This window comes from Spinacia oleracea, chromosome 5, assembly GCF_020520425.1.
Source record: "Spinacia oleracea cultivar Varoflay chromosome 5, BTI_SOV_V1, whole genome shotgun sequence".
NCBI classification, from domain to species: Eukaryota; Viridiplantae; Streptophyta; class Magnoliopsida; order Caryophyllales; family Amaranthaceae; genus Spinacia; species Spinacia oleracea.
In genome coordinates, this window is record NC_079491.1 from 19,918,482 (window position 1) to 19,990,570 (window position 72,089).

General features: G+C 36.9%; 3 protein-coding genes and 2 long non-coding RNA genes across 8 annotated transcripts; all 5 read right to left on the bottom strand.

Annotated features, from left to right (window-relative positions):
• Positions 1 to 29,464: 29,464 nt before the first annotated feature.
• On the bottom strand, positions 29,465 to 32,082 carry LOC110799783 (transcription factor BEE 3). 2 transcript variants are annotated; one of them, XM_056830210.1, is made up of 6 exons: positions 31,588 to 32,082; positions 31,301 to 31,420; positions 31,141 to 31,206; positions 30,576 to 30,644; positions 30,400 to 30,477; positions 29,465 to 29,843 (listed from the first exon to the last, which is right to left on the bottom strand). In XM_056830210.1, exons 1-6 carry the CDS (start codon positions 31,972 to 31,974, stop codon positions 29,736 to 29,738), a joined length of 828 nt encoding a protein of 275 aa, XP_056686188.1. In that variant the 5' UTR covers positions 31,975 to 32,082; the 3' UTR covers positions 29,465 to 29,735. The 2 variants fall into 2 exon arrangements, with proteins under 2 accessions (XP_056686188.1, XP_056686187.1); XM_056830209.1 differs by having other exon boundaries at positions 29,465 to 29,846; positions 31,588 to 32,081.
• Positions 32,083 to 34,896: 2,814 nt separating this feature from the next.
• On the bottom strand, positions 34,897 to 51,061 carry LOC110799781 (uncharacterized). 3 transcript variants are annotated; one of them, XM_022005051.2, is made up of 9 exons: positions 50,914 to 51,061; positions 50,230 to 50,671; positions 49,960 to 50,041; positions 49,266 to 49,341; positions 48,145 to 48,225; positions 44,841 to 44,977; positions 42,798 to 43,047; positions 40,397 to 40,460; positions 34,897 to 35,721 (listed from the first exon to the last, which is right to left on the bottom strand). In XM_022005051.2, exons 2-9 carry the CDS (start codon positions 50,630 to 50,632, stop codon positions 35,102 to 35,104), a joined length of 1,713 nt encoding a protein of 570 aa, XP_021860743.1. In that variant the 5' UTR covers positions 50,633 to 50,671; positions 50,914 to 51,061; the 3' UTR covers positions 34,897 to 35,101. The 3 variants fall into 3 exon arrangements, with proteins under 3 accessions (XP_021860743.1, XP_021860741.1, XP_021860742.1); XM_022005049.2 differs by having other exon boundaries at positions 50,892 to 51,048; XM_022005050.2 differs by having other exon boundaries at positions 50,775 to 50,959.
• Positions 51,062 to 52,330: 1,269 nt separating this feature from the next.
• On the bottom strand, positions 52,331 to 55,077 carry LOC130460685 (uncharacterized). The gene is made up of 4 exons (XR_008920666.1): positions 54,735 to 55,077; positions 54,363 to 54,638; positions 53,498 to 53,562; positions 52,331 to 52,534 (listed from the first exon to the last, which is right to left on the bottom strand). It is a non-coding gene; the product is annotated as an uncharacterized lncRNA (long non-coding RNA).
• A 4,024-nt stretch (positions 55,078 to 59,101) lies between these two features.
• LOC130461901 (uncharacterized) lies at positions 59,102 to 61,848 on the bottom strand. The gene is made up of 4 exons (XR_008921908.1): positions 61,506 to 61,848; positions 61,134 to 61,409; positions 60,269 to 60,333; positions 59,102 to 59,305 (listed from the first exon to the last, which is right to left on the bottom strand). It is a non-coding gene; the product is annotated as an uncharacterized lncRNA (long non-coding RNA).
• A 3,796-nt stretch (positions 61,849 to 65,644) lies between these two features.
• LOC130461344 (uncharacterized) lies at positions 65,645 to 66,623 on the bottom strand. The gene is made up of 2 exons (XM_056829413.1): positions 65,772 to 66,623; positions 65,645 to 65,719 (listed from the first exon to the last, which is right to left on the bottom strand). The coding sequence occupies exons 1-2, from the start codon at positions 66,621 to 66,623 to the stop codon at positions 65,645 to 65,647; spliced, it is 927 nt and encodes a 308-aa protein (XP_056685391.1).
• Between the last annotated feature and the right edge of the window lie 5,466 nt (positions 66,624 to 72,089).

Here is a 72,089-nt window from a genome sequence, read left to right on the forward strand (position 1 = left end):
CAAATAAAAGAATGACACTTGTCAGCACCATGTAATGAGATTTGTACGTAGTTTGAGGAAATATAACATATAAGAATCTTTAAAAATGAAAATCTTGATAAGTTACATTTTTACGTTATATTTTTAGGATGTTTATATTATCAACAGAATCTAAAGATTTATAATAGCAATCAATAATATTTTCTTTGTGCATCTTTTTCCTTAAATAAAACAAACAAATTTTGACTAATATTTTTAATTTTTTTTATATATATTAAAAGAGAGGCCAATCAATGAGTGACATTTGTCATCACCACATTGATTTCCTCTCTTTTAGTATATTATATAGATTGTATCTTCGAGTAAAAAGAGTTTCCATTTTAGATGTGTTGCAACTAATGTAACAATTTTATTTTAGTAAAGTGTTGCAAATATATAGAAACGGAGGAAGTACTTTTATACATCTCCTTTATAACCCTTATCACTCCAACTATCAATGTGGGACAACTTTAATAAGACTTAATTTTATAGAAAAATTGATTCCAAAATTATAACTTTTAAGTTGTGTGTTTAGAAATGACTGATTTTTCGTTTAACTAAGAATAAGATAATATTTTAATTAGACCTATCATCTTTTCGTTCAGTTCAGCTACATTTAGTTCCATTTAGTTCAGTTCCAAAGAACGTCGTTATATTCATCTTCGTCTTTAATAATCGTATTTTATTATTTTGATTATTATTATAATGTTAAATTTTAAGTTGTGTGTTTAGAAATGACTGATTTTTCGTTTAACTAAGAATAAGATAATATTTTAATTAGACCTGTCTTCTTTTCGTTCAGTTCAGCTACATTTAGTTCCATTTAGTTCAGTTCCAAAGAACGTCGTTATATTCATCTTCATCTTTAATAATCGTATTTTATTATTTTGATTATTATTATAATGTTAAATTTTACTCCCTCCATTCCATTTTGTTGTTCCCATTTCCTTTTTTGGCATTTCTTTTTGTTGTTCCCCTACTGAATCTTTACTATTTTTGGCCATAGATTTTTTACCAATTTACCCTAAAATTCCCCACTATTTACCAAAAAATCCTAAGATTCTACCCTTTTTCCAACCTAAATTTCACCACTTTCATTATTTTATTCATTCCCTCCCCCCAACTTACCCGTCCCTATCTTCATCTCTCTCTTCTTTTCATTATGTTATTCGGACCTCTCTCCTCCTTCCCCTCTCTCTCCTCCTTCCTCTCTCTGGTTCTCTGAAGAACATCTTCATTTTCCATCTTCCTCTCTCTGGTTCTCTGAAGAACATCTTCATTTTCCATCTTCCTCCTCTCACTTCTCCCTCTCTCCTCCTTCCTCTCTCACTTTTCTCTCTCTATTTCTCTCAAGAACACTAAAATGTTCTTCATTTTCCATCTTTCTCTCACATTTCTTTCAAGAACACTGAAATTCTAGATCGCCGCCACCACCACCACACCTCCGCCACCGCCACCACCCTCCAGAAAAAGTTGTAGAATACGTATTATGGCTTTAGATGGTGAAATTCGACTATGAAAACTCTAGATCTAGAGTTTTCATGGTCGAATTTGACCTCTAAATCCTCAAAATCGTGACATTGAGATAAAGTGAGTATTAATTTATTTTTGTGCGTTTTTTTGTCGAACTTTTTGGGTGATTTTTGTCGAAAATTTGGGTTGATTTTGGTTGTTATTTTGGCTGAATTTTTGGGTTAAATTTGGTCAAATTTGGTGGTTGATTTTGGGTATAATTTTCTCGAATTTCAAGGTTTAATTTTCTGTTTTTTTGGTCGAATTTCTGGGTTTAATTATCTCGAATTTGGTCGAATTTTTGGGTATAATTTTGCTCGATTTCTAGGTATAATTTTGGTTGAATTTTGTTGAAATTTTCGGTTGAATTTTGGTCGAATTTTTGGGTTTAATTTTCTCAATTTTCTGGGTTTGATTTTGGGTTAATTATGGGTTGATTTTCTCGATTTTCTGGGTTTAATTTTGGGTTGTTTTTCTCGAATTTTTGGGTTGAATTTTCTCGAATTTCTGGGTTCATTTTGTACGGATCTTGCTTAAGAAATGAAGATTAGTTGTTTTCTCGAATTTTCTCGATTTTTTGGGTTCATTTTGTCGAATATCCTGGGTTTTTTGGTCGAATTTTCTTGATTGTTTGTTTGTCGATTTCTTGATTGTTGATTTCTTTTTCTTGATTTGGTTGAATTCTTGATTGTTGGTCGAATATTCTGGTTTGATTTTTCTTAATTTTTTGTTCGAATTTTTGTTGTTATTTGGGTTTTTCTTGATTTTTTGCTCGAAATCCTCACCCAGATTTTTTGTTGTTGATTTTTGATTTCAAAACTGGGTGATTTTTTTGATATCAAATCTTTTTGTTTTTTGATTTTTTGATTTCCCCAATTTATCTTATTTATTTAATATTTTCTCTCTCCTTACTTTATTTTAAATATATAATCTCTTACACACAATCATTATTCTTACACCCAATCATTACTCATATCCCAATACAACTCAAGATTCCAGTTTTCTTAAAAACCCCCCAACATTCCTTATGGGAACAACAAAAAGGAATGGAGGGAGTACTATTTTTAGAGCGCCACATAAGTAAATGTATTATTTCGACAAATAAAAAATGAGATATCCAATTTATTTTAAAATTAAATAATTCAATAAACACGTGTAAAAATAACGAATGAGAATACTGAAAATGTTAACAGCATAAACAAGGTTGAACTAGAACATGTACTTTGGAACTGGATTAGACTGAACTGGATTTAACTTTTTGGAAATGAGCTAATGTTCGGTTCACCTTATTTTCAAAGAATACATGCACAATACTACAATACGTGGTTACGACGAATTGTGTTAGCGTTAGTTAGTATTTTCATTCTCATATTGTGTTAGCCCGCTTGTCAAGATACTACTTTGACCCTAATTAAGTAATTATCTCTAATTATCTTTTTATAAAAAAATCTTAGAATTTAATATTATGAAAATTTATAATGAAATCATTTGAACGAATTTACTTGATGGCATTTGCTGAATTTAATAATTCAATAGTTGAATTGTTAAACTCGTGATGTAGATCGCATGATAATATGAGTCAATAATGACCAACCAATATCAATTGCTAATGATAATAATGATACATAGGAGATGTGATTCTCCCAAAAAAAATTACTTCGCATAAGATAGGTTATTACGCATTTAGCTATATCATATACGAAATACTACGTAGGATTGTAATTAAAAGGTACCAACATCGTCGTATTATTGGCCCATAACTTAATTTGATTAGTCCAAACACTTTGATATTAATATATCTAAATTAACGTATAAGGTACTTCTTAAATAATTTTCCAAAAATAAAGGTACTACTTCTTAAATAACATACTTTGATATTAGTAGAAGAAAAAATAAAATCCCGTAAAAACAAAAAAAAGAAGTAAAAATAAAAATCATTATAAAAATTCAAAGCATATTCATTAGTAGACACAAGCTCCGGTTAAGAGTTTTCATCTGTACATAGAGCAAGATTAGCGCTGGTTTGAGCAGTAGTCTGAACAATAGTCTTATTGAGTATTAACCTAAGACCTCCCATTTAAGTGGAAGAGTATGACAAAAGTCTGAGCAAGAGTCTTGGAATTCCAAGACTCTACTTAAGACGTTTAAATTGTAAATTGAATCTTATTATTATTATTTTTTATTTTTTATTTTTTATTTTTTTATTTTAGGAGTCTTGAATGAGTACGAGGGTGAAGTGGAAAAATTAAGTAAATCTGAAAGGATCTCGACAAGAATCTGATTAATAAAAAGATGATGTGGAAGTCTTAGCTTATACTAGCGCTAATCTTGCTCTTATAAGTTATACGAAGTAATTGACCAAAACCCCTCACAACTACTTACCTTTCTCTTTCGCAAGGTCTGCAACAATATCACTTCATTTGAATATTTCTTGGAGGTTACTTTGCAAAAATATTAATTACTTATAGTAGATAATTATTTTTTTATTTTTTAATTAAGAATATAAAACATTCCTTTGTTCATATATATACGTACGTACTATGCTAATTTGTTAAAGTTGATCTTACAAGGTTTAATTTGATTAGGAATTACAAGATTAAAAAAAATAAAAAAAATAATGTAATGTACACCATTGTTGAAGGCTCTTAATTGCAGAAATGAAAAATATCATGACAATTTTATTTGATAATAATTCATATATATCCACCAAATAAACATTCAACAGAAAAGTGAGTTAGAGAATGAAACAATACCTTATTTTTTTAATTATTATGTACTTGTATTGGTTTTTCCCCGAAAGTATCTTTGTATTTCAAATATAGGTGGACAATTTATTTATTTTTGTAAATATTTACATTCATCGTAAATCTGATTATTATAAGTGTTAAAATACCAAAATAAGTTGCATATAAAAACAGAAAAATGCAGAGGTTTTATATTGCAGTAATGGCCATAGAAAACCAGTTGGAGGGGAGAGATTACGAGTGAAACTGATTACTTATATAATTGGAAATTTGGAACACACCATTTAATTCTTAAAATTAATTATAATTGAAAGTAGTGACTTTGGAACAAAGCATTTCATTCCTTTCAACTTCCAAGTGCTCATCTAAGTCGAGCCACGTCTACGCTACATTGGCCACGTGAGCTGCCACATCACGTGGGTAGTTAACCCACCGGGTCAACAAAGTTTTATCCGGAGAGATTACGTTTAACTCTTAATTATTTACTCCAAATCGGAAGATCAAAAGGGAGCGGAGGGATTACGTTTAATTCTTAATTATTTACTGTCAAATTATAGTAATAATATAGAGAGTATAATAATAATAATAATAATAATAATAATAATAATAATAATAATTATAATTATAATCATAATAGTTGAACTTTTTACACTTGATGATAAAATAAGGCGAAATCTATACTAATATATTAGATGGCGTTGCGAATAAAGTTTATGTGCCACGTACAACTCTCCTATTTATGCCACGTCATCCACTGGCCCAGGTTATGTGATGTTATTGACAACAAAAAATCAGTACAATAAGGTTCGAACACAACACCTCAAGTTTGGAGATAACTCTCATTACCATCTTAACCAACAACTAGCTAATTGTTGTTTATCCATGCACATTAACTTATAATTAATACATGTTAACATGGATTCTAAATCAACTAAATCGATCTTTATGCTACCTTTTATTTCGTATGGTTGTATTTGAATAAAAACAAAATTTAAAGCATTGTAAAAACTATGAATTAAACATGATATCATAAGTCTCATAAGCATCAACTATAGTAATGCATTGCATATATCTAATTTGGTGTTTAATTAATTTGAAACACTTAGTTTCGTTAGAAAATAAATTTAAAAAAATTGTAAGATGATCTAATTGGAAAATTACTTGGCATGATAAATGACGTAATGTACATGTGTAGTTAATGAATTTAATGAATCTTTTCACTTTTATTGACTACATGTATTTTTGGTCAAATATTAAGCTGAAAAAGAATCTCAGACTAGGGCATTGCCCAGGCCACACACTATTGATTCGATCAAAACTCGAAAAGTATGATCTAACTCGTCAAAATCGATCTAACCCGATAACCCGAAAATTCCAATCCTATATGACCCAAAATTTTAATCTAACCGACCAGATCCGATCTGACAATCTATGATTTGGATTAAACTCAATATCCGAATGGACTCAATCCAAACCCATACCCGACCCATTAATCGAGTTGACCTAAATCGAAATCGATTCAAATAACTTATTTGTCAGATCTAACTGCACGCAATACAAACTTATGAGACGGAAAACAGGGGATGACTCAAAATATTTGCTTACAAAAGATAGTATACGCATTTTCAAAATAGATACACATAAATTGATTGTAGACAAGCAAATCTAACCACCACTTAGTTACCACTTAAAAAGGCTTAATGATGGGCACACACATGAACAACCTTTACACACTTGAACCCTTGAACTTGCCCTTATTATTTGGAATAGATCTTTCGAGTCTTGCCCTACTTGACCACCTACATGACCCTAAAATCTTAATATATATACTACTATATATAGAATGCGACACTATCCAATTTGCTATTTTAGGGACCCCACTAATTTCCTTTCCTTTACCCAATTTGTGCATGCATATACCCCCAAGAAGGCAAAGAAACATCAAATATTTTTGGTAAAAAAGGGGGTCAAACTCCTCCTTCATTATTTTTTATGTCGTTTTTGTTTTAATTAATATTGTGAAATTTGTGAAAGCCCACATTGCCTATCTTATCTTGTGCATAATATGGTCCATGTATGCTGTCATTTTATCTCTTTCTTTGTAATTGTTAGAAGTATAACCATAGAGATGCAAATGCAATGCATCTCATTTTTTGTTGACATGAAAACAACCAACTATATATGTTAACCTAATCCCTTTCAACTGCTTACTATATCGAATTTTAGTCTTTTATATACGGAATACTACATTTTAATACCATGTATAAAAGAAAGTGTGATATCGATGAACCGTAAAGTTTGATAGTGGGAGCAGAGAAATAAGGATTAGTAAATTCAGACATGTTATAAAAGAAGTGCGGCAAATAGATTGTGATAGATAACAAAAAATGTGACATGCTAATAAATTGAGACGGAAAAATATGTAACTATTGCCGACAATGTTAGATTAAAACCATCGAACAGGCAGTAGTTAAGTGGTAAGATAATATCGAATTAAAAGAGGACGGGTTACTTGATGAATAGTAAACGCCCATTACATATCATAAGAGTCGTTACAAAATCTAACGTGGCGTTGAATAAGTCTTCCGGTTACTGTAGTCTGCAGGTCGTTTTGTAGTAAGCAATTTTAGTGCAACTCCGATCCAAATGTGAACAAGTGGTTGCTAGTAAAGAGTAAAGACAACACTTTGTGACACCTCATTCCTATTATTATTATTATTATTATTATTATTATTATTAATTATTATTATTATGGTTTTTAAAATTTCGATTTTTTTTTTTTTTTTTATTATTATTATTATTATTATTATTATAACGTTACAAGCTTAACAAGCTATAAAGATCAAGTGAACTACAAGAAGTTGGAGGGGAGCCGAGATACAATCTGGGCCCCCACTCCTCTAGCTATGGCGAACCCGATCCTGCTGAAAATGTGGGCAGCTGCCCGTGCCCCAATGTCCTGAGCCCTGGAGTACGTCTGAACCCGCTTCAGCAAAGAAACAACCCCTTTCTCTAATTCCCCAAAAGAAGAGAAGGAAAAAGGAAAGAAACCGTAACCCAAAGCCCTACAACGTGCCGCATACTTATCCTGCTTCCGCTGTGCTGCAACCGCCACAACCCGACCCGGAATGAAGCCTGACAACCCAGATTGCGTCATAGGGGAAGACCCAGTCAAGTCAACACACACATCTAGACCGCCATCCCATGAGTAAAGCAATATATCTGCAGGACGAAGAGCTCCATCGCTCTCACTAGTCAGCCCAACATCAACCTCCTTGCGAGCAGAAATCCCCGACCGATAGCAAATATCCAAAAGGGTATCACGAACAACATTATGTCGATGTTTGATACCCACAATCCCAGCACAAGACACGGCATGATCCCCATAAATGTCCCCGTCGAAAACCCGAGAGCAAGCAGAACACGACGTCGAATCAGAGAACAACGGAATACCCAACCGATAGCAAAGAACCGAACGATAAGTCTTACCGTTCATAGTCTGGCCTAACCCCGAGATGGGGACTGCCCGCAACCAAGCTGAGGAGTGATCCCCCTGCTGAGATTTCCATAGGGCAACAAGACGTGAAGATAAGGAGTAGGCGGATTCCGCATCAGCAATAACCTTCGTGAAATATATGTCTGCCAATTTCTTCATGAGTCTGGGGGCAGCGATCTCACTAGGGCTACGCATAAGGTCGGTCTCCACGGTCCTGTTGAAAAGACCAAGAGCATCATCAAAGGCCGGTCCCGGACCTTCAACACCTGAAAGCCGAAGAAGCGAATCCTGCAAACCAGAAGACTGCAAACGGGATGCAAGAAAAGCATAATGCCGAACATCACCAGCTGAATAAACACCCAATCCTCCATAAGAATAAGGCAAGGTGGCAAGGCGCCATTGCCAGTCACCGAACCCAGGTCCCGAAGAAACCACGATGCGCTCTAAAGAAGCCCGCAGAGCCACATCAAAAGATAATTGGGCCGCTTCGAAAAGATGAGGCGGACAAGTGCGCATAGCAAAGTAGAGTTTAGAAACTCCAGTACACGCACGAAGAAGCAACAACTCACACTGGGGATCATTAAGCTTGGCTACAACATCCATCAACACAACAGTCTTCGACACACGCTGCGAAACAACCTCCTTACAAAAAGAGGAATCCGTACTGACTGGGCCACCAAGCAACTTAACACCAAGCTCAGGACGAGCAATATCCGTAGGAAAGACACCCTCTAGACAACAGCGTGGGTCCTCCGAAGGCCAGAAAACCTCCGTCTTCTCAACATTAACATGGAGACCTAAACGAGGACCCTCCTCCAAAATCAACTCCAAGACCTGCCCAACCACCAAAGTGTCACCAACAATAGTGCCATCGTCCAAGTACCATGCCTGAAGAGATAGATCAAATGAGTCTCGAATTCGACACACCAATGGATGTAGAACCAGAGAAAAAAGCAAAGGGCCGAGAGGATCCCCTTGCTGCACACCCTGATAAGACCACAAGGTATGCTCCCCATAATACAGCCGCGCTGGAGAAGAGTAACAGAATTCAACCCAACGCGAAAGAGCAGGACAATGGAGCCGAACCTCACGCAACAAAGCCGATCGATCAACTAAATTGAAAGCATTCTGAAAATCCACCAATAACATAGATAGGCCAACATCGGCCCCACGAGCCTCAACCAACCGATTGACAGCATGGAGAATGGCCTCACCACCTGCTGGAACCCCAACTCCAAACTGCAGACCTCCAAAGTAGTTTCCTAAACGCGGACCAATCAAAGCAGCCCCGACCTTAGAAACAAGGCGCCTCCAAATAGTACCCACAGCAATAGGCCGAACACCCCCACCAGGCTTAACCAATGGCGTAAGAGGAGCACTAGCAATGTATCCTCCAAGCTCAGCGGGACACTTTCCAGCAAGAAAGAGATTAACTACCTGAGTGATAGCATCCACCAACTCATCAGAAACAGCTACAGCAGCACCACCCAAGCAATCCAAAAGGTGTTGAGCACGCAAGCCATCTCTACCGCACGAAGTACCACGCGGAAAGCCCATAATCTGCTCCAAAACAACAGCGGAGGAAGCAGAAAGGTGATGATCAACAGGGATATCCGGTAAGGTAGGGACCGGAACGGAAGGGTGCTTTGCTTGTAAATCTGCAAGAGTAGCATCATCGTAAGGGGCAAGACCTGAGGAAGAAAGAACCCTAACGGCAGCAGTGTAGTGACCGTCAGAAATCTTTCTCTTGCATTGCTTAATATTACGCTCCGCCAAATCATGGTCATCGTCAACATCCAATAGAGAGGGAGACACGCTAGCCAATGTGTCTATGACAAGTTGCTCAGAACCGCCAGGCACACCCCAAGAACGAATAGCAAAGGTGATACACTCCTCCTGTTGCCGCCGCCTAACACCGGAGGAACACTCACGATTACTTCGTGGAGAAAAAGTCTTGAGGACACAAAGAGGTAACACGAGCAACTGAACCCAACAAGCGATGTCATCTGGTCTGCAAATCACCTTATCAAGCGCCCCTTTCAGAACTCGCGAAAAACCCAAACGACATTTGGGAGGGATGGATTTCACAGAACGCAACCGCTTAGACCATAAAGTGTCCAGAAGAGCAACATCAAAAGAAAAATATTGTTCTCGAGGCGCATCAGAAGTAGACAGCTCGGAAGCAGGAGCTTGAGGTTTTTGAATACCGTAGAGAGTAAAACGAATAGTACCGTCCCCAGAATCAGGTGGGTCCACAAAAACCGTACTAGAACCACTGCCATGCCGACACCTAATACGATGAGTATGCGTCTTGAAACAATCTCCACATAACCAAATTCCCATACGACGAAAGGTAACCTCAGCCGAAGTAAAAACCTGCAAATTGGTAGTAAAGGACTGACGGGTTACATCCCGCACATCAGAGCAACAATGACGATCCCGTAAGTGAGTGATCAGAGAACTCCTTACCAAACCACGCCCACCGCCATCCTGGCACCCGCTAAGACCCACAAAAGGGCAATGAAACTTCTCCACGGAAGCCGCCATATTACACAAAACCTCTGCCACTTCAAAACCACACCAAGACCACACCAAGACAACACCAACACCGCTGCACCAAACTGCACACCACAACAAACAATCACGCTGCAAACTGCACCACTTTCGCCAGAATAACCACGCTGCAAACTGCACCAAAACGGTGATTCGATCCCCGCAACACCACGAAGCTGCAACACTACAAAGCTGATTCAAACCCCACCAGAATAATCCAAATACCAAGCACGAATACAAACACACAAAAATGCCGCACGAAAACCAAACAGAAGCCTGAACTGAACTCGCGAATGCCTGAACTGAACACACGAAAATACCAAACAGAATGCCTGAACGGAACTCACGAAAGACCAATCAGAATGCCTGCAGCCAAATACAATGCTGAAACCAAAGTGAATACACGAATTGCTGAACCCAGAATAGCCGGAACCCAAAATAGAAACTGAAAATGAAACTGACTTCCTGATCACGAAACACACCAAAAGCATCGACCAGAAACACACCAAAAACACTCGGAACCCCGCCGGAACACACCCTAAACGCCGCCTGCAAACACCAAACTCCGCCGGAACAACCAAACCAACGAACCTGACGAACCTGGAAACTGCCCTCCACGCGAACCTGACGACCAAACCAACGAACCTGACGAACCACCGTCGTCGCCTAACACTGACCAAACGCGAACCTGACCAAACGCGCCACACTGAACAGACGTCGCCTGGCCCCGCACCGCCGACGCTGACACAGGAGCCCACCGGAATAACGATGAAGAAACGCTAACCGCACATCGTGCCCTAATCGCCTAATTTGAGAGAATTATTAGAATTATTATTATTATTATTATTATTATTATTATTATTATTATTATTATTATTATTATTATTATTATTATTATTATAAATCAAATGCTAACAAAGTCAAATATTTTACAAATAGTTAGTGGGCAGCCGAGATACAATCTGGGCCCCCACTCCCCTAGCTATAGCAAAGCCTATCCTAGTGAAAATATGAGCAGCAACACGAGCCCCAATGTCCTGCGTCCTAGAAAACTTCTGAATCTGCTTCAGCAACGCAACAACATCCTTATCCAGCTCCCCAAGAGAAGAGAAAGAGAACGGAAGAAAGCCATAACCAATGTACCTGCAACGTGCTTCGTACTTGACCCGTTTCCGAATAGCTGCATCAGCCACAACCCGACCCGGAGCAAAGCCAGACAACCCAGACTGTGTCAAAGGAGACGATCCCATCAAGACAACACATACATCACAGCCCCGGTCCCAAGAGTAGAGCAACACGTCTGCTGGGCGGAGAGCTCCATCATTCCCTCCAGATAGACCAATATCAACCTCTTTCCGCGCCGAAATCCCATAACGATAACAAACATCAACAAGGATATCCTGAACCACATTATGTCGATGTTTAATACCCACGATGCCAGCACATGACACCGCATGATCACCAAAGATGTCTCTCGCAAAGACCCTGGAACAAGCAGAACATGGCGTCGTAACAGAGAACAAAGGAACCCCCAACCGGTAACACAATACACATCGGTAAGCCTTAACATTCATCGTCTGTCCCAAACCTGATATGGGGACCGCACGAAGCCAAGCAGAGGTGTGATCTCCCTGCTGCGATTTCCACAACGCCGACTGTCGAGAAGATAAAGAGAATGTGGATTCTGCAGATGCTAACAAAGTCAAAATGCTAACAAAGTCAAAATTTTACAATCTGGGCCCCCACTCCTCTGGTTATAGAAAAACCTATCCTGGTGAAAATATGAGCAGCAGCACGAGCCTCAATGTCCTGAGTCCTAGAAAAATTTTGAATCCGCTTCAGTAACGGAACCACATCCTTATCCAGCTCCCCCAAAGAAGAGAAAGAGAACGGAAAAAAGTCATAATCAATGGCTCTGCAACGCGCTTCATACTTGACCCGCTTCCGAATAGCCGCATCAGACACAACCCAGCCTGGGATAAAGCCAGACAACCCAGATTGTGTCAAAGGAGAAGATCCCGTCAAATCAACACACATATCACAGCCCCGATCCCAAGAGTAGAGCAACACGTCTGCTGGACGGAAAGCTCCATCGTTCCCCCTAGATAGACCAATATCAACCTCTTTCCGCGCCGAAATCCCAAACCGATAACAAACATCAACAAGGGTATCCCAAACCACATTATGCTGATGTTTAATACCCACGATGCCAGCACATGACACCGCATGATCACCAAAGATGTCTCCCGCAAAGACCCTGGAGCAAGCAGAACATGGCGTCATAACAGAGAACAAAGGGACCCCCAACTGGTAACACAACACACATCGATAAGTCTTAGCATTCATCTTCTGTCCCAAAATTGATATGGGGACCGCACGAAGCCAAGTAGAGGTGTGTGTGAGGGGGTCGAAAAAGCACGAGGCTAATGCGTGACCTCGTCCCTTGTGGGTGTGACGATTCTTTTTATTCAATCAAGTGTAATTGGATTTCCTGTGAGTTTACACCCAATTGACTAGTAATATAGGAGTCGCCATTCAGTTTTTAACGACAATGAGAAAAACTGACAAAACCCGGTTATCGTGACATAAAGGGAGTGCAATTATGTTTGACCACGACGGCCGTAGGTTCCCTTGTGATCCCTGGTGTGGGGATCTCTCAACATACACCCGCAAGGTAGAGATTGAGGGTTCGGGGGACTGTAACTACCGAGAGGAGTACTTCGCTCGTCGATAACTCCAGAGGCAGGATATCCTTACTAGCTCAGCATAAATAATTGAAGGGACATGCGTTAACTATTAAACTAATCTGAGTTGATTTTAGCAATATGCAACATATAATACTAGATCGATCGTGATTATCTGATTTAAATAGTATTAAGGGACCTAGCATGATAATCCAATTTCCCGAAAATATTATATTTGTTAGGCGTGATAGAACAATCAGATTTAGTTAGTTTAACAGTTCATAAAAAGGGCGAGGAAAGCAGTTAAATCATCGAAAAGGGACACATTACGACGCACCCTTGAGAGGTGCGTCACGGTTCTCAGAAAACTAACCACTTTGACTTTGCTATTTCTCCTTTTTATTTAACGAATCTCAATTATGGGACATGATACGTTCTGTTCGATTTATGGATCGATTGCGACAGAACGCGTGAACAGTTTCGCAGCGTGAGGCTTAGGCTAAGGGTTGGAGTCAATACTCAGAATATAATTATGTGTTGTGTGTGTTCTTTTCACGTCGAATTTAGGGGTCTATTTATAGGGAAGAGTTCGTGGAAAGATAGAATTGCAGAGTTCTAATCCACAAAGAATTAGGAAAAACACGTACCCAGGTATTTTCAGCACCCAGGCCTGGGCGCCGAAGATTTCGGCGCCCAGAGCCAGGCGTTGAAAATAGGGTCTGGGCTGTTTTCTTTAGTCAGATTCAGATTCCTGAAATCCGTAGAGTTTGAGATTTAATCGAGTCTTTTAGCGCGTATCAATTTTATGACGGAATGCGTCTGGGCCCGTTACGAACTCTAGGCTCGTTAGGATTTTAATTAATACGTAACTCTTATTTCCGAATCATATTAGGAATAGGATTCTCGCAGTTTTCTGTCTCATTTAGGATTTATGTTGGAATGCAACACCTAATTCTGACAGGTTTCTATCCTTTATGATTTGCCACTTTTAGAAGCTACCTTTTACGGTAGTTACTATTTTTAGCAGGTTTCCATAAATAGCAGGTTTCGGGTGAAATGAAAAGGGGAATTGAGATTCGTTTATTTTATAGGAGATGCGTTGTCAAGTGGAGATTTATGCTCTCATCATCGAACATTTCCCTTTCGGGAATGGGGACAAAAGTAGGTGTCCATAGTTAGCCCCCACTTTGACCGAGTCTTGGAGTAAGACGATGGTCAAAGTATTAGACAGAGTGCGTCACACAAGCCATGGTATATGTGACATGTTTTGCGAGGGTCTTACGAGCCCCCGAGTGATAACATTTGACTTAAGGGTCATCACTTGAAGTGTCGACATATCCCTCACGTGTCATTGGGATTTGTCAACTGATAGTATAGAAACTTCCTCACTTTGTCATTGGAAGGATCTAAAGGTGCGTAGAAACTCCCTCACTTTGTCATTGGGAGTAGCTACGGATGTTTTCGAAATCAAAGCTATAAAGTGTAATTGGGCCTGGCCAAGCCCAACCACGAGGTAAAAATGTTTTTAAAGATTCTCATTTTCAGGGCTAGCTAAACGAGAAAACCCCCTTGTTTTTATGGGACGTAAAACGAAGGAAAATCCAGCACATCGCTCTTTTTTGGAAAAAACGGAAAACCAATCCTTTTAATTTTGGAAAAGGGAAAACCAGAAAAAGTTATCGCTGCAGCGACTAAGGACCTGCACGGTTAGTGATGCAGACCCCGCCGGCTAAAGATGGCGAGCCTGTCCGCTAAGGGTGGACACCCCATCCGATAGAAGTGGATGAATCTGTTTATGAAATTTGAAAATAAGGACCTACGCGGTTTGTGACGTAGACCCCGCCGGCTAAAGATGGCGAACCTTGTCCGCTAAGGGTGGACACCCCGTCCGATGGAAGTGGACGAATCTATTTTGAAATTTGTTTTGCTTTTTGAAAACAAGGACCTACGCGGTTTGTGACGTAGACCCCGCCGGCTGAAGATGGCGAGCCTGTTTTAATTTTAAAAACTTTATTTTTTTGAAAACTGAGGACCTGCGCGGCTAGTGACGCAGACCCCGCCCGCTGAGGGTGGGCGAGCCCTGTCCGCTAAGGGTGGACGTCCCTGAATTCGTTTTTTTGATTTGGGAACTCGCGCGGTTGGTGACGTGATCTTGCCGACTGAAGATGGGCAAGTTCCTATTTCTTTGGTTCTTTGTGATTTCTTTTGAGAATTTCTTTTTATTCATTCTTGCAAGAGCAAATTCTTTCGAGGGACGCTCGAATTTAGTTGTAACGTGAACGTGGGCTGACAACGTGTTCAGACGGATCTTTGTCTTGCGGCCGTCGGCTTTTGTGATTTTGAGCTAGTCTTTACGGCTCGACTTGGTCTTTGATCAGAGGACCGTGCACAAGTGTCAGTGACGTCCTTTCGATGAGGTCGAACCTGTTGTTGTTCTTTTTTGAGATATCCAAACATGATATGGTGTATGGCGTAGTCCGGGAATGTGATTTTGATCGCGCGCTCCTTGTTGGAGTCTATTTTTTCGCGAGCCCCCAAGCACTGGGGCTCGTCGGTTGTTTTTCGTATCTTGTAATCATGTTTGGGGTCATGCTCGTATGTGCGAGCGACATTTTATAGTAGTGTGCTACTTTAGCGAAGCCGTGGAGTGCTACTTTAGTTTTCAGGCGACATCCGGCTTTAGCTTGGCCCGGATTAATCCTTTGACAGACAAACATTTTTTATTTGGAAAACCAACGACTTAACAATACACATTTTTGGTGTTTCGAAGAATGACCATGATATTTAACTTTGTTTTTTGAAAAGTGTACATAAGCATTTTCTGAGACGAGTCTAAGTTTCGACCAAGTTTTAATGTTATATTTTTTTTTTTGCTTATTTGGGAGCTAAAGGTGCTTTGGGCTTGATCCTACTTGCAATAGGGCCTCGTGTTTAGCAACACGGTCTTAAGTCCTTTCCTGTTCCGCGTTTTGTGAAATCTGGGCCTTGGGCTGCATTTTCAGCGCCCAAGGCCAGGCGTTAAACATTTCGGCGCCCAGCCGTGGGCGCTGAAAGTCTTTTCCTGGTGACATTTGACTTTCGGATTTCCTAACACGTTTCCGAATGGGATCAGGATGTCATTGGGTGCGTTCAGCTATATATAGGGGCTAGATACGTCCCTATTTTCCACCACTTTCAAATTTTTTCTCTCCTTTTTGCTGTGCTTTAATTATTCATTGTTTTTGCCATGTCGATCCCTACTTTCTCACTCCAACGGACTGTTAGGCGTTGGCTACGGGCACTTACTCCCACAGAAAAAGCTTTGTTAAAAGAATACCACTTAGAGGCACTTTTAGGCTTACAACAAATTAATATTGATTATAACTTTCTGCATGCTGCCCTAAGCTTTTGGGACTCTGATCATCATGTTTTTGCCTTTCGGGGCAACGAAATATGTCCTTTGCTGATGAATTTGCTGCGATCCTTGGTTATCCTACTAATGCTCTCCTGTTACCCCTGACACTATTGAAGAGGGTAAAACAACCATAAGGGCTTTCCTAGGACTAGATGATAACATGTTTGCTGAAATTGTTGTAGATGATAAGGTTAACTTGGCAAAACTTGTAAAACATCACTTTAGGCCTAGTAAGAATATGACCGAACAGAAATTGAATATTCGAGCCCTTGTATTTTTCTTGTTGAATCATTATTTGCTATCGAATAACAATGGTGAGTTCGGTGACATAAGGTTGATCCCCTTGATTAGCCAGATGGAAAGTTGCTATTCTATCATGCCGTTGGTTGTTGCCGAGACTTTGCTGAGTGTGGATGAGCTGAAGAAGGATGCCAAATCTGAACATTTTAAGGGAAGCCCCCTATTACTGCAGGTGATCGATTTTTCCTTGCGCACGTATACGTCCCTTTTGCATATATTTTTTTGCCTGGGGCTGAGTTTCAGTGCCCAGGGCTGGGCGCTGGAGTTTTCGGCGCCTGGTCCTGGGCGTTGAAATTGCGCCCCAGGGACCATTTTTTTCATTCTTTTGATTCGATCGTACCTGTTTTTGCAGATTTGGCTTGCGCAACGGCTTAGACTTTTGGAAGCTCCTGCCGATCCTAAACATTATCGCCCTATAGCCTTGGGTAACCGAAAATACTTGCACCAAGGCCAGGATGAGGCCGAATGGACCTCCTTTTTTACTTATGGCATTTGTTCTATTAAATGGGTGGTACCATGGTGGGGTTTGACTACTATGACAGGGGGTTCTGATGTATCGGTTTATGTTTCTTTGTTAGGGCTATCTTGTCCCATTTATATTTTCCCTTACCGAGTCATGCGTCAATATGGTTTAAGGCAGACTATCCCCTTTTCTGATATGGTACCACCTAAGGTAGCGGCCTTTTCACAAACACGGGTCCTAGCGTGGGCCAAGTATTATGATGGTCTCCCGCGTTGGGCCGTAGCTACAAATGGCTTTGTGGGTCTTTCTGAAAACTACAAGTTGTGGATGAGCTCCGATGATAAAGATGTGAGGACTGAGACTCGTAATGGGGAGCCGACTGAGCTTTTGATACCTCGTATTCGTGTCAAGTATGAGGGTCCTGATTCTGCCAGACCTCGTACTTATAGTATTTAGACTGTGAAAGCTCGTCCTGATCGAAAGCGAAAGGAAGTTCCTCCCCGTTCCAGTTTCAGGCCTAAAAGGATGCCTAACATGAAGGGGCCTGCTGTTGTTAAAAGAAATGCAAGCTCTCGCGGAGATCGTCGCCGGAACAATGTATGGGTTAGGAAGGCTCAGCCGCCTGTAGAAACAGTGGCTAGTCTAGTTGATGATAATCCTTCTCCCACCATTGCCTGTGCCCTCGAGGCTGAGCAGGCTATAACTGAGAATGTTTCTGAAGCCTTGGCACCTTTGGAAGTTAGTGTCCAGGAGCCGGTTCTTATGGAGATTGACATTGGGGCAGCGTAGAGGACTGTGGGAGTGGATCCTGCGAATATTACCCTCTACAAGACTTTATTTGATGATCCAGAAGAACTAGAGTAGTGTAGTTCTTGCTAGGGTGTAGGTGCCCTCCATTTATTTCAGTTGTGTTTGTTTTTATTTTTAGCACTCTGTTTTCCTTCTTATTATTTTTAAGGAAATTTTTGTATTTACTACCTTAAAAATATACCACTTTTGCATTTACTACCTTATGAAATTTTTATTTTAAATTACTACCTTAAACTTCCAATTTTTTTTATTTACTACCACTTTGCAGTTTTCTCATTTTAAAATTAAGATATCTCTTTCGTTTCTTAATCGTTTAATGTGATTCAAAGATCATTATTCTCCTTTCTCTATAGGGATTTCATTGAGAACGACATTTCAAAACAATTCGTTTGATAATTCATATATATTTTAAACTTTTACTAATAATATTTAATTCGTTTTATCTTTTACAAAATTTTAAAAGCAAGATCCCTATGGAATCCTTACATATAAATGAGAAGAATGGGCTTTAAATCACTTAAAATGATTAAGAAACGAAAGAGATATCTCAATTTTAAAATGAGAAAATTGTAAAGTGGTAGTAAATAAAAATAAATTGGAACTTTAAGGTAGTAATTTAAAATAAAATTTTCATAAGGTAGTAAATACAAAAGTGGTGTATTTTCAAGGTAGTAAATACCAAAAAATCCATTTTTTAATAAAGGCGTATTTTTATTTTTCATTTTCATTTTTTTTGTTTCTCCTTTTTTTTATGTATTTTATATGTCTAACACTTTTGCACAAAGAATATTTTTTTTTATATTGGACCGAATCCTTGGTAAGGATTGCCTACGTATCTTGTCAGAATCAGGTCGCGCGTAGTTCTAGCTTTTGAATAAGTTCTAGTATGCCGGATTTCAGTAGATATGCCCTGAGGTGGAAACATATTACTTAGTCGGTCAAATGAGTGAAGTATTATCATTATTTTCATCTGCCCTTTTTTGCCATAAGTCGTGTAAAATATGAAATTCGAAATTTGATTAATTTGTATGGCTATATTCTTGGTTGGTAAGCCTATTTGGATACGTACTGTACCCCCCAAGTGTTCGTTATTTTTCCGTTGTGTGCGGATAAAATGACGAGCACTTCTGAAAAGAATTTTTTTTTTGTCAGGCAGAGAGTTTCAACGCCCAGGCTGGGGCGTCAGAAATTTCGGCGCCCAGCCCTGGGCGCTGAAAATGACTTGGGCGGTCAATTTTTGACGCTTTGCTTCACATGTTCTTGCATTTCTTTCTTTTTCTTTCTTTTTTTGTGCCTTGATATTTTGCTCGTATTTAAAGGCCAATTTTGAGGCTACTTTGGAGGCTTTTTTGACTGTTAGCGTGAAATGCGTTTTTGTCCGAATCAATTTTTTCTATTCGTGACTCGAAACAGTTTTGAAAATGGGGTTAGGGTGCGGAAGTTATGAGGATCTTTGTGTAGGTTTTTGAGGTGTTGTTAGTGAAGGGTATGATGGAATCTATGTTTTATGAATCTGTTTTTTTTGGTAACATTTGCATCGTTTTGGATTTTGATTTCCTTTGATTCTTGGTTGCGTGGATTGACTCTTATGATGACACTGGTTTGGCTTTTTAGGTTTTGGGGATATGAATGGGACAGTGTGGTTTATTTTGCGGGTTTTGGGAATTGGTTCCCATGGCACTATTTCAAAACCGAGTGGGCTTTGTTTGTTGGGCCTGGAGTGGGTTGCCTCTTTATTTTTGTATTTTGCAAGTACTTATTTAGTGTTAGAATAAAAAATTTTAGGAGAAATATTACGTCTTTATTGATTCGGAAAGTAAGGAAAACACACTGAAATAAAACTGACCCATATTCTAAGGGGCCTTAGGACCATCTAAAGTCTCTATTTTTTTTTTCTATCAATCTAAAGAACTACTAGGCGCTTTTTACTAATGGTGCTCTATGTGGCTCAAGCCTGGGGTTTAGTCTCATAAAACTTCGGTCCTTCACCGGTACTCATCTTGAATTCCATTCCTTTTGCATTGACCCACTGATATGTCTTCACCCATCCGTTCTCGACCTCTTCTAGTGTTGATGCAGGAGAGATTAACCGGGTTGGATCGAAACCTTCATCTTGTAAAGTTAGGGTAGTCATCACAGTCTCGTTCTCCATAGGCCTTGATTCGTTAAACAATGTCCATAGAGCCTGGTTGTCCAATATTTCAGCTGTTTTAGTCTTGGTGAGGTGGGGTGCCTCATCCAAGGTGTGGCAGTCATGGAAAATTTCAAATCCGGGTTTTAGCAAGCCATCCTGAACGAAGGGTTCAGGGAAATCACAGCATGGGTGTTCTTCTCCTTCCCGAACGAACATCCCGTTAAGGGTCCTTTGATATGGGGGAAGGAGGGTGGTTTGTTTGGCTTTGTTAAGGCGTAGCCTAGACAGGCGGTCAGCAATATCTTCCTCCGTTGGTTCATAACCTAAGCCAAAGGGAGTAGATTTGTCGGGAAAAGGATGGAATGTGTATTCCTTCTTCCTTATGCCCAATGGGGTTCCTGGGAAATAACCTTGAGCTAACAACATTCTAGGGATGACTCGGGATGCATGCGGGTCTAGGAATGTTGGGTCATAATCTTCGATGAACTGGATTGTTTCTTCCATTTGAAACCCGTAAAGGTCGTCTGCAGTTTCGGCCGTTCCAACCATAGCGCAACTGACATCGAGAGGAGGGGCGCGGATTTCTAGTATTACCCCGTTATGGTTAAGTTTAACCATTTGGTGCAAGGTAGAAGCCACACCTCCTAAGTCCTGGATCCAAGGTCGCCCCAAGAGGAGGTTGAAAGTGGGCTTGATATCGATTATTTGAAACTCCGTGGTAAGGTTGATTTTTCCCAATACAGGCCTTCGGGAGTTATCATAAGCTCGCACCCCTTGCGCGGAGGTTTGGAAGTCATCGTTTCCTAGCCCCAAGCAATGGGCGGTTTGCAATGGGCAGACGTTAACTGCCGAACCATTATCTACGAGCGCTAGGGGGATGTTTTGTCCTTTGCATCCAACCACTAGGTAAAGGGCTTTATTGTGAGCACCCCCCTCTTTGGGTAAGTCTTTATCGGTGAAAACTATGGCCTTTTCTCCGGCATCTCTCGTGACATGGAAAACCAATGAGTCAGGTGTGATATCTGTAGGTACCGAGATGAGGTCAAGTGAGCGAATAAGCTTTTCGCGATGTTCCTTTGAAGTACACATAAGATCCCAGATGGTAATCTCGGCCTTGGTTCTTTTTAGTTGTTTCAGGAGAGGATTTTCAATGACTTCTGCGACGGTGGCGTGCCGTCCATTCTTAGGAGTTTGCCTAACCGGGATGTCGTCCATAGGAGGTGGGTGAATATCCGGTTGGTATATTCTTCCGGATCGGGTGAGGTTGTCGACCTCGGGCTCCTGAGGGGTGGTGTCAATGAGAGCATACCCGGGCCAAGTTTCAGTGAAGAGGTCCTGGCCCGACACTTGAGACAGGTAAATATCTTCAGCATCATCATTCCACACACCGCACACTTTCCTCTCGATTCGATCCATAGGGACCACAGCGAGTGGTGCACCTTGAGGTGTAATATACACCGTGGGGTCGAAATTCTCTGGTTGGTCGAGAGAGATGTGACAAGAGCCGAGTGGGCTCTTGTTGTTGTTGGGTTTGCCAACGTTAGGGAGAGGTATCACTTCATCCTCTATCATGTCATGGATCGTATGTTTTAGATTCCAGCAGTTTTCAGTATCATGCCCATTTCCTTGATGGAATTTGCAGTAAGTACCTTCGACACAATATTTGCTTTTGACAGGAGGGTCACGGGTGGGGCCTATAGGTCTCAACTTTCCTTGATTGGTTAGTCTTTCAAAGGCTTGTACCAAAGTCGACCCGAGTGGGGAAAACTTTCGGTCTCGGACCCATCTTCCAGGGTTTCTTCGGGCGGGAGTCTCTTCTACAGCATGGACTTCTTGGGCTTGGGATGTGTTACCCCGATTATAGGTGTTGTTCTTATATGTGGGCTTGCTTTGTATGGTTTTGGCGAGGTCGTCCTCGATCTTTATTCCCACATCATAAACTCTTTTGAAAGTGTCAAGTCCCAGGTACCTAAGGTGTTGTCTGTAAGCCGGGTCCAGGTTGTCAATGAATTTTTGGACCAATTCTGTTTCAGGAGGCCTATTGATTAGCTGGGCCGCCTGGTCCCTCCATCTAGCAAAGTAGGTCGTGAAACCCTCATTTTTCTTTTGGAAGAGAACTTCCAGCTCGCGCATGGTGACTTGGAAATCCATGTTCGACGAGTATTGCTTGATGAAGACATTGACAAAGTCTTCCCAAGTGGGGAAGAGCTTAGGGTCCTGGTGATAGTACCACTTGAGCGGCACAGGTTCCAAGGACAAAGGAAAGGCAGGTAAGTACATGGACTTGTCCACGCCTTTCAAGTTCATGGCATTCACAAAGCTCAGTAGATGATCACGGGGGTTGTCCGTGGCCTTGAACTTTGGTAAGTCAGATGAACTGAACTTTTCTGGTAGTTTGCCAGGAAAAGGTTCAGGATCGAGGGAGAAGTATTTGCTCCCCATGGTTTGCTGTAGGACCATTTTTTCAATCCTCTTCTCGTTATCGAGGTCATTTTTGGCTTGCGCAGCCGCTAAAGCTTCATTTTCCATTTTTAGTTGGCTCATAAGTTGGGTCATTTGGACCATCTGGTCTCACAAATCTTCGATGGACATGTTTGAAGGTGCGAATCGAGGTTGGGGAAGCGGAGATCCTTGAAATGAGGGACGACGGATGGAGCTTGGAGTCACTAAACCTGATGTTGGTGATGTATCTTCGAGACGCACTAACCGTTGATTCCCTGATCGGCACCAAGTGGCAGGACCAGTCCTAGGCATAAGATAAGCTAAAGTTTAGGTTCCCAAAGTTTCAAGCATTACTTAGTCTAGACTTCGACTCTCTAAATTGGTTTTTCACTCTTTCTTTTGTCGGTACACTTTTTGGTTTTTTTTTTATTTTGGTCATTCTTTGGATTTTCGAAACACTTGCCCGTGTGACATTCATAGTTATTAGCACGTTCGGTTTTGGTGCCGGGTATTGTCGTCGTAGGAGGCCTAACAACGACACAAAGAGTTATTAATTCTTTTATGAGTCGCTTTTGAAATCGAGTGCTTTTCTTACGCCCTTGTAGCAATTCTTTTTACGAACATTTTTTGTGCTACGTATTTTCCTTTCGCGCGGGTACCGAGGCTGCTGCGCTTGACCAGAAGGCCAAGCAGCAACTTCAGCGCCCAGCGAGGGGCGTGAGAAATTCTGGCGCCCAGCCAGGGGCGTTGAAAATGCGTCCCTGGCTGGTTCTCATTTTCTGTCTTCTGTTTATGCGACTTCGATTTGCGTGCTTGCTTAATAACGTCCTTTACGCGTAACAACGTTTGTGGGATTCGTTACAGGCCGTCCCGGGCGTCGCTTATTTTTGTGGCGATCATTCGGGCTTGCGGAACACGTGTTTCGGTATAACTCTTTGGCAAATTAGTCTATGAATGTTTGGGCAATTTTTAAGGTCGTTGGATTTCTAGGATAGTTTGTCGCACACAATCACATATTTCGCTACACATAACTACATTACAAACATGGATTTGAAAATTAAATATGCCACGTAGTTTATGATAGGCTTCTATGGGTAGTTTATTTGCGCCTGGCTTGGTACCGCTTCTATCGTAGATCCAACACATGCCCCGGTCGAGGTAGTGTCTTCAACAGACGAATTTCGCTCAAGAGGCCAACCCGCAAGTGCAAGCCAAGGGGGCATGCAGGCGAGAGGGACCTAATGAGCGAGCGATTGGGTTCGGGATAGGTGTACTACCTGCACAAGTACCGAGTGGGAAACATGCGCGGCGTATGCACCCCCCTATTGGCGGAAAAAGGTATCCTTAGTCCCAACTCCCGAGGGAGCCGAGATTCGTTATGCGGTTCTGCCCGTTCACATTAATATGCTGATTTTCAGGTCGTCCCAACTTGATGGGGAAATAAACGCGGGGTAGGATCGTTTCACCCTTCGGCTATTTTGATTACCTACAAGCACGAGTATTTCCTTCACCATCCCCAGTGGAGTCGCCGCTGTGAGGGGGTCGAAAAAGCACGAGGCTAATGCGTGACCTCGTCCCTCGTGGGTGTGACGATTCTTTTTATTCAATCAAGTGTAATTGGATTTCCTGTGAGTTTACACCCAATTGACTAGTAATATAGGAGTCGCCATTCAGTTTTTAACGACAATGAGAAAAACTGACAAAGCCCGGTTATCGTGACATAAAGGGAGTGCAATTATGTTTGACCACGACAGCCGTAGGTTCCCTTGTGATCCCTGGTGTGGGGATCTCTCAACATACACCCGCAAGGTAGAGATTGAGGGTTCGGGGGACTGTAACTACCGAGAGGAGTACTTCGCTCGTCGATAACTCCAGAGGCAGGATATCCTTACTAGCTCAGCATAAATAATTGAAGGGACATGCGTTAACTATTAAACTAATCTGAGTTGATTTTAGCAATATGCAACATATAATACTAGATCGATCGTGATTATCTGATTTAAATAGTATTAAGGGACCTAGCATGATAATCCAATTTCCCGAAAATATTATATTTGTTAGGCGTGATAGAACAATCAGATTTAGTTAGTTTAACAGTTCATAAAAAGGGCGAGGAAAGCAGTTAAATCATCGAAAAGGGACACATTACGACGCACCCTTGAGAGGTGCGTCACGGTTCTCAGAAAACTAACCACTTTGACTTTGCTATTTCTCCTTTTTATTTAACGAATCTCAATTATGGGACATGATACGTTCTGTTCGATTTATGGATCGATTGCGACAGAACGCGTGAACAGTTTCGCAGCGTGAGGCTTAGGCTAAGGGTTGGAGTCAATACTCAGAATATAATTATGTGTTGTGTGTGTTCTTTTCACGTCGAATTTAGGGGTCTATTTATAGGGAAGAGTTCGTGGAAAGATAGAATTGCAGAGTTCTAATCCACAAAGAATTAGGAAAAACACGTACCCAGGTATTTTCAGCGCCCAGGCCTGGGCGCCGAAGATTTCGGCGCCCAGAGCCAGGCGTTGAAAATAGGGTCTGGGCTGTTTTCTTTAGTCAGATTCGGATTCCTGAAATCCGTAGAGTTTGAGATTTAATCGAGTCTTTTAGCGCGTATCAATTTTATGACGGAATGCGTCTGGGCCCGTTACGAACTCTAGGCTCGTTAGGATTTTAATTAATACGTAACTCTTATTTCCGAATCATATTAGGAATAGGATTCTCGCAGTTTTCTGCCTCATTTAGGATTTATGTTGGAATGCAACACCTAATTCTGACAGGTTTCTATCCTTTATGATTTGCCACTTTTAGAAGCTACCTTTTACGGTAGTTACTATTTTTAGCAGGTTTCCATAAATAGCAGGTTTCGGGTGAAATGAAAAGGGGAATTGAGATTCGTTTATTTTATAGGAGATGCGTTGTCAAGTGGAGATTTATGCTCTCATCATCGAACCTTTCCCTTTCGGGAATGGGGACAAAAGTAGGTGTCTACAGTGTGATCTCCCTGCTGCGATTTCCACAACGCCGACTGTCGAGGAGATAAAGAGAAGGTGGATTCTGCAGATGCAGTAACCTTTGTGATAAATTGTTTTTTACCACCTAAATTTTTTTTCTACAATTTAAAAAGTAGGATAAATTGTTTTTTTCCACCTAAAAAAATTGTTTTTTACCACCTAGAAAACTAAAACTTGTATTTTACCACCTAAAAAAAATTTAAAACTTGTTTTTTACCACCTGAAAAATGGAAAAATATATGAAAATGTTATGTAGGGGCCCACAATAACGGTAATATTTCTTATGTGTTCTATTCTTCCACGATTTCATGTATTTAAGTCTTTTCTCTTCCCCAACTTCCTTATGTTCCATGAATTTACATAATTTATCGCCACCATTAACTCACAAAATTGACAAAAAATTATAAAAATAAAGAGAGAAGGGTGAAAAAGTTAAAGAGAATCACATAGGGAGTGTAAAAAATTGAAGGAAAATTGAATTAGGCAGCTATACATAAATTTTTCATCTATTTTTTCGATTTCAGGTGGTAAAAACAAGTTATAATTTATTTTTAGATGGTAAAATACAAGTTTTATTTTTGTAGGTGGTAAAAAATAAATTTTCGATTTTTGTAGGTGGTAAAAAATAATTTGTCCTTAAAAGTAATATTATTATGAAAAAAAAGTAATAACCGTTAAGTTGCATTTTCTACAATTTATAATAATAATACTTGCCGGAAGAAACCACTCTGCCTGACGGAAAATAATAATAATAATACAATTTCTACAATTTATAATAATAATACAATTTCTACAATTTTTTGGCATTTTCCTTAGGAAAATTTGTAATTATTAATCCAATCTTTGCCCGATTTTCTTTAATTAAGCCTACTTATGCGATATTTCTAAATAATCCAACCTTTATGACCCAACTACTATTATTAAGCCTAACAAGTTACTAACCTGCTATAGGCGGTATTCACCCTTACGTGGCATGTAACAATTATAATTTTATTTTATTTTTCCCCCCCTTATTTTCTTTAATTGCTATTTTAATTTTCGTTCCTCTCTCCTCTGCGATTTTCTGCTTCATCTCTGCACTCCTCTGCATTATTTCTCTTCTACCTCTTCTCCACCATTGTCGATCCCTCATACGGTTATACCTCTCCATTCGAAGTTCATCAAAAATAATCAGCAATTGCTATGGCTGGGGTAAAGCAATTGCTTGTTGGATCTGGATCTTCTTCAAATTCAAGGTTTTTTTTTTCTTTCTAAATTTTCAACAAGACCACAATAACCAACATCCCACAACATAAAAAAAAAACTATATTATTGCTACGGCTCAGGTTTTTACGAACTGACCAAGGAAGTCCAAAATTCAAAATTTACCAAAAAAGGAACAAAAACGCTAAGGTTCGTAAGTTCACCATCAATTGTAGGATTTTGGAGACGAAATTTGAATGCGCGTGGATGAAGTCACCTATTTCCACAAGAAAATCGCTGATGATGTCATGAACCAGTACAATTGTGGTTGAAGCAGCAGTAATGGAGGAGAGAGGAATTGAAACACGGTACAAAGAAGAGAAGGGTTAAGGGTTTTTTGAAAAAAAAATGAAATCCTTGTTTAGGTGGCAAGTGATGATGACGTGTCCAATATTTTAGGAGGAAAACAAACTTTAGGTTGTCAACGTTTTTAACGTTGACTTTGTAGCAGATAACCGGTCATCTAAGCTTAATAATAGTAGTTGGGTCATAAAGGTTGGATTATTTAGAAATATCGCATAGGTAGGCTTAATTAAAGAAAATCGGGCAAAGGTTGGATTAATAATTACAATTTTTCCTTGACTTTGTAGCAGGTAACCGGTCATCCAGGCTTAATAATAGTAGTTGGGTCATAAAGGTTGGATTATTTAGAAATATCGCATAGGTAGGCTTAATTAAAGAAAACAGGGCAAATGTTGGATTAATAATTACAAATTTTCCTTTTCCTTATCTATAGTGAAGGAAATGCCAAAAAAATGAAGAAGAAAAATGAGGGCAAAATAGACAATGCACTATTGTAGGAATAGTAATTGGAACTCCTTGCTTTTATAAGTGTTAGGATATATAGGATTCGTATATTTTCCTTTGACCGACTTTAATTATTTATACATAAACTTAAACATAATCATGTGTGATCTTGATAGATTCATCTTGATTTATATTTTCACAGTGTCAACTTTTAATAACTTTACTTATGCGCAATTAGAAATATATATTAATGGCTAAAGATAGGCAACGAAAAACGTGAAAGTCAAAATACGGGTCACGGGTTAGTTTTAAAATTAGTGGGTTGGTTTGATTTTAGGTTCAAACGGATCGAGTCATGTATTTGTTCGATTCGTTTCTTAGGTGGGCGGTCACCGTTCAGTTCAATATCGGATACGGGTTGTCATTGTTCAATATCTTCCGAGCCAGTTCGGCTTCATTAGATAAATAATCCTTGGAACCAACTTATGGATCGCCCATTTAAATCTAGTGCTAATTAATCAATTGAAGTGACAATGACTTGCAAACCATATCTTGAGTATTTTGTTAATATATGCCAATTTTTATTCAGTTGTTAGATTATATATAAGGCAGGTCGACATCTTTACTCAATGAATGAAACATAAACATATCAAATCAAAGATTTTTAGTTGTTCTTTGGAAGATTGGCATTTGGCTATATCTCAATAATAAATCACAATAAAACATAAAAAAAAAAAATCAACTAGTTATCAGCCATGCAATTCACGGATTTAACTTTTTGTCAAATTGTACACCATATGAGTTTACGGTATTCATTTGAGGTTTTGAACTAATGATTAAGACTTATATATTAGAATTTCCGAAAGATTAAGGAAGATATATAAATTAAGAAGTTGATGAAAGATTAAAAATATAATGTGTGATAACCCTTCAAATTACAAAAGGATTGGTGCAAAAAAGTTAGAATAGGACACTTGACGCAAAAAGTTCCACCAGTTAAATATATACATATATTACGTCATTCGTTTCTTATTGATCTTCCTGTTTTGATTGTACACATTTATCAATTCATATATATATATAACCATCAATACTTTTAATTTTTAATTATTAAAAGTTATAAAATTGATATTCCTAAAGTATTGACTGAGAGAAATTAAACAAGACTTTACATGAATATTATTTTTTTCTTATATTGAGAATAAGTTAATAGTTTTTCTCAAATTCTAAATAATTACTAGATTCTAAACATGAAGAAAATTAAGAAACGAAGGGATTGCGGGCTTTGTAGCTTACCACCTTACCTAGTCCCATTAAGTTTTTAGGCTACTTCACTTTCTAGCTACAAAGTACTCTAATGGTTTCGTTTTTGAAAGCTAAGTAGAATATTAGGAGCCCCTCCGCTCGAGGGTCACTCCTAAGAAATCACTATACAAAACTGAAAATTGAAGACTATTACAAGTGTCGATACACATGGTGTGTTGCTGCTAAGATGATCAACATTTGTTTCTTTGTAGATGTGCTTGATATCCCATTCTTCTAAAAAGGTGAGAGTTTTCTTCATATCTTTAATGATGTTTTGAATTTTTCACAGGGTTGTAAGTACTCTAATGATTATCTATAACACATTGTAGCTTCCCCAATAAATAAATATATAAAATAAACTCTTTTTTTTTAAAGGAATTTAAAATAAACTTTATTATACACATTTTGAGTAGAACTTGCTTTTCCTTTTTCAAATCAAGCATGTACCTTGTTTAAGCTACAATCTCTCGAACTACGGAAGTATATTTTTTGTTCTCCAATAGTAAGCTTGTAGCTACACATTTTTCTTGTAATTGCGAACATGATCCTTAAAATGTACTATTGGAATTGCTCTTAATCTCTTAAGAAGTAAAAATAAATAAAAAATAAATAAAACATAAATTTTCTCTCCTTTATTATTAGCCAATAAAATTTAGACAACGTACCCTTTCAAATATTGATAGGGAAATGAATGAATTACACTAAATAATGAGGAATTATCTATGGAGAAGTAAATTATCCTTTTCCTAAAATAATTGTTGAATTTAATTTAGTTCTTATGTTAATTTTTAGGGGTTACTAAAAATGACAATGAGAAGAGGATGAATCACATGTCATCAAATACAAAGCAATCGGGAGCAACAATCCAAAATCCAAGTCAAAAGGGCCATGTTGGTTGAAAGAAATTGGGTAGTGCTTGATCATATCCTTCTTTGCTAATAATTCTTTCCACTTCTTCTGTTTCTCCACTGTTGCATATCTTTATCTTCTGCATAATTATTTCATAAATTCAATAAATTAACCAAATTATAACACAATTTTCAATTTTCTATATAAGTAGTCATAAAATTAATTGCATATTGAGTGTACCTATTTCTCAGTACATGTGACTCAAAGAGTCAAAGTTATAATTGTTTTCGATGCTAGGTGGATTTTTAATGACTACTTTGTAATTTTGTACTTCCTTTGTTCATAAATACTCACAACGTTTGATATTTTTACACTATTTACATATTCCATTTTGACTATTGTTGGTGATTTATATGTCAAATAAAACATAGTCATGTGAAATCTTGTTAGATTCGTCTCAATACATATTTTCAAAATATCAACTTTTTATAATTTTTGCTTGGAGAGAATTTAAGATATTGACGATCTAAATTGTGCATTGGCATGCGTGAAATTGACAAACTTTACGAGTATTTATGAACGGAGGAAGTATATGTTAGAGAAGGAACCTGAATAATCTAAACTTTTGCTTAAGTAAGTGAGTCGTATTGATTAATAGGTACATCCGAGGGCATAAAATATACAATACGTACCTGTTTTTTCTCTGCAGGCTCGTTTTCGGCGTTAAAATCGTAAAATTGACTGGCAGCAGTAAGTTTCATTGACAGAAACTGGGTAGAAGAATTTAAAAAAAAAAGGGGGATTAATTAACATTCAATGATAATCAAGTATTAAATTTTCTTGAGAAGCAATTGAATTGCAATCTCACATCAACTTGATTCTGCAATGACTGAACATAATTGATTATCTCATCTAACATCACGGCCATGCCCATTGTCTGCAGTCAACAATAGTAGCAATTAATCAACATTAGCATTATTTCAACCCACCAAATAAATTGATCATAAAGCTTATAAATTATACACTCGCTCTGGTTTGAAATTAACAGTCACACATGCTATTATGCTAGTTTGTATTAAGAACCGAACTAGTTACCAATGAGGTCTTCGGCTCTTAGCTTAACGGTTAAGACTGATAGCCTGTATACGATAAATCTTAGGTTCGAATTCCCAGTCCCATTTGTAATTTACATTTCTCTAGTGGCTCCAGGGGCGGATCTTGTTGTGGCTGGGGTGGGCCTGGCCCCCAGACCGAAAAAATTTGTAATGTATTTTTAGTTATGGCCCCCCTAAAATTTGTGTATAATTGTTTAATTACATAGTATATTGCTTACGTATTTTTTTTCTACCGGCCCCCCTCATAAAACCGTTCAAGGTCCGTCACTGAGTGGCTCGTTTGTGAAAAAAAAAAAAAAAATCGAACTAGTTTTATACCTTGTAGCAACCAGGAACAATGTCCTGCAAGCATCTAAGCCTCTCATTAATCTTTCCTCTTCTTACCTGAAATCCCAGAAAAAAATAAATTGAATAAAATAAATTATAAACAGGAAAAAAACATAGAGAGAAAATAAATAAATTAATAAAGAAAATATACCCTTTCTGCAATACTATGACTATCAGTAGCTTGGCCACGCCTAGCTCTAACATGAACAACTTCTTTGAGGTTTCCTTCTTCTTTATCATTACTTTTGCTTCTTTTTCCTCTGTTTGAACTCTGTTCCATGATTTCACACAACCCAAATTAGAATGTTCAGATAATATCCAGCAGGCTTAGTCACCCCAAATCACGTTATAGTCAACCTCGTCAAAAACGAGTGACTTTTATGCAATCTGGCAGACTAAACCTGTTGTATACAATACACTCGTTATATATGTACATACATTTTTCTTTACTCGAGCTCGATCATTCGATGTAGGAGATGATGAGTACAAAGAGCTGCTGCTTTCTGCCAAATCCTCTGCTTTTCTTTTGTTGTTGGTTGCATTTCCACTGCATTCATTTCCATTCCCAGATGATACAGCTGAATTAGCTTGAACATCTTTAGCAGTTTTTACATGGAATTCAGATGTTTGATCATTGGGATTAATGATTATTTGATCATGGGAAAAACCAATGAAACTTTGATGATCCAAGTTTGAGTTTTGTGCTAAATATTGGTTGATTGCCAAGAATGGATTTGACAATTCCCAACTAACATCATTATCTAGAAATGTAAATGGATTATTGGTTGACAAAATGTTGGAGTTTCCTGTGAAATAGTTTGCCATTGAAAAAAGTTTTGAAATTTCCAGTGAACTTTTCTTCTGACTAGAAGTCACAAGGTTTTCTTAGGAGAGAGAAAGAGAGACAATTGTGTATTGGATAATTGAGAGTTGTGTTAAGAGTAAGCAAATTTATAGTGATGGGGCATTGCCGCATTGGGGTTGATCTGATGAAGTGGAGTGTTGGACAAACACTGGCCTACACCTTATTTTAATACTTGTATAAGTATATTTTACTCTTTCAACTTATTTGATCTAAACAAACTTTAACTTATGGAACCTAATTGAAATATATTGGATGTTATTATAATCTATTTGAACTTATTTGATCTGAACAAACGTTAACTTATTGAACATGATTGAAATTTATTGGACGTTATTATAACTTATCTGAACTTATTGTAACTGGAACTTTTTCTTTAGTGTGAATAGAACCACCTTATATTAGTTGCCACATATTTTGTTAGGATGTAGTGCTTTTTCCATGTAAACTTCACGTGTATCATCTTATCTTATTTTATTTCCTTATTGATCCATAAATTATCTTAACTTATCTTTCGGGAGTAATAAGTTCAAGTAAAGGATAAAGTTCATAAGTTAAGATATATTCGTCATGTTTACTTTGCAACTAAAATAATTACGCTCTAATTTTCACTTACTGAAACTGATTAGTCCTGAAATAATTGAAAATAAGACCTTATAGAAATCCAGACAAAATAGGTTAAAAAAATCTCTAATAAATTTAGTATAAACTTTTGTAAAAAGATCGCTTGGTAGTTTTACTAATTATGTATCACACCACATGTCATATCACCCACGTGACACCCCTCCTACTCATTTGTCATACTATTAGTCGTTGTCTGATAATGGTGTAAGTGTGATTGGATAGGAGAATAGTTGTAAATTCAAATCAATATGATTAAACAAAACAATTTTGGATAAAATGATATAACTTCAGGTAATTTCAGATTAGTCAAATTGATTCAAATATAACATGCATTATGATATGTTCTTCTCACCTTATTTTTACTTATTTCGAGACTAATAGTTTTAGACAATACAAGCTCGAGGTATAAGTTTGGGGCTCTATGTTCAGATAAGTACATTCAGGTCTAGTAAATCAAATACTTCCCCACTTTACGTGAAGTACTATAAGTTTAATTAGGGATAATAAGTTTAAAGTTCTATATATACTCCCCCACTTTATTTTCATTTATTTTTGGGTTAATTATAAGACTATTTATGTAATTCTATGCACCTTGAATGATAAGGTGTAGAAATTTTAACACACTTTAAATTATTATAATTATTTGATAAACACCTTTTAAGAAAAATTTAAGGTATATAAATGGACTTAACTTACATGGTGGCATGGTGCTATATCAATTTAAGGACCTTTTATTTTCCATTTCATCCATGTATGCTTTCCTATTTTCATTATCAAAAATTATAATTTAAAAAAATTCAATTCCTTTGGGGCCTTTTGGTTCGCAAGGGGTAAACAGAATGGAATCAAGAATGGGATAGAAGGTGAATGGAAATCATTCCCTTTAATGTAAAAAGTTGTCTGGGAGGCTTCTATTTATTTTTCATTCATCTTCTCTCTCACCACTTTTCCTGTCGCCGACCGCCTCCACTTCCCCTCCATCGCCGCCCCCTCCGTCTCCTTCTCTCCTCTGGCGTTGCCCCTCCCTCTCCTTCTCCCTCTGTCACCGCCGCCCCTCCCTTGCCCCATTCTCTTTACCCAATTTTATTTTTGGGTTACCCAAAAAAACCTTCTCAAAAACGTTGGGCAAAGGAAATGGTGAAACATGTCAAACAAACGACAACAAATGGAATGATATCAGTCCATTCCTTTTCCCTTTCCTGAATACCCCAACCAAACGGCCCCTAAATCTACTAAACAAATCAAATCATCTTACCAATTTCAGCGCACTATGACCTTTTTAATTTCAAAAAAGGGATCAGTGCCACCTGACTTGATGTTGTCAAGCATAGCTTAAGATAAGATAAATTTAGAGCTAATAAATTCATAGAAACATATGAATAATAATTTCAGAGTTGATAAATTTGTACTACATATATAACATAAGATAAGTGAAAATCAAATAAATAAAGCGCGCACCGTGTGCTAGTATGGGAAAAAGGGTAGAGGAGAAGGGAAAACGTGGCTATTCCAGCTTCTATGGTTGTGTTCCCTAGTGGGACCCAAATCACCCAATGGTAGAGGGATAATACAAAGGTATTGAACTGTGGTTTGGTTGGGGATGACAAAGGCTTCCCTCTTTCATTCCCCTCAGATTATCCACCATGACAGGTAGGTTGTCCAATATCATCCCACCAAATGTACAGTGATTGGGATTTTTTTTCTTTTGGGATTTTGGATGAGATAAATCATAAATGAGATTATGAAAGCAAATTAATACACACATCATTAAGGACTACATTACACATTGTCTTTAGACACTTCCCTACCTACCTTTCTCTATAAGACTATAGTGTTACTGCTGTTGATTATGCTATTGTCTTCCATTTTGTTTTTAGATGATGGATTCCCCATTGATTGTCGAATACGACATCCGTGGCTAATCCGGGAATCTCGAAACATGTTTGCAGTCTAAATACGGAGTAAATGTTACATGTATCTTGATAAAACACTTCTTAGTGAAAATTTCAAAGTGTTGCAAGTATTTTGAAGCCTATGGACAATTGCCATAGCAGCGTTAGCACCACAAGGTTTCATACTTTATAAGAATATTATAAAAATAAATAGAAAAAAAAAAAGTGATAATTATGAAAAGAAAGAAAAGAGTGCAAAGTTGTGAGTTTCCTTATCAGCCTGATGGCCTGAACCTGAAACTCAAAATGTCATCTCAACTACCAAGTATGATGGAATATTTGCTAAAGAAAAACTAAGTGAAGTTCATGTGGGCGTTGAATGTCAAATTCAACCATGAAAATTTTGGATTAACTTTGAATGATACATTGATACCTTGGAGCATTATGGATCTTTGAATAAAGCTATGTAAACATAACGATGGTACAACAAATCCAAAATAAGCTGAAAGACACAACTTTATACAATTTGTGATGTGATGTGGTCTAGATGTCTAATTGTTGAAGTTAATGCAGCTCATCGCCCACTTCGGTGACGATATTTATCCTCTCGATTACTACCTCTTGAAGAATAATCAGGTTGATCGCCTCTGCTTCCATCTGAATCATTGTTGTGGTCTGAAAAGCGTCTACTTGAGTTATACGAATATGAACTGTATAGTCGGTTAGCCAAGGGATCTTCTGAATCCGGATTATCATTTCTACCTCTATCAGCTGTAGATCTTCCAGAATTAGGACTTCTAGGTGCAGGAACATTCTTTCTTGAGCTGTGGGATGGAGGACTGAAGTCATGATCACCATACCTCTGTGTATACCTTGAAGGACCTCTATCAAAGTCAAAAGAGTCATTGTCCTTAAAATCTCGGTTATTATGCTCTCTATGACGTCCCCTATTATAAGATTCTGAGTGAAAACCGCCACCATTTCTATGACGATCAGAATTTGAAGGTCTAGCTGCCCAAACTCTTTCATCAGCATCATTTGGGATTGGTGCATTCATACCAGGAAACTCTACACTCTTTTTCTGTGGAGTTTCAACTACTTCTGCTTCTAGAATTTCACCCTCCTCTTTATCCTCTTTAATTTCTTCATCAGCAAAGATGGTAATTCCAGAAGGCACATCCTCATCTTCCAGCTCTGAAATTCAACAAGTCCACAAATTATCAGCGTGAAAAGGTAAAAGAGTAGATCAAGCAAGCAAAATAATACTTCGTATGTGATAAAGAAAAAAAATGCAAGTATAGATTCCCATTACCCTGCATTCTAACTCATGAAAATCATTCCTGTATTGGATATGCAGTAGAATTATGACCTCAAAGAAAGTTTGAGCATCACACAAGCAGACTAGCATTCAGTGACCAGACATGATCTACTACGATTTACACACTTTTAAATAATTTGGACAGTTTTGAAGTAGAAGAAAATATCTCTTAAACAAGCAGTGATATAGACAATCCCACAAAATTTTCTTTCCCAGTTGTGAGGTCCAATTCTCAATGTACGACTCACAAGTGGAACATGCAACAAAAGAAAAAGAGTGTTAAAATCATTGTGGACTTCGCGTATCACCTGCAATGATGTATTTTTTAAAATAGTAGGACATATAACAAATACACAAACAAACAAAAGGCAAGGAATTAGAGGGGGGAAAGTTGTTCTTCCCCCTTCACCAGCAAGTGTCTTAAAAAAATGAAAACAAAATCAAGAAGATGTTACGCATTTGCGTAGATATTTAAAATTAATAGTACTAGTTCACTTGAATTGTAAGTGACATTTCTTCTTGAAATATTGTCAGGGGGGGGGGAGAATTCAATATGAACAGTCAGAAGAACACAGAGGAGCTATAGATCCATGGAGGGAATGTGAATTACAAAAAGCCACATCATTACAGACTTCTTCAGAATTGACGATAATTATACAGAAATACTTTAAACCAAATACGAGTGTTGATAGTTTGTTGCAGTAGTACTGCTGAATGCTGGATCCAAACTATATTTTTCATTCCTATCAAATTAAACAATGACCAATTGACCATACTTATTTCAGAAGTACCATGGGTCAAGAGTAAATTACGTTTCTTGTAACTTGTCATGAAATTACTAAAGTGGTCTATAAACCATTAAATTGTGCATCATTGGTATTGGTGGGGACCTAAAGTATTGAAGAATCTGGTTGGGAATCCTAAAGACAAAGAACAAATTACACCAACCCTGTGTTGGGTTTCATCAACCCTGTCTGAAGTGAGGTGGAAACCACAAACTTACAGAGCATTGCCGTTATTCTTGTTAAATTCAATGATTCATCTTTTAAAGAAACCGTCTTATTTATTACTACGTAATTTTTTGCAACGCCACCTCACTACATTTTTTAAAAAAATACATGATTTGACAACAAAGAATCAGATGTTAGGACATTTTTTAATCATATTGAACCACCCTTTCCAGATTGTAATGAAATTCAGATGTATTTTCAGCTTTCAAAACACCATAAAGTAGAAGAAACCCAAAAGTTGACTTTTCGCAGGCCAAAAAAACCTTAGGTGGAAGGTGGAAAACAATGCTCTCTGCCCTTTCGTGCCAATATCTTTGATTAGGCACCAATATAAAATGGCACTGTAAAAGCATCCCTGTCAAAGCATATTATACACATGAAACACATCTGACCCACTAGTCCAAATAATTATCATTTTCTTATTAAAACTAAACGAGTTTACGGCTTTAAGCACTAGAAAAATGTCAACATGCTTTTCAGACAATTCTAAAATATATCCTGTTATAACCAAACACGTGCCACGAACGATTAGGAACAAACCCTACAAATACAATGTTGAACAAATAGCAAAAACAATAATAAAGACACAAGTGTTTGTGAGGAAATTTAGATTTTCTCCCCTCAAATATTATCATATTATTAAGTTCCTGCAAAATAATACAATAACCCCTCAATTGATGATTCCTCTCACCAATGTAATTTCCCTCTTCTTTTCTAGCTAGGCCTAACTCCCTTTTATAGGCTAAACTAGAAACCCTCGTCTACTAGAATCATGCTAGCTCCCCAAGTCTAAATAATTCTAGAGATTGCTACATAACAAAATATATCTAGTTTCCTAATTATAATATAGGTTAAACTAGAAAACCAAATAATTAACAAACTAAACAATTTGTCAAACCCAAAAGAATTGTATAGTTGCCTAAATTTGCTTGTTACACGTGATATCCAAGAGTGATGTTTAGTTAGGACTCTAATAAGGAAATCAACCTATGCTAAAAATCTTCTCGCACCTCCACTTGACAGCTTGTCCGATGATTTAGTATATGTTTACAAACCGAGCTTTGACTCCAAACCCCAACACGAGCTATCATTGGTTTAATTAAGTTTTGTCTATTTCCTAACATATCCCAAACTTCCTACAACAGTAATGATACGTTGTCTTCCACAATTGGTTACCTTCCCAGGATTTCATAGCTACTTCTATTTCTACTTCAAAAAAAAGTCTGGAAAGCCAATAAATAGAATGAACACATCATACCAAATTTCAACTGAACTTGAAAGCTAAAAGTTCCATCTATTAAGGTTCTGTGGAATGCAACAGATCTCCCTAATTGATAGAAACAATATAGGCAACCATCAAGAAAAAGGTTTCATTCAAGGACAATACAATTTTTGCATGTTTTACATTAATATCTAACAAAATGTCACTCCCATAGTCATGTGTCGTATTTAAATTCTTCTCGGAAAAAGAAAATTAGCTATGTAACTCGGACTCTTCATTTTACCTCAAGTACCCGTGTCGGATTCTCGACACCAAGACATGGATACGGACACTCCGACACTTCATTTTCGACTAAAATCATGGCAAATTTTCACAATTTAGCCGAGTCGTGACACGTACTCGTGTCCAACACTAGTACCGAGTTCAAGCCACATAGAAAATTAGGATAAAACAATGACAATGAACTTGAAACTCCAGTGCTGGATTATTCTCGATATTTACACTTAATCAAACAGATGTTACAAAAGGCTAGGAATACTTTATTAGAGAATAATCAACTGATTCGACTTATTAGGTCTCAAACGGAGTTACTAACTAATTCTGGCGTAATACTTTAACAAACGGACTAATATTTAATACTAACGTGCCTAATCAAAGTATCAGACAAATTAAGCTAAACCAAACTGAAAATCGTAAATTTGGGCGAATAAGCTTCCTACCGACTGTAACAAGTTTTAGAGTAAACTCTAAGAAGTTTTCTTTAAGAGTCTCACCTGACTTTCTAAAACCACCGTCAGCAAAGCCAGTGATCTCTCACAATAAGACCGCTTTGTATGGCTTTTAATAACTTCCAACAGCTTAGTTGTTGACCTTCCATGATGTCTCTTAGGGATGACTACCTAAATGAAGTCAAGCCAAAATAAAACTAAAGTGTCCTAGGCTTGGGATGGATGGAAACCAATTATTATAGAAAGAGCGTTTTCGATTCCAAAATCCTGGACTTTGTCAACCATTTTATAGTGTCTTCTGGAAAACCAATGGGCTGTGTGCTCCTTTTGGCTCACCGGATGGGGAGGTCAGTTGAGACTTGAGAGTAAAAATAGGATAAAGGTAAAAGTAAAAAGAGAGACAATCATTTCTTATCTCTTAATCTTATCTGTAGATGTAATTAATCCGATGGCCTTAAATCCTTCTCTTTTTCATGATACAAAAAGTAGTTTCTCCGAACAATAGAAAGAGTAGCCAGAGAATCACTAAACAAATGTACAAGTTAGCCCAATTCCTCCATATCTCCCAAATAAATTGTTTTTGAAAGCACCAAATGCCTTAGCCCACAAAGACGCTTAAAAAATTGCTCTGCCCCATAATATGACACACACGAAATAACAACTCCTGAAATATACTTCCAGACATACAACCCACATGATTGCCATCACAGTATTTTGCCAAAGCAACTTCTCATCCTTCGCCATTCCAAACCCTACAACGGGATTCGGCAACCAATCTTTTATATTCAAAGGGAAAACCCAAGCCTCTTCATGCATACCATTACCAAAGGTGGAGTTCTGCGCAGATAACATGGTATCTCAAGTAAAACATGTGGGCATGACTCACTATTAGCTCAGCAAACAAACAAATGTCACGTGAAATTGCCATCCCCGGCCTACTCTTTTGGAGCATTTCATCAATCTTTCACAAAGCTAACACCCGCAGAAATGCTCTTACCTTAAGAGGAACTTTTGCCTTCCAGAAAAGTTTGCTAATGGAAGAGAGGGATATTTTGGGGGTCAAATCGGTCAACTCAAGAAACTACAGAAGGATTTACATGAAAATACCCCAGAAGAATCTCACACTCTTGAATCCCCAAAATCCATTAACTGAATAGCCAAGAGATCACACATAGAAGCAAACTCCTCATCCTTACAATACCCATGTTGATTTCAGTCTCTAACACTTCTTTGGTATTTCAGTAAAAGAGGCTTTGATGAAACAAAGGTCAACTCGCGATTGCTTCTTTTCAGAAGACAATAAACAATGTGCATATAATAGGCAGATCTTCCCATGCATGCACTTTAATACTCACTGAATTTGTATTCTCATAATTTATTAACAGAAGTAGAAGACACCCACACACACACACAAAAAAAGAGAGAAAAAAGTAAACCAAGGCGAAGGAAAATCAAAGATGGGAGAAACAAGCATTTCTGCACTAGAGCTACATGCCAGGAAATTTATCCACCAACCACAATCCAAGTAAGTGACGAATGAAGGAAAACAAGCAGCTTCTAAATATTAAAACGCATTCGGAAATTCACTTACCTAAGTATCCTGGAGGATAACCAATCTCTCTCATCCTATTAAGCCAAGGGGGTGGATCAAACTCCTGTTAACAGACATAAAAATAAGTAATGAAAATTGCAATGAGTATTAAGCCAACTAAAGGCAGCAAAATATAGGGAAGTTCAAAAAACTAGTAACACTGCTACAAACGTTTTTAGAGCTATTTCGTTGATACTGTACAGGAATATAACAATTAACTAAGTAATTAGAATTACACTTTTACAGGCTCCTGTAGAAGTTGTTCGGAAATACAGCAAGTCGGTAAATGAATTCAAGTTACCCAATATTGAGTCAACGTCGTGAAAATTGAGAAAGATGATTGGATTAATGATGATTCATCAACAATAGAGGTTCAGGTGCAAACCCTATGTCAATTTGAAAAATGGCACTATATGACTTTCATAAAGAAGAAAACAAAGTTAAATAATGACCCTTTTAAAACTGAGACTGACATTCATAAAATGACAAAAACGTCATAAATGGCACATACATGTCATAAAATTATAGCCTTACTTGAAAATGATATAGAACTTCAATAAAATGACATTTGTAAAAATATAGAATGTCATAAAATGACACTTATGAAAGCACATACTTCTTCTGTTCCAATATTATTGCACCATGTCAATTTTTCCCGAAAAATTTAGGTAGTAGGTAAAAGGAAAAAAATACAAACTTGCCCATGGGATTGCAAGCAGTAAATAAATCAACAAGTGTTAAGATGCAAAGGTATATTTTATATCTTAAATGGAAATGGTGCAATATTTGTGAAGCTTCCTTAAAAGGTAAATGGTGCAATAATATTGGAACGGAGGAAGTACTTGAAAATTTTATTTTTTTTAAAAGAATACTTAAAATGACACCTCTGCAGGTGACACAAAACCCTTTAAATGTGACACCTACTTTAGAAGGATTACTAGATAAGAGATTCAGGTGGCATACATACCTTCCCAATTGCATCAGTTAGTCTCTTAATCTTGCTTTAAAAATGGTATTTACATTATTATTTTTTTCCATCAACTTCGAAAAATTAAAGATACTCAGCCAGATCTATTTACATGGAGTTGATTTCACGTATTGAGAAAGGTAATGGCAGTGGTATGTAACTCACTAGTTTGGCTTCTAGAGATAACTTGTGGGCCCTTATGATGGATGCTGGTAGTGGTGGTTTTACTGATCAAGTGTATCCGTATTTTGTCAACAAGATACGTGCATTTCCAGCAGTTTAATGGAGCTTGTAAAGCGCATACTATATGTCAGACATCTATAACTGATTTGATATTGATATATCCTTGTCAGGCATCTTTTTCCTTCTCTAATATTTCCGACATCAACTTTCTCGAGAGTTTGCGTATTTGAGGAAACAATATTTAAAATTATGTTTTAGGGTGAGGGACTGAAAAGAGATATACTGCTTATTCATTTTAGCGCTAACCCGTGTAAATATATCTTAATGGGCATTATTTTGAAGGGTATAAGTTTTAGTATTTCATCTTGTTTCATTTCCAAAGAGTTTTGTGTCTACTTTACAAGTGTGATTTATCGAGTATTCTGTGCCATATCTCAAATATAAGGATCACATTTTTATAATTATCATTTTATGACGTTTTGTACTTGGGTGTCGTTTCTATAGCATTCTGCAACAGTTTTCAAGAACAAGGATGCCACTTTAATAACTTGTCATTTTAATTGCTTTCCTATGTCTTCTTTCAAAACTTGAATATATAACATTAAGTCATTTTATAGTGTTTATGGGTGTAATGATAGTTTTACAAGTGTCACTTTTCAAGTGTAATATGTCTGTATTCATTTTCACAAGTATATGGCGTTTTTTCCCCAAAGGGCCACATATCTAGGACAAGCTCAAAGAAGAATAGCATAAAACTAGTTCCACTCCGTTATAGAAATTCTTTTAATAAAAATGTATGGTTCCTACTTCCTAGAGTGAGAAATGGTATACAAGGGCTCAGGGAGCCACCGACTATACAGAAAATAGAGATCCTCACGGCTGAAAGCCAAGCACACTACCACCCATCTCTTCTGAATAAACCCTTTTTCAGCAGCTAACACCCCCCCCCCCCCCCACCACACACAAACCCCCAAAAAATGGGAAAAAGAAAAGGAAGGAAAGACATCAGAAAACCAACCAACTAGATAGAATCATAGAACTAGCAATAACAGAAAAGACAAACTAAGACAAAGAAAATTTAATGATAACCACTGCTTTACATCTAGTTACTAATTAGTTTATGTAATCAGCAATTAAAGCATAAAAAGGGGATAACATCAACAAACTAGCATTTACACATTCCACCAAACCAGACAAAAAATATAGATCTTTGAACAGCAACACACAACAGTTAACTAGGATATTTCTTACCCCAAGACCCAAAAGTCGCCTTGTTTCTTCATTAAGAACACCAGGTTTTAATCCCTGGTACTTTCCCCCAGGGGAGTCCTGATAATATCTAGCAGGATTGCGCATTCCAGCTGTCTGATTACGCTTGGACTTGAGCTGCTTGCGAGAGTTATTAACAGCAGCGTTGTTCCGAGGCTTTGAACATTCCTTGAGAGAATGGCTGTATGAACCACAATTGAAACAGCGGGGGGCATCCAGTAGCTCCAGTCCCCTAGAATCAAACAAAGAAAGCATAAGGCTACAACATCATTAAATAGATATATCACGAAGTACCATATACAATGCGAAGATGCTAATGAAAAATGTATGCCTCATACGCCGTATTGAATAAGAAACAAAAAAGACGAACAACTGGAATTATGTGTGATTTTTTGAGACAAATTTTATTTTTATGTGATGTTTATGCCAACACCTCTTTAAATATTTTGATATTTTCCATTGTCCTAAACTTGATACAAATTATATCTTAATTGTTATAAGATCTTAACACAAAATAAATTTCTTTTTTCTTCAGAAAAGAAATATATTAAAATTGATGATAAACAAAGTTTACTCAAAACTTAATTGCATTATAAAATTTAAAAGAGGGATAGAGAAAATAAAGCATGGTGATATTGAAAGATGATAAGCATGTTGAAATGAATTGTGAAATGAGTTTTCTGAAATACGGTGCCTTGATCTAGTTTGTTTTTTTACTTTTTCTGTTTTCATATGGTCAAATGCTGAATGGCTTTTGAGCTGGCTGAAGTTCAGCCAGCATGAGAAACTAGTTTGACTAGCTTTTTTTAATGGAGATTAGGGATGTTTGGTAAATGGCTTTTCGGAGAGTTTTTTGTTGACTTTTGGCTTTTTACGTGGTTAAACACCCAAAGAACATGTTTAGTAAATGGAATTTTAGCTAGCATGAAGGAACAGGGCTGGCTTTTCATCCAAAACGAAAAGGCTGGTGTGAGCAGCTTTTGGAAATGCCAATTGGCTTTTATCAAAAAAGTTAGTCATTTTACATAGAACACCAAGCTGATTATACCAAACATCTTTAATAACAAAACTGTCATTTCCAAAATGTTGCATTGTCGGTCAATTTGCATCGCAGATGTTACTCCATAAAAGCTAACAGCTAATTTCACCTAAAATTCTCCATAGAGAGCTACCGTGCCTCAATAAACAGCAGGGAAAACCAGCCCAGTAAAACAGATTCTCTCACCACCACGCCAGTACGCCACCAAATATCTAAAATCAAATATTCTAAAATGTTGAATGCGCTGAATTGCACAAACACTTCTGGATAAACCAGGGAGTGGAATTGGTTTAATGTAAGTTAACAATGTCTTGTTAACCCAAAGGTGTTATCATTGCTGGAATGGATGGTTACCACAGATAATGTGCTTGAGAGAGGAATGTGTCTCCAAAAAGCTTTATCCTTTGTCATTAATGATCCTATTTTTCACCTCAGATTCTGTTTCTTGTAGGTCAAATCGTTTATTTGAAATGGTTGTGGATTACTCATAGACCTTGGAGTTTCATCGAGTTAAATTGACAAATGAAATTGAGAAATCCTATAGATAAGCTTCCAATAGCTTCCATTTATGAAGTTTGGAAGGAAACTTGATGGTTCTCAAGAAAAGTGTTACCTAATACTCTTCCCCCCCCCCCCCCCCCCCCCCCCCCCCCGCGAATTCGTAACATGTATATTGGTATGGTAGAATGCTTTTGGGCTAATTTAGCATAATTAGGTAGCAAATTGCTTCCGTTTCCCCGTTTCGCATATTAAAGCGCACCAAAAATTAGGTTACACTGCTCAAGAAGCACTAAAATATCATTTGAAGTATTATTTAATGGTACCAATTATTGATCTACAAACAGATTCATGCAAATATCCAACTTTCTAAAAACCATGACACAAAAGACTTGATAAAATAGCTGAGAAGGAACCCACAGTCATAGAGAGGAGCAAGGAAACTAAAAGCAGAAACAAAGAGTAACGAAAGAAAATAAAAGTGTTACCCTTCCAAGTTACTTAATCCATCAGATGAGATTGAACCCAATGCAAATCCACGGTCATAAAGAGGCACAGACGAATCCTCCACAGGCATAAAATCCTCGTTGTCTGGCTTTCTTATTTCATTCTCGATCCAGAAGCTCTACAATCAGATAAAAACTCTCAGAAAGCCCACACAATGCAGCACAAATTGAGAATAAATCAATACAACCACCCAGTTCAACACCATTGGCAAGCTCTAGCGAAGTATACATGTATACATCACCACTCGTCAATTATCATGATTTAAAATTGATAAAAAATAAAAAAAAAAAGTTTACGTTAGACCCTGTCACTTGAAAACTAAGAGTCAACCTTTTTATTCTATTTAAAAGGTGCCTTTATGCCAAATTTGGGTGCGACAGATATACATCACACTCATTATTATATGAGATGTCTAGTACATTGTAGACAGCTTACTTTGCACTAACGCCTTACAAAGAAGGGCGTGGAAAGAAAAGAAAAAGAAAAGAAATCAGATGCCATAGAACAATTATCCCTAAAAGGCATGGACTGCTTATCTATGAACCAAGAAATAACTCAGAAATCCAATAAGGATCTGTTATCTATTAAAACAAAATAAAAGGCATAGATATCCACATGCTTTCTTTTTTCTACCTATTTTTTAAATGACCATTCCCTCGCCGATGTCAAACTTTAGGACAATGTCTCCATATCCAAAATATTCAGAATTTTTGTGTTGGACAATAATCCATATCTGATACTAGTACCTGTATTAAACAGGCCTTCGCTTAGCGCTTTGGCTTCGGAGAACCTAGTCCTCCTCTGGTGTACATAAAGGCGCTACGCAAAGGCGCCTTATGTGTCATGGTCCGAATGTTGTGACACTGGATCCGTGCGGCGCGCTTCTACCTTTCGGCGGGCGCAAGCCTTGTGCGGATTGGGTATCTCAGGGCTCGCTGGGCACGGGCGAGTCTTTGATTAGAACGGGCACACTTGTGAACGCATAGCGGGCACAAGCGAGACCGAAGACGAGAATGTATTTGTTTTGGGAGACTTTGTTGAGTTTCGGGGGCTTTAGAACAAGCGCTAGCACAATATCTATAAAGGAATACACCAACACAAGTAATAAGCAAGGAAACTTTTGGGGGTAAGGAGTATTGGTGAATACTACCTAAAGAGGTTTATATTGAATAAGCTAAAAATTACCGGTAAACGCTGAATTGACATTCACATGATAATTTTATCTAAAGCCTAGAAACCTATTAGAAAAGTCCTAGAAATCTTAATAAGCAAAATACAAGTAAAGAAAAGTTGGATTCTAACATTATGAGCCGTGCACCTTTTTGTTCTAGGTGAGAAGATTTTGATGAGGAACGCTTAGGTGCACTGAGGCTCACCCTCAAGCACACAACTTTCTTGTTTCACCAAATTTTTACTAGCTTATTAAGTACACCTCGCTAGAATGAGGCGCACTGAGGCCTGCCCCAATGCAGCCAGAAATCTCTATCGCCTTGGTGCGCTTAAGCCTTTTTATACATTGGTCACCTCACGCCTTTTAAAACTCAGAATCGCTTATCCTTGAGCCATTTAATCAATCACTGTGTGTTTCTTGCACCTCGAGAGTTTAGACACTCCAAACAATAAAGGGACCAAATGAGTGACGTGCGATAGAAGCTAGAAATAACAAAAGGAGGTGAGTCAAGTGACATTATTGGTTTCACAAACCATGTTCAATAGGTCAATCTAGAGCTTGCAAAATTTATTACAATAAGTACAATAGTGGAGGAAGGCCCGAACGAGGAAGCAACAACATATTTTGACATGAATACTTCCAAAGTTCATCCGTTCAGGTGAGAAATCAAATAAAATTCCAAGTTCTGCTATATCAGTTAAAAAACTTTCCCTTTTGTCACATGAATGATCTAGAGGCTCGCACGTATTTAACTCCTACACCAATCCTATAGCTTTCTGTAAACTTGGCACTAATTTTATTTTATTGCCTGAACTAACAAAACTACTTCTCCCTCTTATTGTAATACTGACTGGCCTTGGCACCAAAAAGAAGAATAACTAGTTAGAAGTCCTCTTGAGTAACTAGACTTGCCATACTTCAGCACACTCACATGCAATACTCCTTCTTTCATTGTCCAGATAATAATTCTCCTTTCTATTTTAAAGTTTTCAGGGTGGTTTTGCTAGTTTCTTCGACATCAATAATGTGGCTCGCCTACTAGAGGCCAGCGCTCATGAGCACTGGGAGAACGGCTTGGGAACGCACCAATTTAAAGTCAACTACTCATTCACAATGTATCTATTTATCTCAGCAACTCAAGTAAAGAATACTACCTTTATCCATCAAAAAGTATCAAAAATATTGATGAGCAATACAAGGGTAAAAACCTTCACTTCGAAAAGCAGATCCCACTCAATCTTTTACTACACCAGTGTAGTGTACATTGTACTCTCTCGACCAAGTCATCTATGCATCTACAAGTCTTATGGCCTTATGGGCATCCTAGACACCTAGCATAGAGGTCAAGATAATTTAAAATAAGAACCATGGTTAAACTCTTTGCCATGAACCATTTCACCTTAAAGAATAGTTACAATACATGTATGTCTCAGTTTAGCCTGATAAATAGTTACAATACATACAGGTCTCAGTTTAGCCTGATAAATAGTTACAATACCATTTGACCTTAAAGAATAGGTGGGTGCCCCTCGAAATCCTGCTTGCGACCCGTCCATACCAACCCCCCACTAAAAGAAAATGGGGGGAGTAGCAAGGTGACGCCACACACGAACCCAAAAAAAAAAAGTTCTTCCCGAATTCCCGTAGTTTCAGGATTAACTATGATGTAAGAAAATGAGCAAGCCCCTATGCATTTTAATACATAATCTTTCATAAGCTCGGATACTAACTAAAATGTAGATGCATCCAAAAGAGACTACTAGTGGAGGAGATAACATGTAGCCACTCCAAACGTTTGAATGCAAGATAAATATATTAATGACTTAGTGTTAGTGTTACTTGAACAATCCCTGGAGTTTGTTTGGGACGTCTTGATGGAGGATAGGCCTCCATGAACCCCTACGGGTGTAATGTGTAATTCATTTTACTTTCTTTTTAATATATTGTTCCCGGCTTGCATCTAAAATATAACTATATTAATGGATCACATAGAATCCCTCTATCTTGGTCTTTTATAAAATATCTATCTAGAATCACCTCGCACATCTTCTTCTAAGGTCTCTTCTTCGAAGCAAATTGTTACCTTAAATCAAGAAGCAAAAATAGGCACTCACCACAACAGAAGTCCTTTCTGTGCCAATATCTAAAGCTGGAAAGTATGTTCCTTCCCCAGTTTCTGATCCTCCATATTGATCCTGTAATAAGTTGATGACATCCACAACATAAGTTTTCATAAACACATGAACTAAGGGAAACACACAAAGAAGACCAAGTCTAAGTTCGGCCCTATCTAAGAACTTCATTACTTATTTCACATCACATCAGACATTACCAGAAAAATTAGATCAAATCAGACAAAACAATCAGATAACAACAGCAAAGAACATCAGAACATATCAGGCCAGAAAGACCATATCAGCAAATATCCGATTAGATAAGGCCACATCAGAAAATATCAGCTTAGAACTCAATTTCTTACTGAAAAGATACTTTCTTTTCACTTTGAGCTGATTCTTTTAACAAAAAATGATCAACAATATCACTGTATATTTTCTCCTGCCTGGATTGAAAAATCCAACAGAAATTACAATATCCTCAATAGAAAGAAGAGAAATGAGTGAAGATATAATGATAATTCAAAAAGATTTAACTGTCGCACTTCATAGCAAGGGAGGTATCAATTATTGAACCAGTTCATCTGTGTGTAAATAATGATTATAAGTATAAAAAATTAAGCAAATCCCCCCCCCCCCCCGCCCCTCTTCTGCCACTTCACCATGTAACAAAGCAGTGTTGCTTTTTAACCCCCTCCCCCAAATAACAAACTAAAAAAACAAATAAACTTCATTTTAATTTTCTCCATGTTTTTATTCGCTCTAAGATGCTTTTATTTATAGCATTTCTACTCTACTAGTACTAACTCGCTAATCTTTCTCCTCAGGGATACTCTTAACTGAATTATACTGCACTAACTACAATGCACCTTCTCATTACAGTTCTCTTCCCTTGCTTTTATCTTAATAAACAACAGTGGAGATAATAAAATCCCAATGGTAGTAAGAAAAATAAGAACTGGCACAGAATTGTAAAATGCATGACAACAGCGGAAAAATTTCCTTGAAAGAGGGATATAATTAGCATACAAACAACAAATAGTGTATAAGAGGAAGAAACAACATGAGTGCAGATAGAGAAAGAGAGAAAAAATCCACAAGCTAGAGTGGTGAGAGCTTACTATATTTCCAGAAAGCTTTTGCACATGCCACTCTGACCACTCCCGTAGCACCTCCTCAAGTTTCAGTTTACTTTGTCTGAAACAAAACTAACCCATAAGACTCTAACCAACAAAAATGCAATCTAACAAAAACACAATTACGAGTTGTTCCATTTTACAGGTACAGATTTATGAGCAACACAGCACTCCCAAGATAAAATAGCCTTCAGTCCACAGTGAGTATGCTAATTTCTTTTTGGTATGAGGCAACGTCACCTTAGGACACTCTTTAGTAACTTATGCACTCGCAGACGAAGAAGTACCGGAACTCTCTGGTGACCTGCTGGCATTCTTATTCAGACCACAGTTTTCGAGACCATACCTCCGCCCTTAACCCATCCTTAGTAGTTGATTCTTTTACTGTTGTTACTATGCTAAAATATTTCGTCCGACTGTACCACATAAAATATGACCCATTGACTTACTAACTTACAGACTCTTAATATAAGTAGAAAACCCACTAGGTCGCTCGCTCGCTCCCTTTGGAAGGGAGGGATTTATATATTTCCTCATTTACTCACAACTTTCTTTTTCTTGGATCTTGGCTTCAACACATCCCAATCATCCCAAACCCACCCCACCCCACCCCCCCCCCCCCCCCCCACCCCCCCCTTCAAACCAATCAATATAAAACAAGCATCAATCTCAAACCAACCTTGACAAGCAGGAATATTTGACATGCACAGAAGGCTGCTGTTCATCAGATGTCACCCGCTTTCTCTTAACACCAGATATAGCTGGTATCTTAATTATGGATTACAAATCAGTGAACAAGGACAATATCCATAGGAATTACTAAGCAGTTATACCAACAACTCAATTATCAGCCAAAATTCTCATGAATAGCAAGTCTGAAATTAGCTAACAAATTACAAAAGCAACAAAGAAAAGCAAAGATTGTCGATAGCATAAAATAGTAGGATACAACCAACATTTGTCTGAGGGCAACTGTTCGAAAAATTTTGTTCGATCACGCAACCGTTCTCAGGTGGCTTAATAACATAATTACGTTCAGTTTCAGTAACAATTTCCTCCCCCACAGCACCATTTTCATCAGAAACAAGCTGGCCCTCTTCAATCTGGCCATCATTCTCACACCGTAAAGCTAAAAAACCCGAAACGCCGGTTTCAGTCGTTTCAATTATCTCCCCAGTAATCTCAGCCGTCTTCAAAATAAGCTGGCCTTCTTCAATTTCGGCATCACCTTCCATACTTTGCACCAAATTTACTCCATCTTGAATCCCCACTTTCTTATCAGCTTCATCCCCATGAATTTCATTGTCGGAATCTCCGCAAGAGGGTAGCTGGATTGTATCTTCTGCTTCCATTTCAACGAAGGAATAGCAATTTTATTACATCAAGAAAATCTGCAAATCAACAAAAAAAAAAAACATTTACTGTTATTTTGATGGCAGATTCCAACGATAAGCAAACGAATTGGAATATGACGATAAGTAGCGAAAAGTTTACAGAATCTCTGACAAGCACTTTTGTGACGAAATCACTGAATTTAGGTAGATTAGGGTTTAGATCGAGAAGCCTAGATCTGTAAATTGAGGAAATGAGTAATGAATTGGGGTTTAGTACCCTAAAATAGAAGTGAGATTACTGTTAGCGTTAGCGGCTTCCAATTGCCGGGAAAGAGGCGTCGGAGGAAGACAAGTTGACTGTGGTCGTACTCCTAGTTTTGTTCATGAATCCAGCAGATTTATTAGTACTCCGTTGCACGGTTTACGGACAGATATGTTCATTTAATTAGTGTTTTTCCCGGGTGATGTCCCGGTTAAAACGTATTTTCCGTTCGTTTTTAAATGACACAATTATTTAGCCACGTTTGTTTTTTTTGTTTTTTTTGTTGTTGTTCTACTACGAGGAGTTCCCATCGCCTTCGGCGCGTGAATTAATCTTCCGCGAGAGTTTACATGGGTAGCTCGATGGGCAGCATCCCTCCCAGTTTTTTTTCCATTCCCAAGGCTCGAACCCGAGACCTTGGTTAAGGAGCAAGAGACCCTTAACCACTCAACGTTTGTCAATGTATGATTTCAAACATTAATATCTTCCATTGTGGATAAGAAAAAATTATTAAAATTTGATATTTAAAAAGTACTTAATGAGACGAATCTAATAAAACCCCACACGACTATGTTTTTTCTTAAGCATAAATCACAAAAGGAAGTCAAATGAGCATGTATAAATAGTGTCAAAAACTCAATTGTGTCATATAAATAAGAACAGAGAAAGTAGAATACTATATTTTTTTTTGAAGGTAAGATGAAGTGCCCTACCGGTAAAGGAAACCCTCCCTCAAAGTGCTTCTAGTGGGGGAATTAAACCCCCAACCTTTTGGTTGGAAGGTGGAATCCTTTCCACTAGGCCAAGGCATTGCTTGGTACGTAGAATACTATATGAAATATTATTTTAAGCACTGTTTACATGTTGTGTGTTTTGGGTATGCGAGTTTGACAAAAAAAAAATTAATAACTATCCGAAAATAGCTTATTTCACTTGGATGTGGTGTGTTGTACGTAGTATCATGTTTTATTAATAGTGCTCTTCATCCTTTTGAGTTTTAGTATTTGTGAGTCATACATAATATCTAATTAATGTCTTGTACATATATAATCCTATTGAAATCTTCAATAAATGCAGAAGCTAAGAAGAAGGGAAGTAAACTTAAGCAGCCATAAACGGAGCTGCACAGAAGCTTGTATTAAAGAGAAGTTTTCTTATTACAGCTTTTAGGAAATATTCTGTGATAATCATTGATTGAGGCTTACTCCTAATATATATAGTAAGCTAGTACACAGCTGTACCAACCAATCATATTACAGGAAATAAAACAACTAGCCAATCATAAATATCCTAGTTGTCACAAACAGACAAACTAGCTGACAAGTAACAGAATCAGTGTAACACCCCGACAATTCTCTCTTTTCTAAAACAACATTTTAATATAAAACGTAGAGAATTATCAAGGCATTATCGCCCGTGTGAAAACGTAACGGCTTATTCAGAATTTCGCAGCGGAAAACATAAAACTAACTTTAGGTTTATAAATAATCGATTACATAGTTAATCCCAAAACCAATCAACTAACAAGTTTAAAGTCCAATTAAACAAACCCAAGTTATCATAGCAAATCAAAACTAAATACAAGCTCTCTATTCCCGATCCCAATGATGCAACATCTTCAAACCTGCAGATGGACAATGCTTATTGATCCTTAGAGACTGCTCACCAAAGATTGGGTCATCACAGGATCAATAAGGCATAACCATGATCAACATGCACAAGCAAAAGCACGTAATCAGCAAAGCTGAGTACTACATACTAAATCAATAATAATCCTAACATGATTCTATTAAACGAACAATCCTAACATGGTACTAAATAAAACATAAGCAAGGATAATCAAGATATATTGACTTGAAGACTATACTTGACTGAACTAGACCTTTGTATCATTAACATTATTTTAATTGAAATAGTCAATGGACTGAGTTGTCTACTAGAAACTTCTTCTTCTTCACTAAGGAAGACGAGGTACGGGCGCGACTCCGTAAACCCCAATGACCTGCGATATCGAGGGACTTTTAAATAAAAATAGAACCGGTGATCAATCCGGCCCCAGAAAAAGCCATAGGCTACCCATGACCCCAACTCCTGATTGTCCGTCACTTTAGACGTGCACAGTCTAAAGCTATTGCTACTCATTTTCACTTTACATGACTTAACTTTTAATACTTGGTTATGACTCATCAAACATAAATATTATATTCAACAAGTAAACACAACTTCTTTTATCTTTGAATTAAACCAGTGATCACAACGTTCAACCAAGAGCCAATTCCAACTATTTTAATCCTTTCTTTATCCATATTTAAAAACCTTTATTAGGTATAAGGTTCAACTACCAAACAAGGTCCTCGGCCCTTATAAGGTAGTGAAAATCTAAAGAGGAACAACGATCAATAAAGATCTAAACCAATATTAAATAATATAAAGTTCCACAAAACCAACATGCTTGCATCAATATTCCATGCTAACATGATTCAATTCTTATAAATAAAGTCCTATGCTCAACGCATTAATTCAACGACATTGAACATGAAATTCCAACATAAACAAGTTCATAAATATATTCATCATATTCTCAATACAACACACATCCAAGCACACAGGTATGTACGTACCTTGTGTAAACAAACTGGTAGGCCACTTTAACGAATTCAAAAGTCACCCACAAAGAATTCTCCGCCTATAATAATCAAGAAACGTACCCAAATCAATTCCTAATCATTGGCAACCATAACAAAGCATTCTAAATGCATCCCAAACATATTTAGAACATTCCCCAATATCAAAACTTAAACCTTTGATTTCCTAGCATCATAATTATTGAATTAGTGATTGAAATTCGTTGAAAACTCTTTGCAAACATCGTACTTTAAATTTTCAGCAATATAACTAATTTCAAACTACTCCAAAACATAATTAACATTCTTAGAATCATACAAATAATAGCTTTAATAATATATAGTCATTCTATTATGATTTAATCATTAAAAACCTTAAAAATTCACACTTTAATAATTAAAAACTCTTATTTCAATTCAATTATGTAATCTGAAAATTAAATTATTAATTAAGCATAGTATATAATCTGAAAATCTAACTTAATCATAAAAACTTATAATTTATATTCACGAAACATGAATTAAATTAATAAAACTTAATTAAAACCCTAATTTAAACGTAATTAACAAATCTGAAAATAATTAAATTAATTTCGACAACATATAATCTGAGAATTAGTAATTAAATCTTAAAAATCATAAATTTATTAAATCAAATCATGAATTAAATCACTAAACTAATTTAAACCCTAACTTATGTATTAATCAACCAAAACTGAAAATAATTAATTTATAATATCAATACCAAATCTGAAAATTATAATTTAATTATAAAGATTAATAGTTTAATTCTAGAAACATAAACAAAAATCAATAAACTTAATTAAAACATTTAAATAACTTAGGGTTTAAGAAAGTCAACCAAAAGGGGAGGAGGAGTGCTGGCCGGCGGTGACTAGGGCACGGCGGGGACAGCGGCGGCTAGCAGAGGTGGCGCTGGTCGGGTCAGGTGTCGGCACGGGTGGTTGCTGGTGGTTGATGGTCGAACCAAAAGCACTGCGATTAGGGGGGAGAGAGTGGAAACCGAATCCAAGGAGGAGGAGGGGGAGTTGCCGGCTTGGACAGGCGCTGCAGGTGGGCGGCGCAGCGTGGAGGGGAACGACGAGTGTAGAAGGCGGTGCTCGGTGGTTGTGCGTGGCTGCCACCAACAGAAACGAGTGAGGAGGAGAGCAATAAAACTAAGGAGAAGAAAGAAGGACGAAGCAAGAGAGGGAGAAGGGAGAAAGGAGATTACCGGCGGCTGGCGAGGGACGACGGTGGTCCGGCGTGGGTGGCTGGACGGCGGCGACAAGGGGAGCACTAAGGTGTGAGAGTTCACGTGAATTCTTGAAGAGGGTTTGAGGGTTTTTCTGCTTTTTCTTTTCACGTGAAGGAGAGGAGAGGATTGAGAGTTTTACATGAATTTGGAATATGGGTAAGGGATGTGGGTTTACTTATTTTGGGCTTTGCTAACTTGGGCTAGGATTAGAATTACGTTTGGTATTTGAATTCAACACCGCTTAAGATTGTTTTCTAATTTCAATCGTGTTTTCGTAATTCAAATTCTTTTCAACATCAAATTCTAAAATTATTTGAATTTCATAAACCGTTGAAATATTTAGAATATATTTAAATTAAATTAAATATACATTAAATATATAAATATAATAAAGTTCAAAAATCGTTAATTATTTAGAACGTACTTTAAATAAAATAAATATACGTTAATTATATACTTATTATTTAAATTAGTAAATTCTATTAAAATATAAATAACTATACGTTAAAATATATTAATAAAATTTATAAATTTACGGGGGATTACAATCTACCCCTCTTAAAAGAAGTTTCGTCCCGAAACTTGACACGAAATTTCCCACATTTTCCCCAAAAGCTTTTAACTTATTCTCACTAGAGAAGTACTTGTGCCACCTATGTGCACTCTTTTGCCAACTCAAAGCTGTTTGTGTTACTCATGAACACCTTTTCTTATGCGGAGAGTCTATTTGCTTTGCCTAAACTTGTAAAATTTTCTAAAATAAGCATACAAATGCATAAAAATGCCATAAAATAGGTAAAAAGCGCGAATTTCTATCGCATTCTACCCCCTTAAAGAAAACGAGTTACGCCCTCGTAACTCACCTCAGGGAATAGCTAACTAAAATTCTCTTTCGACGAATTCTATCCTCAAAATTCCTATTTCACTAAAACTACTAACTTTAGACTTTTCACAACAGATGACGAAACAAAAGAACAAATCACCACGAATTAAATAATGCTTAACTTGCGCGGAGTTAATAGAAAAATACCAGAATCTATATCGGTAGATCGTTCATTTTCATTCTGATTCATCATGTACAACTTTCCTGGAGCCTTATCCGGGTTGTTGTGATCATTTGCAGGCTTATTATAGTTTTCTTGATTGTTTTGTGCCCCTCCAGGCTTTGAATTTTGACCTCCAGACTGGTTAAACCTCACTTGGTTTCCACCTCCATTACTATTTTGTTCCTTTCTGTGCTTAGTGAAGCACTCATACTCTCTATGCCCCCTTTTCTGACAATAGTTGCAGGTCACTAATTCTCCTTTGCAGTTCTTACCAGGGTGATTGTTACTGCACATTTTGCAATGATGCACTCTCTTAGATTGGTTCGAGTTGTTGTGGTGCCCTTGATTGTTTCCTCCTTGCAAATTTCCATTTCCATTCCCCTTTCCGTTTCTATTCCTTTTAAAGTTTTCTTGGTTACCCCCATCATTAAAATCTTTTCTCTTTTCCCCAATTACCACAGTTTTCTTGTCCTTTCTAGACTGCAGACCATAAATATGGGCAGCTCTCCCATACACTATGTCTAAGGATGTAAATGTTTCTCCACCTAATCCCAATTGAATTTCATCAGTCAGTCCTTGCTCAAACCTTTGAGCCTTTAGCTCCTCAGTAGCTACCACCTCAGGTGCAAACCTCGATAAAGCTATAAACTTGCTATAGTATTCAGCAATAGTCATATTCCCCATCCTAAGGTTGATGAACTCCTGAGCCTTCTGCTTTCTCATAAAAGGAGGATAAAACTTCCCCCTCAAGGCAACTATGAATGAATTCCAATTGAATCCCTCAACAGCACTTAGTCTATTTCCATTTTCCTTCCACCAAAGGTCGGCCTCATCTTTCAGATAAAGGACAGCTTGACTTACTCTCATACTCCCAGGGCAACTCACAGCCTCAAATAGTTTCTCAAACTCCCTAATCCAGTTTTCCAGGAAGGTTGGGTCTGCTTGCCCATTGAAATACGGTGGCTTAACCTTAGAAAGTCTTTCAAACATTTCCCCTGCAGAATCGGGGCGCTCAGTTCTCTCCTGGGTTAGCTTTTCCGCCAAGAGGCGAATCGCAGCAGCTAGATCATTGTTGTTGGCCATTCTAGAACGCGACCTGCAATTAGTATATTCTACTTTAGGTTTGAAACATCACCTATACGTTATCCCATACAATTTAATACTTGAATTGACCATAAAGATTGCCTCAACCAACAATGTTCACATTAATACACATCATTTACGAAGGCACGACAATCGCTTACGAAGGTGCAACGATCGTTTACAAGATGCAATAATCATTGGAAAATAATCATCCTCAATAATTCACGAAAGACATTTGCACACTACACATAAGGCATATCATTTTGAATCATATTGGTCATGAGGATCTAGATTGACCCTCACTTCCTTTATGTACTCAAATCATTTAATATTTTTGTGGCAATTGAATTGATCCACAATTCACACTGAGTATGCAACCAATAGGAAGATTAACCCACGACGTACTACCTAGAGGTTGGGGTATTATGGAATCCTCAAAATAGAATAAAGAACAATTCCTTGAAAACTTTAACTTTTATTGCTAACTCCATAGAGGTTTATTACATCCTTGAAAATAATAAAGAATATTTCAAACTTCAATAAACTTAAACTTTAAACAGTTGTAGCTTTGCTACTTATTCTTTAAAACATAAAAGAGCTAATTAACTATTTATGACTTCAAAATATTTGTGGCCTCTTGCCTATCCATTGCCCTTGAAACTTGCGGAGTGAAATTTAGATCTCAAGATCATCGAACTCTTCTTCAGGGTCTTCATCGGGGTCTTCCTCAGGGTTTGCATCTTCACCCATGTCTTCATTTTGATTAGGCTCACTTGCCATCTCCTGTTCACTTTCGAGCTCTGCATTCGAATCACTAGAGATCTCAATGGTTGGCTCATGAGCCGCTGGGTTAGGATTCTCTGCCTCAACACCTACATTCTCATTCTCCACAGCTACATCATTTTCCTCTAGGTCATTATTTACACTTATTCCCATAGGTTCTTCTGTAACTGAATCCCCAACATGACTCCCTACGATTTTACCGTCTCTAAACCCACTTTCTGCTGCTTCAATAACGGTGGTCAGAATTTCTGAATCATATTTCCATCTACCATCCCAAGTTCCATACTTAACCAAGTTTGGAGTTCCATTATCAGAATGCATGTCTTTAAACCTTTCCTTGAGTTCTAGGTATGGAAATTTGTTAGGTAAGCAATTAATGATAGTGGCTGCTATGATATCCTTTCTCATTAAGATAGGTTGCCCTTGAACTTTAGCATAATATTCACATCCAAACACAATTTTCTTCACGTAAATATCAGGGGTTTCTATATCAAGTTTCTCGAAGGATCCTATGTTAGTATACTTGGAAAGAAACATTTTATTCCTGAAATAAACAATTCAAAGTCTCACTAACGATTTTCCAGCCAAAACATAAACAAGGTTCAATAATCAATAAGTTTGGTGGAATCAAACAATTCTTTATGCACATGTAAATGTAACACTTAAACAATTAGCACATGCACATACATAACAATCAATTTCTTATCATTGACTAGCTACTAATGCACATATAATTCTATCTTATATGCCCTTCTTATACTACCCATCTCTCATAAACTAAAGCATTAGAATCATTTATATAACGAAATAAAAGAACGAAAATATAATAAAATTATAACATAGAATAATAACATAAATAAAATATAAAATAAATAAAGTAAAATAAATTAAGGAAATGCGTAGCGAATAAATTAGAAAATAAAGTTATTAATTCGAAAAATATTTATATTTCCTAATTAACGAATTCTAACTCTTGAAACAACTTTAAAAAAAATTGAACTCTTTTTTTTTTTAAAAAAAAATGTATTCATATTATTTTTATTTATTTGTTTGAATAATAATTAATAAGAAAAATAAAAATGTCGAAAGTATCACTTTAACTTGGAAAAATAATTTGATTTCGAACGTAAATAAGGAATATCGTATACTTTCAAACAAGGTAAAAGGAAATCGGCCCCCCAAAAAAAAAGTACCAATTTTTGAACACTATAATACGTAGAATCTCGATTTTTAAGAAATTATTTTAAATAACTAGATAGTTAGGCGCCTAAAATTTTTTTTTTTAGTAAAACCTTAGCTTCTAGATACCACTTTGTAACACCCCGACAATTCTCTCTTTTCTAAAACAACATTTTAATATAAAACGTAGAGAATTATCAAGGCATTATCGCCCGTGTGAAAACGTAACGGCTTATTCAGAATTTCGCAGCGGAAAACATAAAACTAACTTTAGGTTTATAAATAATCGATTACATAGTTAATCCCAAAACCAATCAACTAACAAGTTTAAAGTCCAATTAAACAAACCCAAGTTATCATAGCAAATCAAAACTAAATACAAGCTCTCTATTCCCGATCCCAATGATGCAACATCTTCAAACCTGCAGATGGACAATGCTTATTGATCCTTAGAGACTGCTCACCAAAGATTGGGTCATCACAGGATCAATAAGGCATAACCATGATCAACATGCACAAGCAAAAGCACGTAATCAGCAAAGCTGAGTACTACATACTAAATCAATAATAATCCTAACATGATTCTATTAAACGAACAATCCTAACATGGTACTAAATAAAACATAAGCAAGGATAATCAAGATATATTGACTTGAAGACTATACTTGACTGAACTAGACCTTTGTATCATTAACATTATTTTAATTGAAATAGTCAATGGACTGAGTTGTCTACTAGAAACTTCTTCTTCTTCACTAAGGAAGACGAGGTACGGGCGCGACTCCGTAAACCCCAATGACCTGCGATATCGAGGGACTTTTAAATAAAAATAGAACCGGTGATCAATCCGGCCCCAGAAAAAGCCATAGGCTACCCATGACCCCAACTCCTGATTGTCCGTCACTTTAGACGTGCACAGTCTAAAGCTATTGCTACTCATTTTCACTTTACATGACTTAACTTTTAATACTTGGTTATGACTCATCAAACATAAATATTATATTCAACAAGTAAACACAACTTCTTTTATCTTTGAATTAAACCAGTGATCACAACGTTCAACCAAGAGCCAATTCCAACTATTTTAATCCTTTCTTTATCCATATTTAAAAACCTTTATTAGGTATAAGGTTCAACTACCAAACAAGGTCCTCGGCCCTTATAAGGTAGTGAAAATCTAAAGAGGAACAACGATCAATAAAGATCTAAACCAATATTAAATAATATAAAGTTCCACAAAACCAACATGCTTGCATCAATATTCCATGCTAACATGATTCAATTCTTATAAATAAAGTCCTATGCTCAACGCATTAATTCAACGACATTGAACATGAAATTCCAACATAAACAAGTTCATAAATATATTCATCATATTCTCAATACAACACACATCCAAGCACACAGGTATGTACGTACCTTGTGTAAACAAACTGGTAGGCCACTTTAACGAATTCAAAAGTCACCCACAAAGAATTCTCCGCCTATAATAATCAAGAAACGTACCCAAATCAATTCCTAATCATTGGCAACCATAACAAAGCATTCTAAATGCATCCCAAACATATTTAGAACATTCCCCAATATCAAAACTTAAACCTTTGATTTCCTAGCATCATAATTATTGAATTAGTGATTGAAATTCGTTGAAAACTCTTTGCAAACATCGTACTTTAAATTTTCAGCAATATAACTAATTTCAAACTACTCCAAAACATAATTAACATTCTTAGAATCATACAAATAATAGCTTTAATAATATATAGTCATTCTATTATGATTTAATCATTAAAAACCTTAAAAATTCACACTTTAATAATTAAAAACTCTTATTTCAATTCAATTATGTAATCTGAAAATTAAATTATTAATTAAGCATAGTATATAATCTGAAAATCTAACTTAATCATAAAAACTTATAATTTATATTCACGAAACATGAATTAAATTAATAAAACTTAATTAAAACCCTAATTTAAACGTAATTAACAAATCTGAAAATAATTAAATTAATTTCGACAACATATAATCTGAGAATTAGTAATTAAATCTTAAAAATCATAAATTTATTAAATCAAATCATGAATTAAATCACTAAACTAATTTAAACCCTAACTTATGTATTAATCAACCAAAACTGAAAATAATTAATTTATAATATCAATACCAAATCTGAAAATTATAATTTAATTATAAAGATTAATAGTTTAATTCTAGAAACATAAACAAAAATCAATAAACTTAATTAAAACATTTAAATAACTTAGGGTTTAAGAAAGTCAACCAAAAGGGGAGGAGGAGTGCTGGCCGGCGGTGACTAGGGCACGGCGGGGACAGCGGCGGCTAGCAGAGGTGGCGCTGGTCGGGTCAGGTGTCGGCACGGGTGGTTGCTGGTGGTTGATGGTCGAACCAAAAGCACTGCGATTAGGGGGGAGAGAGTGGAAACCGAATCCAAGGAGGAGGAGGGGGAGTTGCCGGCTTGGACAGGCGCTGCAGGTGGGCGGCGCAGCGTGGAGGGGAACGACGAGTGTAGAAGGCGGTGCTCGGTGGTTGTGCGTGGCTGCCACCAACAGAAACGAGTGAGGAGGAGAGCAATAAAACTAAGGAGAAGAAAGAAGGACGAAGCAAGAGAGGGAGAAGGGAGAAAGGAGATTACCGGCGGCTGGCGAGGGACGACGGTGGTCCGGCGTGGGTGGCTGGACGGCGGCGACAAGGGGAGCACTAAGGTGTGAGAGTTCACGTGAATTCTTGAAGAGGGTTTGAGGGTTTTTCTGCTTTTTCTTTTCACGTGAAGGAGAGGAGAGGATTGAGAGTTTTACATGAATTTGGAATATGGGTAAGGGATGTGGGTTTACTTATTTTGGGCTTTGCTAACTTGGGCTAGGATTAGAATTACGTTTGGTATTTGAATTCAACACCGCTTAAGATTGTTTTCTAATTTCAATCGTGTTTTCGTAATTCAAATTCTTTTCAACATCAAATTCTAAAATTATTTGAATTTCATAAACCGTTGAAATATTTAGAATATATTTAAATTAAATTAAATATACATTAAATATATAAATATAATAAAGTTCAAAAATCGTTAATTATTTAGAACGTACTTTAAATAAAATAAATATACGTTAATTATATACTTATTATTTAAATTAGTAAATTCTATTAAAATATAAATAACTATACGTTAAAATATATTAATAAAATTTATAAATTTACGGGGGATTACAATCAGTTACAAGAGCTGCATTCCTGTGTATGCTAGACCTGCCTTGTTATGCTGCACTTGCACTGGTGTGGTTGTTGGCTGTGTAGGCTGATCATGATCACCAACACCCCCCCTCAAGCTTGGGGTGGCATGAGAAACACCAAGCTTGGAAAGAAGCTCATAAAAATGAGGTGAAGGCAAAGCCTTAGTAAAGATGTCTGCAAGTTGTGACTGAGTAGGCAAATAGGTGAGTTGAATAAGGCCTTCCAACACTTTATCTCTTGTAAAGTGACAGTCAATTTCAATGTGTTTTGTGCGCTCATGAAACACTGGATTCTTTGCTATGTAAATGGCAGATTGGTTATCACAGTGAAGGGTGACAGGCTTCAAGTGTGTAACCCCAATTTCTTCCAACAATCTGACCAACCAAGTGACTTCAGCAGAAGCAGCTGCCATAGCTCTATACTCAGCTTCTGAAGAGCTTCTGGAAATAGTACTTTGCTTCTTAGATTTCCAAGAAATTGGTGAGTTACCAAACAATAGGATATAACCAGTGATAGATTTCCTGGAATTAGGACATGCTGCCCAATCACTATCAGAGAAAGCTTGTAAAGTTAATGTATCTGAGGCATGAAGAAGAATGCCTTGACCTTCTGAACCTGCCACATACCTAAGAACATGTTGGAGAGCAGCAACATGTGGAAGTCTAGGTTGATGCATGAATTGGCTCAAAAGTTGTACTGCAAAACACAGGTCTGGTCTGGTGTGTGTTAGAAAGTTTAACTTTCCCACCAGAGTTCTGTAAAGCTCAGGTTTATCAAACAAATCTCCTGTATCAGCTAGAAGCTTTGTATTGATAGGTAGAGGTGTAGGTGCAGTTTTGTGAAGGTCAAAACCACTGTCTGCAAGCAAAGATTTAGTGAACTTCTTCTGAGTTAAGATCACACCATTCTCCAAATATCCAACCTCAATACCCAAGAAATAGTTCATCATTCCTAAATCCTTGATACTGAAAACATCATCCAGATGCTTCTTTAATGTTTCAATGGTAGGAAGATGATTCCCAGTTAACAAAATGTCATCCACATAAACTGCAGCAAGAGTAATGTGATGTTCATCCCTTTTGATAAAAAGAGAATAATCATTCTTAGATTGTAGGAAACCTTGTGTCTGCAGTTCAGTGTGTAGCTTGGCAAACCATTGCCTTGATGCCTGTTTCAGTCCATATAGTGACTTTGTAAGCCTGCAAACCTTGTTGTTAGGATTAGGAATCCCCTCTGGCATCTTCATATATACTTCTTCATGGAGATCCCCATGAAAAAAAGCATTATTAACATCTAATTGGTAAATGGTCCATTTCTTGCTTGCTGCTAAAGCCACTATGCATCTCACTGTTGCCATCTTCACTACAGGGGAGAAAGTTTCCTCAAAATCAATCCCATATTGCTGAGTGTACCCCTGTGCTACCAATCTTGCTTTGCATCTTTCAAGAGTACCATCAGCCTTTAGTTTCACTTTAAACACCCATTTGCATCCAATGGGTTTCTTTCCATGTGGCAAAGTGACCACCTCCCAAGTTTGATTCTCAAGTAAAGCTTCTATCTCTTTTTCCATAGCTTTTATCCATTCAGGACTTTTTACTGCTTCTTTGTAATTCTTAGGCTCTATCAAACTGTCAATCTTTGCTACCATGGCATGATAGCTCTTGGGCAAGCTAGTGTAAGTCACCAGGTTACACCAGTGTGTAGCTGTATGACATTGATAATCAGCAAGATAAGTGGGAGGTTTGTGAACCCTTGTAGACTTTCTAGGAGGAGGATCTGTAAGATCCTGTGTGAAGTTTGGAGAATGGAAAGAAGAAGAAGAAGTAGATGAGTGAAGAGGAGTGGAAGATGGTGAATTTTGATGAGGAGCAGAAGAAGTAGTAGAAGTAGAGGGAGTAGCAGAAGATGGTGAATCACTATGGTGAGTAGAGGAAGAAGAAGATGAATGTGGTAAGTGGGGAAGAAAAGGTGAATTTAGGTCTGGATCAGGAAGAAGTGGTGTGTGTTTGGGAAGAAAAATATATGGAGGTAAAGAGTTGGTTCCAGAATGAGAATCTGGAAGATGGTGAAAGGGAAAATGTGTTTCAGAAAAAGTAACATCCCTGGAAATGCTTATTTTCTTGGACTGTGGATCAAGAATCTTGTATCCCTTCTGTGAAGGTGAATATCCAATGAACACACATGCAGTTGCTCTTTTATCAAATTTGGTTCTGTTGACTTTAGAAGTAGATGCATAGCAGAGACATCCAAATGCTCTCAAGTGTGCATAAGGAGGTTTGTGTCCATGCAATTTTTCATAGGGTGTCATATTGTCAATACTCTTCAAAGGCATTCTGTTAATCAAATAAGTGGCACATAGTATGCATTCTCCCCAGTACTGTATTGGTAGCTTTGACTGAAAGTGCAATGCCCTAGCTGTTTCTAGCAAATGCCTGTGTTTTCTCTCCACAACTCCATTCTGCTGTGGAGTGCCACTACAGCTAGTCTGATGAAGAATTCCCTTACTGAGCAATAAATTTTTCATCTCTCCTTCACACAATTCTAAAGCATTATCAGATCTGACACAAAGTACCTTGCTATCAAACTGTGTTTCAACCATTTTTAGAAACGAATCAATCACAGTTACAGCATCATTCTTTGATTTCAGAAGGTGTGTCCATGTAGTTCTAGTAAAATCATCCACTATAGTGAGGAACATAGTACAACCATTGTGAGTTTTATTCTTATATGGACCCCAAGTGTCCAGATGTATCATCTGAAACCTTCTCTTAGTCTTAATACTGCTTACAGGAAAAGAATTTCTAGGTTGCTTTGCAGCTGGACATATCTGACATATACTGTCATTATTACAGGTAGTAGCTAGATTATCCACTACAAGTTTCATCTTAAGAAATGGCATATGACCAAGTCTAAGGTGCCATATCTTCACATCTGTTGACTCTGCAGTGGCTGAAAGACATTGTGTTGAACTTGTTACAACTGGATCTTCTTTGCTTGTGTCCACACTGTACAGACCTGATCTCACACTACCAAGAACCTGTGGCCTTTTCATTAAATGGCCCTGAAGATAGCATTTGTCAGCAGTAAATGAGATTGTACACTGATGATCCAAGCACAACTTATTCACAGATAATAAATTATATTGAAAATCTGGCACATGTAGGACACCCTTTAGCTGTATATTTTCATTTAAAATGACTGTCCCTCTGTGTAGAATGGCCACTTTCCTTCCATCAGGTATAGTTATGTATTCATCAGTTCCAGTGACAGGTTCATAGCTTTTAAACATGTTGATATTTGCACACATGTGATCTGATGCACCACTGTCTAACAACCAGCTAGAATGAGCACAAGTGAGAAAGCAAAAAGTATTACCTGCCATAAATGCATGGCCAGAAGCCTCTCCTTCATCATTCTGTGTATCTGTGGAACTCTTCTCATTCTGTTGTTTGGTTAACAAACTTAACAACTGAGTGCACTGATCAGCTGTAAGAAATCCTGGTTGTTGTTCCCTGTCAGTTTCTTGGAACTGTGGTTGATACTCTGTCATATCATCCCCATATGGTTCATCAAAGTAAGCTGCTGCTGCTGTTCTTTTGTCACTCTTAAAACCAGTGAAACCTGGAGGATATCCATGCAACTTAAAACACCTTTCTGTACTATGTCCTTTGACCTTGCAATGATCACAATAATATGTAAATGGTTTCTTGTATCCAGTTCTGTTTCCACCATACTGATAAGTGTTCTTGTATCCAGTTTTGTAAGGATTGTTTCTTCCTTGTAAGTCATTATACCTCCTTCTATCTGCTATGAAAGCATGATTCTCTGTATGTTGCATGGGAGCACTGATCTCTCTTTGTCTTTCTTCTTGAGCCAACATCCTATAAGCATGAGTGATGGTGGGCAAAGGTTGCATCATCAACAAATTTCCCCTTGCAGTGCTTAAATGTTCCCCTAATTTCATTAAGAATTGCATCAGCCTTTGGTCTTGCTGCATCTTGAAGATCTTTTGAGTCAAGTTACATGTACATTGGTTGCAAGTACATGATGGCAGAGGATTAGCAGCACTTATCTTGTCCCAAATAGACTTAATCTCTGTGAAAAATTCAGCAATGTTCTGTCCTCCTTGTGTGATTTCTGCAGCTTGTTGTTCAAGAGAAAACAACTGTGGACCAGAAACGTATCCAAATCTTTCTTCTAGGTCTAGCCAAATCTCTCTAGCTGTGTTAAAGTATAACACACTTTTGGCAATGTTTGTGTCCAGATTAAACAGTATCCATGAAATCATCATGTCATTGCATCTCATCCAAGCCTGATAAGTGTCGGCTGTTACATCAGGTTTAGCTAGTGTTCCATTCACAAAACCTAGCTTGTTCTTTGATGACATAGAGATCATCATACTTCTCCTCCAATCACCATAGCCTTCTCCTTTAAATTTCACTGAGACTAACTGACTTGCAGTGTTATCTGTTGGATGCAAATAAAATGGACTAGCTGGATCTTGATTAGGTTGTAGAGTTGTCATGACTGATTTTTTTTGAGATTGAGATTTTCTTAGAATAAAAGAAATAAAACTGAAAGTGTTTGATGAAGGATTTGATTTGAGGAAAAAGAAGATTTAGATGAGATGAGATGATTTTAGGATTTGATTGAAGAAAAAAAAATAGCAGCAGATTATCAACAGAATTTTGCAATCAAACTAGAAAAAAAAAATTCCACGAAGAAATTCAAGAAACAGAAGAATATCAACAGAATCACATACAGAGAATCTATCTACTAATCAGAAGATCATAATGCACTACTGATTCACAGAAAATCAGAAAAATACCAGCAGTTGAAGAACATACCCTCAAATTTGATATGCTTAGAATTCTGATTGAATTGTATCACTGTGTTTAGAAAGAACTACTGATTCAGGATCTGTGTTTACTGCTCTGATACCATGTTGAAATCTTCAATAAATGCAGAAGCTAAGAAGAAGGGAAGTAAACTTAAGCAGCCATAAACGGAGCTGCACAGAAGCTTGTATTAAAGAGAAGTTTTCTTATTACAGCTTTTAGGAAATATTCTGTGATAATCATTGATTGAGGCTTACTCCTAATATATATAGTAAGCTAGTACACAGCTGTACCAACCAATCATATTACAGGAAATAAAACAACTAGCCAATCATAAATATCCTAGTTGTCACAAACAGACAAACTAGCTGACAAGTAACAGAATCAGTTACAAGAGCTGCATTCCTGTGTATGCTAGACCTGCCTTGTTATGCTGCACTTGCACTGGTGTGGTTGTTGGCTGTGTAGGCTGATCATGATCACCAACAAATCCATATATGAAAAAACATGTTCTATGATATGTAGAAAATGGACAAATTAAAGATGTAGTGATATTATTTGAAACCATTTTCAATAATGGTAACAAAATTACATTTTCTTGCAATCACTATATTGTGAAATTAGCAAATAAAATAAACATAGATGATAAAGACTAAAACTAATACTCAATAAAAGATAATAAGAGATGAATTCTATTAGGAGTAAACTACCATACACAAATATGTATATATTTATCCCAAGAAAGTTAAATGAGTTTGTGACAAATTCTTTGGGGTCGTGTTTGGATTCTGATGTGGAAGAGCTTACGTTTAATATGGAGGACCAATTTGTGTTTGGTGGTAGTGTTGAGGAATTGTTAGCAAGTGCTTAAAGCATCAACAATGGGGAGGATATATGTCCTCCCCTACACTCTCTCTCCTCTAATTTATCATCCTCTTTAATGTAGAAAGTAAAGAGAGGATCCTCCATTTGGGGAGGAATGCAATATATCCTCTAGTTGGAGAGGATATCTTGCATTAGATAGAGGATATATCTGAATATCAAAACTCATCATTTCAATTTTTTTTTTTTTTGCCTTGTTTTCACATAAAACGACGTAGTTTAGAGTAAGATATTTGCTGAATTTTCAGCCATGTGGGGCCCACAAAGATGCTCTCCACTTGATGTCATTGTCAGCGGGTCCCACAATTAATTTAGGACAAAAAAATCTGGTGGGTTTTCTTCACTTGCCAACGGTTATTTTTCTTTTAATTTAGGACACATGTCACTTAATAGTTGGTTGATTTTACCAACGGTTATAATTTTATAACGGTAATACATAAAAAACGGTAACTTATTAAAAAAAAAAAATACCAACGACTATATTAATGTACTACCGTCTTAATAAGTAATTAATGATCCGTTATTTAATGCAAATTTCATTTATAATATAATTTATTTAAAGGTTAGATATAGATTTATTTTATTAATAGTAATGGAAAATAATTAATTAGGCTCAATTATTTTTTAAACACTTGCAATTATCATTATTCCTCAATTAAATATCTTTAATAAGAAAGATAATATGTGGTGGGGTATGTAAAAGTAAGAGAGGGGAAACAAGAGAGAATCCTCTTTGATGTGTGGAAAAAAATAGAAATAGGAAGAGGGAGAGGAAGAGGAAGGAGATAGTGGGAAATGATGTGGAAGAAAGATAATATGATGTGTCAAAAGGAGAGAATGAGAGAGAATAAAAGAGAGGATATATATATCTCCTCTCTAATAATCTTGCTATAGAAGACAAGTAGTTTACTTTTTTAATTTCAAAATCAGCAATTTTGTTGGCTACATTATTATATCAAATTCGAAGTAGAAAGTAAAGTTGTCTTGTATTTGATTACTCTGTATGAAGTTTATGTTTTGGCGTATGTATGTATGTGTAGGTGAGGGCAAGTGGTAAACCGCTATGTTTTTGGCTAAATGGCTATTGTAGGAGCAAATTCGACCATTGTAGTTATTGCATGATACGATCGGTTTTTTTTTTTTTTTTTTGACTTTCAAGTCACAAGATGAGTTACTCACCAACTCCAACAACTTATGTTGGTTGCATGATACCATTGATGAGTCGATGTTTACATATGACTACATCTTAAGCATATTTGGATTTGGGGAATGATGGGAAAACATCTGAAATTAAATATTATGATTAAATATATGATAAAAGATATAAAAATTGAGTTCGGGTCGATATAAAATAAATTTCCAATCTATTTTAAAGTGATTAAAAAAATACATGAATAATAGATAAAACATGAGCTTGGGATAATATCTACAGAGTCATAAGATTTTCAATCTATTTTAAAGTAATAAAAGATAGATATAAATACTAGATAAAATGATTCGGGATGATATTTATAGTCTTAAGATAAAAATGGAATACAATTAAATGGGTATATTTAGTTGTTTTTGATAAATAAGTTAAAAGCAAAGAAGAAAAGTAAATATTAGCTACTCTTAGAATTGATTGTTGTTGTAGACTTGTAGATAAAAATAAGTTGCAGATACATGGATCGATTTTTCTTTTCTACAAATTTGATAGAATATTATTATAGAGTATTATTAAAAAAAAGTTGTATGAAATATTTAGATATTAATCCGTGCATCGCATGGGCTTAACTCTAGTTTGATTGATATTTGAGACTATTTCATATTTTTTCTATATTCCATGTATACAATTACGAATACACAATATAAATTGTGTCAATTTCAATTGAAAATTTACAAATCTATGATTTTTTCAGTAACAATTTTAGCGCTTGTTCGTTCATGTTTTTAGTTGTCAGTTTCATAATCAACATGATTACTATATGTATAACTATTATTATTCACGGTTACTATATGTATAACTATTATTATTCACGGTTACTATATGTATAACTATTTTGGTTTAAAATAAAAGTTAATCGGTCAGGGAAACAATAATCATCAAAATTAGTAGACTTGACTATCCCTCTTAGGCATTATTTTGACGCTCCATTGATCAAATGAATATCTAAGTAACAACTATGCGCAAGTGGAAATGCAAGCAAAACCTCCTATGGATATGACCAAAATTTCGTAATTTAGATGGTGGACAAGGATGCACAGTCTTGTACGTGCACCCTCTCCAAACTAGAGATGGGACATCTATATTACCATGGTATGCCTTCCACTCATCAAGCAACTCTCTAAAACCCTCTTCATCATATTTTGCCTCAATTATTTTTTGCCCCACTAAAGGAATGACATAAGGTGTACATGTGAGGCTGCGATATAAATCTCCTTGTTTCATTCAAGAAGTATGCATATATTGTTGGTGTCAAAATTAATCACTAGATTGCCGGCAAAAATTGGTTTATTATGTGGAAAGACAACTTGGAGAAGGCCTCCAAAACCCATCTCAATTACAACTTTTCTCTTATGTGCTTGATTGTTTATACCCTTAATAAGCGAGATGGAGCTGGGAGCCAACCTAGACTTTCCTGGACCCCAACAGCTAAATAAGGGGCTTTAGCCGAAAAGGAACCAGTTGAGCCTCTTCAAGAAAGTTTTGTTTGGCAGGCGTTGCCTACTCACTCGGACAATGATATGAACAGAAAAGTGTGCAATTCCGCCCTCTTATCCCATGCCGAGTCACAGACAACGTCTTGTAAAGCACGGAGAATGTCTAGGATTCAAAGTAAAAGTTGATGTTTTTCTTGCAAACACCACACCTTATTTAGCTCTTTTTCTTTTTGTAATACCTCGTATTTTTATAACATTTATAAATATATTTTATTATATTTATAAAGCATTTTACGATTTTTGGAATTTATTTCGCATTTAAGTATTATTTAAATGTATTTTAATTAATTAGAATCTTTATTATTTTAATTTCCGAGTCGAGAAATTTAATGGGTCGCAAGTAATTTTAAAAGGTTTGCGTTTTAAATAAAAAGTTCAATTCGTTTTAATAAACGAGCCCAATCAAAAGAATTTAATTCAAGTCCTAAGCTAGCCCAATCATTTAATTCCCTAAGCCCAATTCTTTTTTCCTAAGCCTAGCCCATTAGAATTTGGGAGCCTATAAATAGGACTCCCCTCATTAAATGATCCCCCTATTTTGTCGTAAACCCTTTTCTCTCTTTCTTGCCCCTCACTCTTCCTCTCTCCCGTAACACCCCGACAATTCCCTTTTTCTAAAATAATATTTTTTATAAATATAACTATAGAGAATTATCAAAGTATTATCGCCCGTGTGAAAACGTAACGGCTTATTCAGAATTTTGCAGCGGAAAACATAAAACTAACTTTTGGGTTCATAAATAATTGATTACATATTAAGTCCAAAACCAATTAACGGAAATAAGGAAATACGAATAGTATGACAAATTTCAAATCCAAATTAACAAACCAAATCACTTAACAAAACAAATTTAACTACAAGCTCTCTAATCCCGATCCCAATGATGCATCATCTTCAAACCTGTAGATGGGCAACACTTATTGATCCTTAGAGACTGCTCACCAAAGATGGGTCATCACAGGATCAATAAGGCATAGCCATGATCAACACACACAAACTGTAATCCCCCGTAAATTTATAAATTTTATTAATATATTTTAACGTATATTATTTATATTTAAATAGAATTTATAAATTTTAAGTAATAAATATATAATTAACGTATATTTATTTTATTTTAAGTACGTTCTAAATATTTAACGATTTTGAACTTTATTATATTTATATATTTAATGTATATTTAATTTTATTTAAATATATTCTAAATATTTTAGCGATTGTGCAATCAAGAATAATTTTAGAATTTTATGTTGAAAAGAATTTGAATTAGGAAAACTCGTTGAATTCGGAAAAACAATCCTTTTCGATTTTGACTAAAACACTAAAACCCAAATCCTAATCCTAGCCCACATGGGAAAAGCCCAAAATATAAACCCATAACCCATTACTCTATTCACGTAAAACCAAAACACAACTCCTCTCCCTTATTCTATTTCACGTGAATTTCAAACCCTCAAGAACTCCTTCCCTCTCGCTGCCGTCCACCTCCTGCTCTCCTCACCGTTGACCTTGCGGTTGCCCAGCCGTCGCCGGTAACTTCCCTCCTTCCTCTTCTCTTTTTCTTTTTCTG

Excerpts from the sequence above, each read along its gene's own strand:
- LOC110799783 (XM_056830209.1), bottom strand. The coding sequence starts at position 31,974 with ATGGCAAACTATTTCACAGGAAACTCCAACATTTTGTCAACCAATAAT. Across the intron at positions 30,645-31,140 it reads TTGTTCCTGGTTGCTACAAG|ACAATGGGCATGGCCGTGAT; the intron begins GTATAAAACTAG and ends TGTTGACTGCAG. Across the intron at positions 29,847-30,399 it reads AGCCTGCAGAGAAAAAACAG|AAGATAAAGATATGCAACAG; the intron begins GTACGTATTGTA and ends ATAATTATGCAG.
- LOC110799781 (XM_022005051.2), bottom strand. The coding sequence starts at position 50,632 with ATGGAAGCAGAAGATACAATCCAGCTACCCTCTTGCGGAGATTCCGAC. Across the intron at positions 48,226-49,265 it reads AAAAGCTTTCTGGAAATATA|GATCAATATGGAGGATCAGA; the intron begins GTAAGCTCTCAC and ends AACTTATTACAG. Across the intron at positions 43,048-44,840 it reads GGATTAAGTAACTTGGAAGG|GGGACTGGAGCTACTGGATG; the intron begins GTAACACTTTTA and ends GTTTGATTCTAG.
- LOC130461344 (XM_056829413.1), bottom strand. The coding sequence starts at position 66,623 with ATGACAACTCTACAACCTAATCAAGATCCAGCTAGTCCATTTTATTTG. Across the intron at positions 65,720-65,771 it reads ATTATTGTGATCATTGCAAG|GTTTCACTGGTTTTAAGAGT; the intron begins GTCAAAGGACAT and ends GATATCCTCCAG.